The sequence below is a fragment of the Panulirus ornatus genome, chromosome 58 (assembly GCF_036320965.1).
Source record: "Panulirus ornatus isolate Po-2019 chromosome 58, ASM3632096v1, whole genome shotgun sequence".
NCBI lineage: Eukaryota > Metazoa > Arthropoda > Malacostraca > Decapoda > Palinuridae > Panulirus > Panulirus ornatus.
The window spans coordinates 1,306,788-1,367,735 of record NC_092281.1 but is presented as its reverse complement, the minus strand read 5'-3'; the positions used below and the strand labels follow the sequence as shown (position 1 = coordinate 1,367,735).

The following is a 60,948-nucleotide window of genomic DNA, read 5'->3' as shown; positions in this document are numbered from 1 at the left end:
GGAACATTTTTTTTTAGACTGTGCCATCTTTATGGACGTACTGCACCATGGGGTTTATATAACAGTTAGAATTTATTTAATAAACTCAGCAACAGCGAGTAAATATAGAGATAAATAGTGTATAGTGCAAAGAGTTAAACACCCACCTCGGATATACATTTCAACTTTCTTGCACTTCACATTCCATGCTTATCATCATATATAGATAAAATACCCAATACGTACCAAACTATCTCATTAATGATACAAAATAATCAGTAATTGTAGTCAATAATTGGGTTCCTAAAGCGAAAAATGAGCGCAGAATCTTGTTCCGTGTCAGTTCCTCGATGGTCAATGTTTGTGTTGTTGTAGTAGGAACATGGCGCGGGTAACCATAGTCAGTTGTGCCTGTTGTTTAAGGGCTTTATGGACACCAGAAGAGGTAAGGATCATATTAACAGGTCATTATAACTGTGAAGAGTTTATTTCACGCGGTGCATCTCGGCGGAGAAGTTGGAAAACCTTGACAGCTGAGGATTTTTTTCTCGACTTCGGTTGAAGTTGGGACACTTTTGACAATCCACCTCTCACGATTTCATCATTAATTCCTTATCTCGTAATTTACGTCTCGTGAAATGTCTATAGAAGTGTTTGACACAGCTGTCTTGGGTCAGGTTTATATTTGCAGTGTTTCTATGCATGACAGAATAAATCTTGTCGATGTTTTCGAAAGAAGACATTCTTTTAATCTTTTCTCACACTTATCAGTGACATTTTATCGTCGAATTGTTTAGCATGTGAGTTCTTATGAGTAGATCTAACTTGCTTTAAATCCCTATTGGCAGAATAATGCTGACAGCAAAACATTTGATTTTGTCGTTGTTAAAAGAAGACGGGGAGGGGGAGGGTGGCGCTTGCTTGGCGTGTTCCTTTAAATTTCGTTATCAGTTAACACATTTATCTAGTGATTTCATCATTTTATTCTAGTGTGGGGGGATTCTCCATCCTCATTTTTGTATTGTTCCTTCTCCTTCCACACAGGAAGCAGGATGCTGCTCTCCTCTGGGTCCCAGACCAGTTCATCACCTTTAAATGTCAGACTCATCAGTAATGCCTTAAAACATTTGCCAGTCATTTTCCAAGGCTTAATTGGCCCGACTGAATAATGAAACAGTCACTTCCTACAAACTTATATCATTATATGTTGTGAAAACTACTTTTTTGTTTAGAGAGAACTGTGTCATGAGACTGACCCTAGTAACATTTTCTACTTCCTAGTTTTTGTGAATACAAATGTTTGAAGGACTGACTGATATTACTTTCTATGGTAAATAAGCATTACATGAATTCTCATCATGAAAGTTTGAAATATGGTAAAATGTTGTATATTTCTTAGATGGTTATTGACTGAGGTGTATGATATTCGTACGGTATCTGATCGAAGCATGATAAAAAGGAGTGTGTTGAGTTAGGAAATGCGCTTTACTGCCAGGAAGATTACATTTTAGCAGCAGCTAAAGAACCATTGCAGAGAATGAATTCTTCTCGTGTCATTCTGCTGCAAGTCGCCTGTAGTTTGTGTTCCTGTTGACACAAATGGACTCTTTTAGATTCGCTCACACATTTAACCACATCACATCTACCTGGTGATGGAAGTAATATTGGTAAATTTTGACTACCTTTTAAATTAAGGTAAATATGAACTGCTTGGGAAAGTTAGGTGAAGTTTCCATAGGTTTAGTTGATTTGCAGAAATATCATTGGCGATGGGAATGGATAAAGGCAGACTATGAATTATGTACATGTGTATATATGTATATGTCTGTGTGTGTATATATATGTGTACATTGAGATGTATAGGTATGTATATTTGCGTGTGTGGACGTGTATGCATATACATGTGTATGTGGGTGGGTTGGGCCATTCTTTTGTCAGTTTGCTTGCGCTACCTCGCTAACGCGGGAGACAGCGACAAAGCAAAATAAAAAAATTAATAAAAACACTTTTACATTAATTACCCTGGAATTACACAGATTCAGATGCATAAGTGCATTATCAGTAGAGTTCAAAACTGCTAACACACTCACTCAGCTGCTCCCAAAACACTTGCCTCTCATGATCTTTCTTCTCATGCCCAGGTGCATAGGCACCAATAATCACCCATCTCTCTCCATCCACTTTCAGTTTTACCCATATCAGTCTAGAGTTTACTTTCTTACACTCTATCACATACTCCCACAACTCCTGTTTCAGGAGTATGTATACCCTAGCTTAAATCAGGTACTCATGTCATTGACCAAGTCCCAGGGAAGGATGAACAGCTCGGTTGATTGTGGACCAATTGCTTCAACCAGGATTTAAATTTATGCATTTGACTGTGAGTGATCCATGGCTGCATCATGGGACTCTGCCTGCTTTGGGTTACACTGTGAGTGAAAAGTCACCTTCACTGAGGTTGTATCTGTCATTGGACCAAAAGGAGTTCAGTTTCATCGAGGAACTTCTCATGTCAAAGTAATCCAGTCTTTCATGCTACTGATTATGGCGTAGCAATGAAGGTGCAAGAACCCTGTAGAAGTTTTTTCTTCTTAATGGTGATTTATGGAAGCAGCGGTAGTTGACACCGTGCTACCATTATTCAAAGGAAATTATTTAAAAATTATTCAAAAATTAGAAATTATTTAAAGGAAATACTTATTGAGAAGTTGCATAGCTTTTTCCATTTATATTTTGGTCTTCATTTGCAGATTGAACAGCATGCAAGGTCACAACAAATTGATAAGGAAATACAGAAAGATAGACAAAAGTTCAGACGACAGGTGAGTCATGCAATTTTTTGCTAATTGAGAATTTTGTTTTCTTGCTTATAGGTAACTGATCTGAGTTATTTAGAACATATAGTTGTTGTGTTTGTGAGACTATGTTAGTGTATTTTCACTAAAGCACTACAGTATATTAGCCTGATTTTTTAGAACCTTAGTGTGAAATTATGACAGTCAATAAACTGTCTGGGGAATGGGCTGTAAAAGACAAGGACCCATTCCAGGCTAAGATTTTTTGTATTTAACAGCATATATATCATGCTGAAGTTAGGGTAGGTGAAGATGAAGTAATAAGTGATCTTGAACTGGATAGTAAATGCATATAAATATTTTTCATTTAGAATGAACCTTTGCAGTTTTGTAGTTAGAATAAAAGAATGAAATTTAGCATGGTCGGGTCATGTTGGTTTGGCGTGACTTGTTTCAGGATTGTTCTGAATGTTTGAAATCATTGACTGATTTTTTTTTTTTTTTTGCTTTAGATATCAAAGGGACTTCAACACCTAGTTTCAGTGTGATTTTATTTCTGTTGATCATATCCTTATTAGACTTATTGTTATTTGTATTATGAACATATTTTTGAGTCATCTCCGCAAATTGAAAACAGGAATTATTTGCATTTTTTTATAGTGACTGATGTGACTTGGGCAAAATATGCCCCAGTCATCCAGTCATGGCCATATCGGTAACAATAGGAATAGGGTAACAAGTAAAGGAATAGGATAATAGGTTGAGAATAAGAATGAAGAAAGTAATCAGAGCTCCTCATGTGTTTTTAGACATGACTGTTAAATGTAGTAAGATTATAGGAAGAGGGAAGAAAGTTCCAGAGCTTCTGCTGTTCATGATATGAAGAAGGTATCTTAACACTCAATCCTCATGTGGCTGGTCTCCACACACAAACTGGGGAAGGAGCAACCAGATGCATGCTTTTGGGCCAAGCCTTGGTGACAGGGACACAAGTCGACAACTTGCAAGAGCAGTGGTCAGTATGATATCTGTAGGACAGAAAGAGGCCAGAATCAAGTGTAAGCTGTGAGGAATAGTTGAAGGGAGTGAAAGTCCAAAGAATTAATGAGACAGAAGGCTTTTGATGCCAGTCTTGCTATTAAAGAAGTCAAGAAAGAGCCACCCCACGTATGTGAGTAGTACTGCATACTGGGGCAAATATGAGCCCTTTAGATATGAAATAGCTTCTCAAAAGAAGAATTATTGTGCCTGTACAAGACCCTTAGCTTTTGGGAAGTAGATTGTGTAAAGTTAACTGTGCAGGGTTTCGAGGATAGAATGGAGGTTATAGTTGTGCTGAACCTGGCCCTTAGGTTTTGACAAAGAACAACCAAATAGCTTTCAGTAATATGTTAACGAGCATTACCTCTTTCCCTCACCCATCCTATTTAAATGGTGTATGATTGTTGTGCAGTCTCTATGTTTCTGGCATTCTGTACTATCCCTCTTTTTACTAAGAGGCACTGATCCTATATACAATGCACTTTTCAACACTTATTATCTACTGGACCATAAATTTTTTTATCTCTGTTGGAGCATATTATGCTGTCCACCACTTCACTCATTCCCCAGGGTTTAATCCCACTGCATCAGTCATGTTCAGAGTCCTTTGAGCAGCCCTAGACACTGCTCCTTCTCATCCTCCCAGCACATTACTTTCAAAAGTTTCTGTGGCTGGTGTTTTGGGCAGTTCCTCATGTTTAGTATTCTCTAGTTCTAGGACATCTATAATTGTCCCTTCTGACCTCTAATGTTCATTAATCATTCTGATATCCCTTATCTGCTGTGAATCTGTGCTTATGGTCATTTACTCTCTTTAGCTTCTCTCTCATTTCATGACTGCCTTCATGATCTTTGACTTGATTCCTCAATTTCTTTAACTCATACCCTGGTTATATTTACTTCTGATCTTGCTTTTTAACAGTTTCCCTTAACATATCCAAACATTTGCTTTCTAGTAGTTCCTTCTTCATCTATCCCTCTTGTCTCTTCCTGGTGGATCATGTCATAACTGACAGGTTTTGATACATTCTCTTATTTAAGTCTGTGTCTATACTAGATTGTAACATTGCACTAGAGTTACCCCTCAGCCAGTGGCCTGCTAAGGATGAGGCACAAAGGCTTAGAAGCAGCACTGTAGTTCATTAGTTATGTAGACTCTTTTGCTGTGGCCACCCCTTTAAGGGAGTTCTTAGAGGGATAGGTGTCCTGGATATAGATAGACAGATGATCAGATTGTACTTCAATGTGAAACAAAAAACCTATTTGTGTACATTATCTTCTAAAGTCACCCTCAAAGTCATTCATTCTTTCACGTGTCTCATCTTCTTCATCTCCACTTTCCTCTAGCTGACATTTACAGTAAATGTTCCTTCTTATCTCGAAGATCTTATCTCAAGGATCATCCAGTGATCTCTATATTTTTCAAGAAGTCACAGAGTACTCACGAACTGAATGTCGACAGCTGTACACTTATATTAATGGATGGGGGGATGCTGAGGAGAGCAGGAGTGTTTCCATTCATCTTCTTCTTAATGTAAAATACCCTTAAAGGCTACTAATGGTACCACAAATTAGCTGAAAACAGATGGAGATGGGATGATTTAACTTGTGTAGTGGATGGAGCTCTTCTATGCAAGGTTGTCAGGTGACAGTTGGTGCCTTTGAAGGGTAAGTGATAAGTAAGGATACATGTTCATTATATTGATCTGATGTATTTATTAAATGCATATTTTTACAGTTTTGTCTGTTTTCCATTATTACCAGAGTGTTAGCAGTTTATGGAAATGGGTTCACTGGGGTAATGAGTTTTCTTTTACCACTTGTCTGAATTAAGAGGACTGTATTAGCTAGCTTGTCACAGAAAGAAAACAGAGGAAGTGATTAAACTAATAGAACTTAGTTTAAAGACAGTTGGTTATTACTGATTCTTCCTCTAGGTAAGGTCACTTTTACTTGCAATATAATATCTTCAGCATGCAGGACCATCTAACCAGGCATATGTGTTTGCTTTGTTTATTTCATTGTGTAAATATTAGTGAATAAGTAGATTAGAATATAACATCAAAGTATAATATCTGTTGCAGTCCATAATTTTCTTGGAAATATTTTGTAGGTACAACATCAAAAATCGACATCAGAATCCTGAAAGCGTAATAGATTCGTATGTTGTAAAGACATAGCTCTTATTTTCTGTGGTATTTTTGTTATTTCTTTCCGCATAACAAGCTCTGTGATATTGTGCACATGCAGTGCACATATACAGGTACAGCATCAAAAATTTAGACATTAGAATTACAGAAACTTTGGAAATCCAAAAGATTTTATTGTAATTATGTTTTCCTCTAAAGAGGAAAAAGAGTGGAAGTAGCTTATGCACAATTTATTAGTCAGTTGGGTTTTAGATCTGTCAGCTGCCATTGTCTTAATGCCGTTAGCATCAACATGTAATAACCAAAAAATATTGAACATACTGTTTGGGTATTGAAGATGATTTGAAGACCACATACTCTACAATCACTTTATTGGTGTATTATTCATATGTGTTTTACCCACCACATTTTGAACCTGTCATAGTATGAGAAGAATAACTTAAATATGCTATTGATAAACTTTCTTGATGCATAGCAAGTTGCATATTTTGATATGTATTTCTCAGATATGCTCAGATGTCTAGAAGAATAAAGAATGAGTGTTTTGATCCCAAGCCTTCTGTTTTTTTACTGTTGTACCTATGGGGCCTGGATGTGGAAAGGGAGCTGTCGTTTTGGTGCATTATTACATGACAGCTAGAGACTGAGTGTGAATGAATGTGGCCTTTGTTGACTTTTTCTAGCACTACCTCGCACACATGAGGGGGGAGGGGGTTGTTATTTCATGCTTGGCGAGGTGGCGATGGGAATGAATAAAGGCAGACAGTATGAATTATGTACATGTGTATATATGTATGTCTCTGTGTGTATATATTTATATATATACATTGAGATGTATAGGTATGTATATTTGCGTGTGTGGACGTGTATGTATATACATGCGTATGGGGGTGGGTTGGGCCATTCTTTCGTCTGTTTCCTTGCGCTACCTCGCTAACGCGGGAGACAGCAACAAAGCAAAATAATGATAATAATATAACCTGTTATGAGAGAAGTAGCTTTATTATTGGTGTGTTAGCTTACACTAGTCCGAGTTGATATACAACAGTTTAGTTTTTTAGGATTTTTCAAATGAAAAATCTGGAAAATGAAATAAAGAAATATGAATATTCAAATATCAAGTAATCATGATTTTTGATGTTGTACCAGTACTAATATTGTTGATTTGTGACTTATGGTACTTTACTGTATGACCAAAACAGTTTGTTTTTTCGCAGATTAATATATTATCATATTAACATAACTCATCATAATATTGCTTGCATAAACTAGGCTAACAATTATTTGTGATATACAATTCTCCCTGTAAGGTTAAACTGCTATTGTTGGGGGCGGGGGAATCTGGCAAGTCAACATTCCTGAAGCAGATGCGAATCATCCATGGGTATCGATTTGCACAAGATGAGATCGACGAGTATAGAGAAACTATTTACAAAAACGTAGTCATGGGTATGAAGGTAAGTGGATGCTTCATCCAAAACAAAGTGGACTTGTTCTGAGTGTTTAACAGTCAGTATTAATTTTTTGTATGATGGTTTTACCACACTAATTTGTTTAGATAATGTGAACTTTATTGAATTAGTAAAAGCAAACCATAACACTGGATAGCTGCAGTGGGAGTTAAGCTATACACACATTTTTGAAACATATCGGATGCAGTGTATGTTTTTATGTTATACAGACTGAGAGATATATCCTGAACGTTAGACTTTTCCTTATGCTGCATGTGTAAAGCACATGATACAACATACTGCTTTTTTTTTTCTGAAATGTACATAATCTCTTTTTCTATATTTTTCATGAAATGACAGTTGAGGGCTTCAACAGAATCCCCAGTTATTGTTGAGGGCTTCAACAGACTCCCCAGTTATTGTTGAGGGCTTCAACAGAATCCCCTGTTATAGTTGAGGGCTTCAACAGAATCCCCAGTTATAGCTGAGGGCTTCAACAGAATCCCCAATTATAGTTGAGGGCTTCAACAGAATCCCCACATACAGTTGAGGGCTAATTATTTTTATCTAACACTTTTGATATTAACATAATTCACAGAAATATTAATTGCATTGATGTTAATTGATTAAATCCTTCATCACTTTGATTAATTGTAAATTAATAGTAAAGAGGACTTGATTGTTTCACAGTAACCTCAACTTGGTATGGGTTCTTGCTGAGGTATGAGGAAATGTAACTAACTAAACTATGCCATCAGAAGTTGACTTAACCTGACTGGCAAAGGGTTTACTTCAAACTGTTCCATGAAATCTGCAGTACATGAATACCAAACATATATTGTCAATACTGTGAAATATCTTTAGGAGGTAAATAGGGTGCGTAAGACAAGGGAGCAAATGGGAACTTCAGTGAAGGGCGTAAATGGGGAGGTGATAACAAGTAGTGGTGATGTGAGAAGGAGATGGAATGAGTATTTTGAAGGTTTGTTGAATGTGTCTGATGACAGAGTGGCAGATATAGGGTGTTTGGGTCGAGGTGGTGTGCAAAGTGAGAGGGTTAGGGAAAATGATTTGGTAAACAGAGAAGAGGTAGTAAAAGCTTTGCGGAAGATGAAAGCCGGCAAGGCAGCAGGTTTGGATGGTATTGCAGTGGAATTTATTAAAAAAGGGGGTGACTGTATTGTTGACTGGTTGGTAAGGTTATTTAATGTATGTATGACTCATGGTGAGGTGCCTGAGGATTGGCGGAATGCTTGCATAGTGCCATTGTACAAAGGCAAAGGGGATAAGAGTGAGTGCTCAAATTACAGAGGTATAAGTTTGTTGAGTATTCCTGGTAAATTATATGGGAGGGTATTGATTGAGAGGGTGAAGGCATGTACAGAGCATCAGATTGGGGAAGAGCAGTGTGGTTTCAGAAGTGGTAGAGGATGTGTGGATCAGGTGTTTGCTTTGAAGAATGTATGTGAGAAATACTTAGAAAAGCAAATGGATTTGTATGTAGCATTTATGGATCTGGAGAAGGCATATGATAGAGTTGATAGAGATGCTCTGTGGAAGGTATTAAGAATATATGGTGTGGGAGGAAAGTTGTTAGAAGCAGTGAAAAGTTTTTATCGAGGATGTAAGGCATGTGTACGTGTAGGAAGAGAGGAAAGTGATTGGTTCTCAGTGAATGTAGGTTTGCGGCAGGGGTGTGTGATGTCTCCATGGTTGTTTAATTTGTTTATGGATGGGGTTGTTAGGGAGGTAAATGCAAGAGTTTTGGAAAGAGGGGCAAGTATGAAGTCTGTTGGGGATGAGAGAGCTTGGGAAGTGAGTCAGTTGTTGTTCGCTGATGATACAGCGCTGGTGGCGGATTCATGTGAGAAACTGCAGAAGCTGGTGACGGAGTTTGGTAAAGTGTGTGGAAGAAGAAAGTTAAGAGTAAATGTCAATAAGAGCAAGGTTATTAGGTACAGTAGGGTTGAGGGTCAAGTCAATTGGGAGGTGAGTTTGAATGGTGAGAGGCTGGAGGAAGTGAAGTGTTTTAGATATCTGGGAGTGGATCTGTCAGCGGATGGAACCATGGAAGCGGAAGTGGATCATAGGGTGGGGGAGGGGGCGAAAATTTTGGGAGCCTTGAAAAATGTGTGGAAGTCGAGAACATTATCCCGGAAAGCAAAAATGGGTATGTTTGAAGGAATAGTAGTTCCAACAATGTTGTATGGTTGCGAGGCGTGGGCTATGGATAGAGTTGTGCGTAGGAGGATGGATGTGCTGGAAATGAGATGTTTGAGGACAATGTGTGGTGTGAGGTGGTTTGATCGAGTAAGTAACGTAAGGGTAAGAGAGATGTGTGGAAATAAAAAGAGCGTGGTTGAGAGAGCAGAAGAGGGTGTTTTGAAGTGGTTTGGGCACATGGAGAGAATGAGTGAGGAAAGATTGACCAAGAGGATATATGTGTCGGAGGTGGAGGGAACGAGGAGAAGAGGGAGACCAAATTGGAGGTGGAAAGATGGAGTGAAAAGGATTTTGTGTGATCGGGGCCTGAACATGCAGGAGGGTGAAAGGAGGGCAAGGAATAGAGTGAATTGGAGCGATGTGGTATACAGGGGTTGACGTGCTGTCAGTGGATTGAATCAAGGCATGTGAAGCGTCTGGGGTAAACCATGGAAAGCTGTGTAGGTATGAATATTTGCGTGTGTGGACGTGTGTATGTACATGTGTATGGGGGGGGGGGGTTGGGCCATTTCTTTCGTCTGTTTCCTTGCGCTACCTCGCAAACGCGGGAGACAGCGACAAAGTATAAAAAAAAAAAAAAAAAAAAAAAAAAAAATCTTTAGTTTGGAATGGTTGGGACTAAGCAGTTGTCAAACTAATGATTTTTTGGGAGTATTGATAGTCAAGGATTCTGAAAGTCTAGAAAACAGTAAAGTCTGGAAATGCATGCTGATTTTATTCATAAAGTAGTCATCTGTTTCACAGCACTCATATACATATCTGTTTTTTTATGTTGGCTGAGACGACATGGGCAGCTGAGGCCCTAATCAAGGCCATCCCATTAACACTATACATCTCAATGTATACATATATATACACACACAGATATATACATATAGACACGTGTACATAATTCATACTTGCTGCCTTTATTCATTCCTGTCACCACCCCGCCACACATGAAATGAAAGCCCCCTCCACCCACATGTGCGCGAGGTAGCGCAAGGAAAAGACAACAAAGGCCACATTCGTTCACTCTCAGTCTCTAGCTGTCATGAAACCACAGCTCCCTTTCCACATCCAGGCCCCATAAAACTTTCCATGTTTTACCCCAGAAGCTTCAAATGCCCTGGTTCAATCCATTGACAGCACGTTGACCCTGGTATACCACATTGTTTCAATTCACACTATTCCTTGCACACCTTTCACCCTCCTGCATGTTCAGGCCCCGATCGCTCAAAATCCTTTTCACTCCATCCTTCCGCCTCCAATTTGGTCTCCCACTTCTCCTCATTCCCTCCACCTCTGACACATATATGGAAACCCTCCCCTTCTGGTATTTCAATTTCTAAAAGAGGAAACAGAAGGAGTGAGGCGGGGAGTGCTTATCCTCTTTGAAGGCTCAGATTAGGGTGTCTAGATGTGTATGGATATAACCAAGATGAGATTAAAGAAGAGACGAGTGGTATGTTTGAGGAAGGAAACTTGGATGTTCTGGCCCTGAGTGAAACAAAGCTCAAGGGTAAATGGGAAGATTAGTTTGGAAATGTCTTGGGAGTAAAGTCAGGGCTTGGTGAGAGGATAAGAGCTAAGGAAGGAGTACCATTACTCATGAAGCAAGAGTTGTGGGAGTGTGTGATAGAGTGTAAGGAAGTGAATCCTAGATTGATGTGGGTGAAACTGAAAGTGGATGGCAAGAAATGGGTGATCATTGGTGCATATGGACCTGGTCATGAAAAGAAAGATCATGAGAGACAAGTGTTTTAGGAGCAGCTGAGTGAGTGTCAGCAGTTTTGATACATGAGACCAGGTATTAGTGATGGTTGATTTGAATGCAAAGGTGAATAATATGATAATTGAGGGTATAATTGGTGCGCATGGGGTATTCAGTGTTGTGAATGGAAATAGTGAAGAGCTTGTGGATTTGTGTGCAGAAAAAAAGACTTGATTAGGAATGCCTGTTTTAAAAAGAGAGATATGCATAAGTAGTTTATTTTTATGTTGAAGGCTTCAGTCACGGACAAAAATCCACATCAAGGCTATGCCTTAATTGAAATATAGAAAGTTATGAAATGAAAAAAGAAAAGACAAGGGAACGTATGTATGATTTTTGGAGGAAGTGAAAGACCTGTAATTTGAAATGTGCCAGGTCATAATTATTGGCAAAAACACGTGAAGGTAGAGCATTCCAAAGGTTCGACGTGTTTAGAAAGAAGCAGTTATCAAAACTGCCCACCCTTCAAAATGAACCTGAACAGATCTTGATGAAACAATATGTATATTTTGTACCCTGTCAAAAACATATTGCCCTTTTTATTTCAGATTGTTTTTTCTATTCTTAGTAAAGAGAATATTAAATAGTGTTGCTTTACAGGTTCTGTTAGATGCAAGAGATAAACTTCGGATACCATGGGGGGATGAATCCAGAGAAATATATGGTCAGCACGTTATGAAGTTCATGGGCTCCATGTCATTGGATCGACGTGTATTTTTAGATTATGTGCCAAGTGTGAAGGAGCTTTGGAAGGACTCAGGAATACGACAAGCTTATAACAGACGAGCAGAGTTTCAGCTGGTGAGCATGAAAGATGTTTTAAACTTTTTTTTGGGGGGTATGTTGCTTATAAGATGTCTTTTAATGTGCATGCCCTAAAGTTCTATCTATCTATCTATATCTCTGATGCCTGTACCTTTCTGGAACTTTCTTAAGGGGCTTACCACAGCAATACGGTCTCCATAACTAGTGAACTTCAGTGCCTTAGTCTTTGGTGCCTCACCCTTAGCAGGCCACTGGCAGAGGGCAAGTCTAGTGCAGTGTTTGCTGAGGCTTCTGCCTAATGTTCCTACTGACTGCCTCTACCTAATGCTCCTGCCTAATTGTTTTTACCTACCTCTTCTATCTACTTCTGCCATTTTGCCAAAAGGCAAGGCTTGCACACAGTGCTCACCACAGGAAAATCTAGAGTTATAAAGAATGAGCTGTGTGAGTTAAGTGCTGTAAGGTGTTCTGTGTGATAAGGAGAGATTCTATGTATGTGGACAGAATGCCAGTAGCCCATGTGTGGGTGAGGCAGAAAGAAAAGACAGCTGCCTGGGTCAGAAGAGTGCACCTTGATAACCGCTGAAGGCCTGGCTCCACGCAGCCATCACTAACCCTTCCAGTACTCAGGCAAGTAATACTAGTTTACCATGTTTAAAGGAAAAAAATTATAATCATGTTCCTATTCAGAACACTTGTTGAGTGATAGTAAAGAGGATGCTTCTCTTTAGTTTTCAAACAGTAAATCATATTCTTTTGTACAGAAAGGAAAGGTTGTAATTGATTTATCCTAGAGAAATATTCATGACAATTTTCCTGAAGTCTTTTGGCTTATTAGATAATTTCCAATATGGAATGCTTTAGTAAGTAGTAGTTGGTAGGCAGAAACAGATCATCAAAGCTAGAGGAACACAACAAAGAAATGAAATGTAAGTATATAAGCTTAATTCACTATATAAATGTTTATAACTGTTCATTGTCATAGACGCGATTCAGTATATGTGAGAAGGGCAGTTTGGTAATTGGGAAGTTTGTTTGTATTGATTGCCTAGGGATGTATGTCCAGAGGTGTTGCTTTCTCTTGCCATATAGGTTGATAGTGTGACAAAAATGAAGACAAATGGGAACATTGGCAAAGGGGGCTAATAGGTGAAGAGTAGATGGAGTGAGTATATTGAAAGATTGTTGAATGTGTTCAGTGATAAGGTGGCAGATCTGGGATATTTTGGATGTGGAGGTATGCTAAATGAGAGTCATGGCAAGTGGTTTGGTGAATAGAGAAAAGGTGTTGAAAGCCTTGTTTAAGGAGGAGTGAGGCAAATCAACTGGAATGTATGGTATTGCAGCTGAACTTTTTAAGGAAGGATGGTTATATTGTTAATTTGTTAATTAGGCTTTTCACTCTGTGTATGGCTTATGGTGAGGTGACTGAGGATTGGCAGAATACCCGTATAGTTCCATCGTATAAAAGCAAGATGGACAAATGTGAATGTTGAAATTAAAGAGGTAGGCTTTTGTTGAGTTTACATACACTTAGTAAATTGAATGGGAGAGTTGTGATTCAGAGGATGGTGGCATACATAGAGCTTCAAAATGGGGAAGGAAAATGTGGTTCTAGGAGTGGTAGAGGATGTGTGGATCAGGCATTTGCTTTGAAGATTTTTTTCCATGCTTGTTCGTTATGCCCTGCTTTAGCAAGGTAGCATAAAGAATAGATGAAGAAAAGATTTAATTTGCTTGCATCCAATCTGTAGCTGTCATGTGTATTGCACTGAAACCACCGCCTCCCATCCACAACCAGGTCCCACAGACCTTTCCATGGCATATCCCGACTTCTTTATATGGCATCATTCAGTCCTTTGACTGCTAAAGCATGTCATCCCCAGTAAACCACATTGCCCAGACCACTCAAGGTATTGCTCATTTCATCCTTCCAACTCCAGTTAGGCCTCCCCCTTCACTTGTGACATATCTTCTTTGTAAGCCCTCTTTCACTCATTCTCTTGATATGTTCAAACCATTCCAGCACACCCTCCTGAGCTGTCTCAACTCTTCTTATTATCACACTTTTTTGTTATCTTTTTATCAGATACTCATTCAAACCACCTCTCACCAAATATTGTCCTCAAACATTCGAAGAATGTCAAAAATATTAAGAGAAAAGGGATTTGCAAGTAGCATTTATAGATCTGGAGAAAACATACGTGATGTTTAATAGAGATGCTTTGTGGAAGATGTTGTGACCATATGATGTGGGAGAAAGGCTGCTAGAAGCAGTGAAGAGTTTGTATCAAGAGAATAAGGCATTTGTACTGGGAGGAAGAGAGGAAGGTAAGTGGTTCCAGGTAAAGGTGGGTCTGCATCATAGTGTGTTATGTTTGCTAATACTCATAAACCCAAACTCCCTTTTTTAGCCCCTGCATCTTCCTCTTGACTTCTTGTTGCTTTCTCTTGAATTTCTCCCAAATATGTGGACTTAAATGGAAATGAGAGTTTAAGATTAAAGCTGCTGTTAGGAGGATGTGCAAAGATTATAATTTTGAATGAGTTACTGTAGCAGCCCATTGAAGAGATAGGATTTTCAAATCAGTGGCCTGTTAAGGGTGAGGCGCTAAAGGCTTAGAAGCGGCACCAGAGTTCACTAGTTATGGAGACTATTGTTGTGGCCAACTAGTGGAGACTCTTTTGTTGTGGCCACCTGAGGGAGTTTCAGGTGGAAACAGGCATCAGATAGATAGATGTGTAGAAAATATATTGTATTGCATTTATAAGTCACTGGATTGTCTGTGTCAGGGTTCATCTGGTTTGAGAGTACAGAAGTACAGAGCATTGTCTCAGGTGCTCTCTTGCAAAGTGCAGAAATAATGAAGGCAAAATACATTTATGATTAAGATAGACCATTTTATAATATTTATGAAGTAGAAGTGTGAGTATTGCTCTCCCTTTAACTCCCATATAATTTTATGCAAAAGGAAGCAGTAATGCTGCAATATAACTTCATTTTGCTACTAATGTTAGCATTTTGGAGGTAATATGCACATTGATGTATTAGGGAACTGGTTGCTGGGAAATTGTTGGTCTTTCCTTTTGCTTTTAGACTGATTATATGGTTTTCCAGTGAGAGCCTGTATGGCATATTTGAACGTGATAACACTTAAGGTTTACAAATGATACCTCATATTCCTTCTAAAAAAAATTTTTAAATTTACTAATGCAAGGTGAAAGGCTGATAAGGAGCATTTTATCTTTTCAGACTGACAGTGTGGCATATTTCTTCGATTCCTTAGACAGAATAGGAGTTTTGGTGAGTATTTTTTCTTGATTATATACATAATCTTATGGACTTAGGGGAATCAAAATGTAAAGTACCTGCACTATTTTTTGTCCTCAGGGTTTTGTTTGTCTTGAAAGCCATTAGAGATATGTCACACTTCAGAAATTTAGAAGCCTCTTCACCCTTTATGTTTCTGGTAAGGTAAATGCCTCTCACCCCTTGTTAACCTCTTATTGGGCAGTAACAGCCCTGTTCTTCCCTCAGACCAATCAACAGCTTCCATTTGGCAGTGAAGTTATGGTCCTCCAGCCATCAGTACCAACTTTCCTCCTGATCTCTTGGATCACTGATGCCACAGGATGTTTCTGTGACAAACTTTTATTTTGTCAGGATGAAGGTTGAGATTAATAAGCTAATTGCAGATATAAAGTAGCGTTCTTGAAGAGAAATACATGATTACCTCTGCAAGTGCAGGGGCATACAGCAAGAAGAGGGTTTGTTTAAATGGTTTGGTCACATGGGAGAATGAGTGAGGGAAGATTGACAAAGAGGATACATGTGTCAGAGGTAGAAGGAATATCGAGAAGCAGGAGACCAAATTGGAGGTGGAAGGATGGAGTGAAAAGGATTTTGAGCGATTGGGGTCTGAACATACAGGAGGGTGAAAGGCGTGCAAGGAATAGAATGAATTGGAACAATGTGGTATACCGGGGTCGACATTCTGTCAATGGATTTAACCAGGGTATGTGAAGTGTCTGGAGTATACCATGGAAAGTTTTGTGGGGCCTATATGTGGAAAGGGAACTGTGGTTTCGGTGTATTACACATGACAGCTAGAGACTGAGTGTGAACGAATGTGGCCTTTATTGTCTTTTCCTAGTGCTACCTCGCATGCGTGTTGGGGAAGGGGGTGCCATTTCATGTGTGGTGGGGTGGTGAGGGGAATGGATGAAGGCAGGAAGTATGAATATGTACATGTGTATATATGTATATGTCTGTGTATTTATATGTATGTATATGTTGAAATGCATAGGTATGTATATGTGCATGTGAGGGCATTTACGTATACACATGTTTATGTGGGTTGGGTAATTCTTTTGTCTGTTTCCTTGCGCTACCTCGCTAACGCGGGAGACAGCGACTAAGAGTAATAGATATAAATGAATATAGATGAACATTAAGGATTTTGTGTGATGGCAGAGAATGACAGATTGTGAAACAAGCTGCAACTTGATTAGAGCTTTGTATTAATCCTTTCTCATAGCAACCTCTCATTAATAATCATTGGTAGGTTGTTCTTTTTTGTACATTAGGTCCCTCTGGTGAATGTAGATGTCTGTCTTTTTCAGATAATATATGTAACAAAATAGAAAGAAAGCCTTTCCATTGAACCTTTTTCTCTGCTCCTTACCTGTAAACCTTAGTTGTACACATACTTAACCTTGTTTTTTTTTTATCCTGTTTCAGGTTTCATCCTAAAACTTTATGTTACTCAGATTGTTGAGATGTTTTTCTATTAATGCTTTCCTTATCTATCTTACTCAACAATTCTTTTGTGTTTCAGGAGTACATTCCCACAGAAAAAGACATTCTACATTGCCGCAAAGCTACCAAAGCAATCACAGAGTTCACCATCCCCATCCAGAATGTTCCGTTTTTATTTGTGGATGTAGGGGGACAAAGGACACAGAGACAAAAATGGTTTCAGTGCTTTGAGAGTGTCACATCGATAATATTTCTTGCATCTTCCTCTGAGTTTGATCAGCGGCTCTTGGAAGACAGGTACAGTAATGTAAAATTTCTTTTGATTTTCATAGCACTTACTATACTTGGGCAAGAGTTCATAGTTCTTTTCATAGGGCTAATCCTTTCTGTTGGGGAACTTTGTTCTTCAATTTGCACATATCTACCTGTCATATTTTTTCATTATAATGGGAATTAATCTATCAGTATGTCTTGAATATACCATTTTTGATATTGAGAATAGTTTAGAAAAAAATCTCACACACAATAGGGACTATAGGGTCATGAGGCATTCATACTGATACAAGTATTCAAACATCTGCTCGAAATTTTTTGTGGCTCATTTGGACAGGCATAACAGGCAGTGTGAAAATTAACACAAATGTAATTTACCAGTGATTACTTTTGCCAAACTTTCTCCAAGTTCCACGTCGTTAATGAGATTCTCATTTTGTTGTTAGAATTTAATCTAATATGTTCTTGTCATGAGTAGGTTTTTCAACTTATTGTATTAGGGTGCTACCACACAAGTTTAGATAGAGGCAATGCCCCATGCTACTGGAAAGGGATTCTTCCCACTTATATAGTATTATGTTAGAGTCTTCTGCTGTGATTGAATCGTGTTCATTACTAATTTCTGCTGTCTGATCATAAAGGTCTTTTGCCTACCTCTGGTTTCTGTGCTGGAGGCGGATATACTATGCTGCTGTTATTTCTTACAAATCATATTGTTGATTTCTACAAGAATGAAAGTTGATTTTATGAAGAGCTACACCAGGTTTCAGCACAGGTTTGAGATGAGCTTTAACCAAGAGCATGACATCACTGCCACTTTATTTCCCCTATCACGATATTCGGTGAGGAAATCTCTATTTTGATATTTAACCAAGACTTTGAAATACCAATTATTTGATTTTCTTCAATTATAGTTGTCTGCTTCTGAGAATTTATTACATATACTCTGTGCATTAACATGAAATATTCTGATACATGACTTGAGACTTTTTTTCATTGGTATGTGTGTGCACTGCTTTGGTAGTAGGAAGCTCATAAATGTGAACTTGGTCCAAACCCTCAATCTGACCAGTTCTACCCTGTTTGCTACCTTCCTTGTTCCCTGCTTCTGCCTGGGAATTGATCTCAAGCTGCTCTATTCTGCATTTTCCCTGACCTGCCTTGTTCCTAGTCAGCACCAGCAGACCCATCCTGCCATGTACACTCACTGGCCTGTACCCCACCACTACCTATGAAGTAACCTCTACTACCTGAGAATTGACCATTACGTGTTGTATTCTGCAGTTTGCTACCTTCCTTGTTCCTTTCCTGCATATAATTCCTGACTTCTGGTTGGTTTATGTATCCTGCTGTATACCTTATTATCCTGGATCTCTCTCTCAGTTTTCATTGGTTCTGAATACCTAACTAGTTTATGTCTATAACAAAAAAACTTTTTGTTACTACACCTTTATCTTACCCTTTTATTGATTACTTCATCAAACACCTCACACCATGTATTGTCCTCAGATATTTCATATCTAACACATCCACCCTTCTCCACACATCCTCATATATAACCCATGCCTCCCAACCATATGATATTCTTAGGAGTACCATACCTTCAAGCTTATTCATTTTTGCCTTCCCTGATTATGATCTTTCTTTCCACACATTCTTCAGTGCTCTCACATCGTTTGCTGCCTCACCACCCTGTGACTCGCTTCCTTTTTCATGGTTTGGTTTGCTTTCATGTCCACTCCCTGTTATCTAAAATGCCTCACTTCATCCAATTTTTCTCCATTCAAACCTGCCCCTCAACTTTGCTAAACTCAACAGCTGTGCTTTTACTCACATTTACTCTCAACTTCCTCCTTTAATGCACTCTTCAAAACTCAGTCACCAACTTCTGCTGTTTCCCACTCAAGCCTGCCACCAGTACTCTATCATAAGCAAACAACAACCGACTTACTTTACAGGCCCTCTCATCCCCTACAGGCTGCATTCTTGCCCCTGTCTCCAAGACTCACATTTGCCTCCCTCACCTCTTCATTCTTAAACAAATTAGATAGCCATTGTGACACTGCAGGGGTGTATGATGGAACCACTCACTCTCCCCTCTTCCTACTTGTACACGTGCCTTACACCTTTGATAAAAACTTCTCATTGCCACTTGCAGCTTCCCTCCCACTCTCTATTCTTAAGACCTTCTGAAAGGTATCTCAATTAACCTTATCATATGCCTTTTTCAGATCCACAAATGCCACGTACAAATTCATCAGTTTCTCACACATTCTGTAAAACAGACACTTGATTTACAGATCCTCTACCACCTCTGAAACCACACAGTTCCTCCCTAATCTGATACTGTGCACATGCCCTCCTTCATCTTCTCATTCATTACTCTTCCATACAACATACCAGGCACACTCAACATAGTTATACCTCTGTAGTTTGAACACTCACCTTTACCTCCTTTGCCTTTATACATTGGCTCTATACATGCATTCCATCAGTCCAGAGGCACCTCATCATGATTCTTAAATACATTGAAAATTCTAACTGACCAGTCAAGAATACAATCACCCCCAATCTTAAGAAATTCAGTTGCACTTGCTATCCTCGCCAGCCACCTTACCTCATTCATCTTACTTAAGGCTTTCATCATCACCTCTTCTCTCTTGAAACCATTCTCCATGACTCTCTCATACTTTGCATACCAATCTAATCCAAATACCCTACATCTGCCGCTCTGATCATCAAATACATTCAGTAGTCCTTCATCACTACATATTACCACTTCCCCCTTGGCCCCTTCACCAGTGTTCCCTCTTGTTCTCTTACTTTTGCATATGATTATTTCCTTCCAAAGCATCTTATTCTTTCTAAAGTTTACTGATACTTGCTCACCCCCAGCTCTCATTTGACCTCTTTTTCAACCCCTACCAATTTGTCTTGACCTTTCCACTTTCTTTTATACATCTCCCATATTATTTGTGCTCTTTTCCTGTAAATACTTCTTAAACAACTCTTTGTCTAAGACGATACTGCATATTTTACTAGTGAAAAACTAGGGTATGCATGTACCATGAAATATAAAATACAGCAATATATATTGACTCCATTCTTACCATAATTGAACTTTAGGAATATGAGGTCTTAGATGCAATTATTAATGTTCCACTCCTGGCATTCTCCTTAATCTTCTCTGCACTGTCACAAATAGTTCATAAAGTAGATTCAGTAAGTTCAAGAGCACACTTACTATCAGTGGTTTGTTCACCTCTCATAATGTTGGAGCACTTCCATTTTAACCGTAGCGGTGATTATCTTATGCTTCTTAGCACCATTATTGGTACCAGGAGAATTAAAAGACCTTTTTGTGGCTTGATGGTATGGGTGAAACTTTTCCAGTGTACAGAAAAACTGCAGCACTCCCTGACTAATAGGGTAGCCACACCAATTTTACCGTACTTGCTTCTTTTGTGAATATCGTGTAGCACTGTGTCTCTTGTCAGACTTTCTCTCTGATAGAATTGATCAACAAAAAATCAAAGGAAAACATTTGCTTAGCTGCAGCTCCCATTTGGAACACTTTCCTTTATTGTACCCTGTTCCTTAAGTTGTTCCTTTAATTTTCAGTAAGTGGGCTCTTTGCCCAAAATTTTATACTTCACTAGTGCTACAAATGTACCTTATCCCTGTCCTTTGCTGAGTAGATTGCCTTACTGAACCCTGTTCTTGAAAAACTCTTTATCAAATCAAAATGATGCTATGTATTTCCTCAGTGTTATGTAAGGTAAATGTAAACAAGAGAAATAAAGCTGTGGGAAGTGCTTTTACCACTTATGGACAGAACCCCAAAAGCATCTGAGAGAAGACTTGCATGGTGGGGGCTTAAAACAGTTTCACCACAATGCTGTATCCATGAGGATTCATCCTCTTCAGCCATAAGAACCATACTCGATCCAGTGATGCATAGATATTAAATTTAAGCGATGCTCATCCATGAAGTCCCAACATCCATATTGTAACCCACTGAAGTCTGTGATGTAAAGTTATGGTGGTGAGGTGGCAACAAGCTTACAGTAAACCCCCATCATTCACTTGCTTGACTTTTTGCTATGTGGACCTTTGATAAATGGTAGAGGTTCGTGGGTATTATTGATTTTAGTTCACCTGTGTATATGAAATGTGTCATTTCTCCATACAAGTTTCCTCAAGTTTCTTTGGGAATAATTTTTACACAAGTGGGACCTTGCAAAAGATTTTGGGTTATACAGTCTTCCTGTTTAATTTTTCCAAACAAAATCCTGCAAGAAACTAGGGAGGGTGCATCTCAGACAATCTTCATAATCTTGGCCTATCATCCAAAGTCATTTCCAATTGTTTGGGAATCTTTCAAGCTTTTTCTGAAATATCCTGAAGATAATTCATTCTAAGCTGTATGTTAGTTGTTTTCCCCAAAAAGGTCTTTCTGTAGGAGATAGTAATTGTATTGCATCATGTAAATACTTTGCAGAAGTCTTTGTTGGTGACCTTTCATGTTTATATACATAGTCCTGTTTGGAGTAGATTACTGAGATCCATGTTTTCTTTGGAACCTGTGGTTTCTCCATCTCAGTACAAATGGAACTTATCAGGGGTCTCAGGACTTTTACTTGTGGTTTTGTAACTTCTTCACTTCCATATTCCTTCTTTGTATCACTGGGATGAGGAAGAAATGTTTTTGAGATTTCTTGCTATATAGGAACTTAGATTAATTGCAGTTTGAAAATCACTTTTTATGGATAAAGATTTATTCAAAACTACATTTCCTGACAATATAGATATTTTTAGAATGACTGTTTTGATTCATTACCTCAGTTTCCCTAAGGAAAATCAGCCTTTGTGTCTTAGGATATCATAATGTATGAACTGAAATTTAAAGGGATGGGCTTGGGCATGTTGTCCCATGTCAGTTGGAGTGTGGTGTCATAGCATCCAGGTAGGTCACTCATTTGTCGTTGAGTTTTGGTGAGTAGGCATCAGCCGACTCCTTACTCTTTATGGTGGTTGAAGCGTGGGAATTCTCATGGTTTCCCACAATGTTGTGGGGTTTAATCCACCTTGAGCACAGTCCCACAAGCCCACTCAGATGCTCATGGGGCTCTGTGTTTGGTAGAGCAATGGTTTTCCAGTCTTCAAAACCTACATATTGGAGAATTAAGTCATATTGTAACCCCTTCACTAAGCAAGTGCTCTCTCAGATGCTCATAGGGTTTTGGCAGAGGTAGAGATAATGTTTTTTTAAACTTCAAATCCTAAATTTTACAGCAATTCCACATGGAATTCTTATTACTAATTGAATTAATGGCTCCCATGCATGAACACCATTCTTGTAAACACTGATAATTTTTTCCCCATACATGTTCAGTTTCCAGCATTAGTGATGTAGCACCAGGAACAGATGTAGAACAGCCTCATATGTTCACATACACTATCTAGCTGTCATGTGTAATGTATCAAAAAACAGAGACCCCTTATCCTCAGCCAGGCCCCATAGACCTTTTCATTTTGTCCCCTACAACTTCATACGCCCAGGTTCAGGTGATGGACAGTGTCTTTCTTGCTATATACCACAGAATGCTCCAGTTTTTTATAAGCCATACATACCTCTCACCCTTCTACACATTCAGGCCACAGTAAGTCAAAGCTGCTTACTCTCCATCATCCCATATCCTTCCCAGTCTCCCAATCTTAACATGTGTACTCTCTTGGTCATTATTTCCACTTATCCTCTCCATGTGTTCAAACTGTCACAGCACACCCTATTCAGTTCTCCCATTCATACTCTGCTTACTACCAGTCCTCTTGCTTACACTTGCATTCTGTACATGAACACATTCACACCACATATTGTCCTTGCATTTTGTTTTCTACACATCCACCATCTTTGCATTTAGGGCCTAAGACTTACACCCATACACCTTTATCGGGGCTGCTGTACCACCATGAAACATCGCCTTTTCTGTTTTCACGGATATTGACTTCTTCATTCTCACACTCTTCAATGCACCCAGAGCCTTTTTCCCCAACCCACCCCATGGCTCACTTCAGCTCCCATTGTTCCTTTCAGTGCCATGGATACTCCTAGGTATCTAAAACACTCTACTCCCTCCAGGTTCTCCCCATTCAGATTCACCATCATACCAACCTGACACACTCCCTTGTTACACTACATGACCTTATGTTTATTCTGATTAACTCTTAACTTCTCTCATTCTTCCCCAAACTCAGACATTAACTTCTGCACTTTCTCACTCGAGTATGCCACCAGAGTCATGGCTTCTGCAAACAGCAAATGACTCACCTCCAGGACGACCCCACCCCAGCATACTTTAGACCCACCCCTCTCTCCTAGACTCTCACATTTATTTTGCTCATCACTCCATCCATAAACAGATTAAACAAATAGGGTGACACTACACATCTTTGATGCACACCCACCTTCACTTGGAACCATTTGCCCATCTTTCTAACTCATGCACACATGTTTTACTCTCATGAAACTCGTCTGACCTTCTTGTAGCTTTCATCCCATGCCACACATTCATAGCATCTTCCTCATGGCATATCTGTCAACCCTAACATACGCTTTCTCCAGATCCATGAGTGCCACACATAAAACTTCTTTCAAGTAATTCTCACCCAAATTTTTCAAAGTAAACCCCTGGTCCACTCATAGTCAGCTACTCTTGATGTCACATTGTGCCTCCTGTGTCTAATTCTCAGTGCATGCCACTCTCCCAAGCTTCTTATCAAGTATACTCAATAAACTTGTATCTCTTTAATGTAAACATTCATGTTTTCCCCTTTGCCCTTACATAATGCCACTGTACAAACATTCTGCCAGTCCTCAGGCACCTCACCTTGAGCCGTACATCCCCTGAAAATCCTTATTAACCAGTCAGCAAGACTGTTGTTCTCTTTCTTGAGAAATTCAACTACAATCCCATTTACTCCATTCTTTTTGCCACACATCACCTTACACAAAGCTTTCACCACCACCTCTTTTTTCACCAAACCATTTGCCATGAATCTTTTTCCAAAGGACTTTCATCTGCCACCCATTCATCTAACACAGCATTCCTTCACAATACTTGATCCATCTCTTTACCTTTTCCTTGCCTGTACCACATCCCCATCTGCTCATCTCTGATTCTCTTATTTGTTCTCTTGTTTTCCTCATACTGTTCGCCTCCTTTGAAAAGTAGTAATACCTATTTATACAACAGTGATATGTTGTAAAATCTTTGTAATTGTGATAATGAAGATCCATCACTTCTTTATAGTGATGGATTTTATCTTAACTCAGCATTTTGTCCATTATGCTGAATTCCAAATCTTAACCATCGTCTTTGTCTTTAATTCTTAGAAAAACAATGTGAAAATTGAATATGAACCTATGCATTTGTACAAATTAGGACTTTAGTATTTTAACACTGCCAAGTGATACATGTATATCCATTTGTTTTAACAGTAGTGATTGCAGAAATTGGGCTGACAACTTAGTAAAAACTCTTGGTCCAAATTGCATATTCCTTATCTTTTCAGGATCACAAATAGATTAGAAGAATCACTCAACATCTTTGGGACCATTGTCAACAATCGGAACTTCTGGGATGTTTCTATAATTCTCTTCCTTAACAAGACTGACCTCCTTATCCAGAAAATTAGATCTAGACAAAGCAACATTGCTCACTATTTTACAGATTTTGTGGTAAGTGTTTTATTCTTGTTTTGCTTTGATCACAACCAAAATACATGTATTTTGTACTGTACACCATATTACTAATGTCATACTGTTTACTTAATTGTGTGAGCAGAAAAATAACAACATATGTATATTCAGTATTTTTATCCTCACCCATTGAGCAGGTTTCCTTTTTCTTTACCTGTGTACTTTCTACTCATCCCTGTTCATTTATTTTCAAACATATTATGGATTTAGTCATAGACAGAAGTAATCATTAACACAAAAGAATGGAAAATAGAGATAGACTATGTGAAGTGAGAATTAGCACGTGCTAGCACATGCTCTCCATGCAACAAACTCATTCAATTTTATAAATAAACTTTAAGGTATCGTATAAAATGTGATCACTTTAGGCTCATTACTGCTTCAAATTCTTGCAGTTGTAGTGTATCTGGAATCACAGGGAGTTTTTGACAGGCTGTGTTGATTGTGTTAATCAAAAGGTGAGGTGGGTAGCTGAATGCACTCTGACCTTCCTGTTTTGTGTTGGAACTATAAACCAGCTTTAGCAAGGTTGCAGTAGTCTTTATTAGAACAAAATGTTGTTCATAGTTTTCCTGCCACTTTGAGCTTTTCCTCTGGGCTTTATTGCTGTTCAGGACAGCTCCATATAAGACTCGAGATGTATAAAGGAGCGATTCAGTCATCCAACTTAAAGTTCATTCTTAAAGTTGTGATTTTTTTGTTAAATTTATTTTATTTTTATATGGTAAGTTATTATGGTAAACTGAAGCTAAAATAAACCATTTTTCATTTACCCCCTTTTGAGTCAGTTTCTAATTCAAACTGGATTGGTTAGCTTCATTATTAAAGAATTCTTAATGATAGATTTTACTTGGACTTATTCATTATTTGAGTCGGGGAGGAATGGGATGTATTTAGGGAATCAGTGATGGATTGCGCAAAAGATGCTTGTGGCATGAGAAGCGTGGGAGGTGGGTTGATTAGAAAGGGTAGTGAGTGGTAGGATGAAGAAGTAAGATTATTAGTGAAAGAGAAGAGAGGGGCATTTGGACAATTTTTGCAGGAGAAAAAATGCAATTGAGTGGGAGATGTATAAAAGAAAGAGACAGGAGGTCAAGAGAAAGGTGCAAGAGGTGAAAAAGAGGGCAAATGAGAGTTGGGGTGAGAGAGTATCATTAAATTTTAGGGAGAATAAAAGATGTTTTGGAAGGAGGTAAATAAAGTGCGTAAGATAAGGGAGCAAATGGGAACTTCAGTGAAGGGCGCTAATGGGGAGGTGATAACAAGTAGTGGTGATGTGAGAAGGAGATGGAGTGAGTATTTTGAAGGTTTGTTGAATGTGTTTGATGATAGAGTGGCAGATATAGGATGTCTTGGTCGAGGTGGTGTGCAAAGTGAGAGGGTTAGGGAAAATGATTTGGTAAACAGAGAAGAGGTAGTAAAAGCTTTGCGGAAGATGAAAGCTGGCAAGGCAGCAGGTTTGGATGGTATTACAGTGGAATTTATTAAAAAAGGGGGTGACTGTATTGTTGACTGGTTGGTAAGGTTATTTAATGTATGTATGACTCATGGTGAGGTGCCTGAGGATTGGAGGAATGCGTGCATAGTGCCATTGTACAAAGGCAAAGGGGATAAGAGTGAGTGCTCAGATTACAGAGGTATAAGTTTGTTGAGTATTCCTGGTAAATTATATGGGAGGGTATTGATTGAGAGGGTGAAGGCATGTACAGAGCATCAGATTGGGGAAGAGCAGTGTGGTTTCTGAAGTGGTAGAGGATGTGTGGATCAGGTGTTTGCTTTAAAGAGTGTATGTGAGAAAGACTTAGAAAAGCAAATGGATTTGTATGTAGCATTTATGGATCTGGAGAAGGCATATGATAGAGTTGATAGAGATGCTCTGTGGAAGGTATTAAGAATATATGGTGTGGGTGGCAAGTTGTTAGAAGCAGTGAAAAGTTTTTATCGAGGATGTAAGGCATGTGTACGTGTAGGAAGAGGGGAAAGTGATTGGTTCTCAGTGAATGTAGGTTTGCGGCAGGGGTGTGTGATGTCTCCATGGTTGTTTAATTTGTTTATGGATGGGGTTGTTAGGGAGGTGAATGCAAGAGTTTTGGAAAGAGGGGCAAGAATGAAGTCTGTTGTGGATGAGAGAGCTTGGGAAGTGAGTCAGTTGTTGTTCGCTGATGATATAGCGCTGGTGGCTGATTCATGTGAGAAACTGCAGAAGCTGGTGACTGAGTTTGGTAAAGTGTGTGAAAGAAGAAAGTTAAGAGTAAATGTGAATAAGAGCAAAGTTGTTAGGTACAGTAGGGTTGAGGGTCAAGTCAATTGGGAGGTAAGTTTGAATGGAGAAAAACTGGAGGAAGTAAAGTGTTTTAGATATCTGGGAGTGGATCTGGCAGCGGATGGAACCATGGAAGCGGAAGTGAATCATAGGGTGGGGGAGGGGGCGAAAATCCTGGGAACCTTGAAGAATGTGTAGAAGTCGAGAACATTATCTCAGAAAGCAAAAATGGGTATGTTTGAAGGAATAGTGGTTCAAACAATGTTGTATGGTTGCGAGGCATGGGCTATGGATAGAGTTGTGCGCAGGAGGGTGGATGTGCTGGAAATGAGATGTTTGAGGACAATGTGTGGTGTGAGGTGGTTTGATCGAGTAAGTAATGTAAGGGTAAGAGAGATGTGTGGAAATAAAAAGAGCGTGGTTGAGAGAGCAGAAGAGGGTGTTTTGAAATGGTTTGGTCACATGGGGAGAATGAGTGAGGAAAGATTGACCAAGAGGATATATGTGTCAGAGGTGGAGGGAACGAGGAGAAGTGGGAGACCAAATTGGAGGTGGAAAGTTGGAGTGAAAAAGATTTTGAGTGATCGGGGCCTGAACATGCAGGAGGGTGAAAGGCGGGCAAGGAATAGAGTGAATTGGATCGATGTGGTATACCGGGGTTGACGTGCTGTCAGTGGATTGAATCAGGGCATGTGAAGCGTCTGGGGTAAACCATGGAAAGCTGTGTGGGGCCTGGATGTGGAAAGGGAGCTGTGGTTTCGGGCATTATTGCATGATAGCTAGAGACTGAGTGTGAACAAATGAGGCCTTTGTTGTCTTTTCCTAGCGCTACCCCACACACATGAGGGGGGAGGGGGATGGTATTCCATGTGTGACGAGGTGGCGATAGGAATGAATAAAGGCAGACAGTGTGAATTGTGTGCATGGGTATATATGTATGTGTCTGTGTGTGTATATATATGTGTACATTGAGATGCATAGGTATGTATATTTGCGTGTGTGGACGTGTGTGTGTATACATGTGTATGGGGGTGGGTTTGGCCATTTCTTTCGTCTGTTTCCTTGCGCTACCTCGCAAACGCGGGAGACAGCGACAAAGCAATATAAATAAAATAAATAAATATTTTTTTTAGTATGACTGAGCCTCCTATTGTTATTTTTTTCCTTTTGCAGTGTTGGAGTAATATTTTCTTCCCAGGAGTGCTGTTGTGTGTTGATGAAAATCAACAATTAGTGATAAGGTGGTCAAATAGAAAACTCATTGTGGTGTGAATGACTGCTGTGAAAAAAAGAATGAAAAGATCAGTTTGGAAAGATGGTGAAAAAGCGAGTGTTCAAGGTAGTGTTTAAATGATGATAAACAAATCAGAAAAATCACAGGAACCATAATAAACTCCTATGGAAGTCTTGAAAGAAGGTATGAAATATACTAACTTATGCATTTCTCTTAATGAGAATTAGTATTGTCAGTGAAAAGTTTATGCCCAATAAAAGAAAATGTATGACACTCAGGAATGAACTAAAGCCAAATAGTAATCTTGAATGTTAAAATCATTACAGTTTGCTCACAGTAACAAGTGAAGTTTCAAAACTGGAAGAAAACAAGGTCAGAGTCCAAATAAATATGACCAAGTAAGAATAAGAGATATACAATGCACCACTGAATTAGGATAACATGAGTGAATGATCCTGATATTGTTAAACAGAAATATGTAAGGTATTTGCAGTGTCTTTAAAGAATGTTGAAATAACAAGACTAATATGGTGCAGTAATGTTGAAAATAGCATTAGCCAGACATTTAGATGTATAGACTGTGGCTCAGACATGTACAATGGCCTTAGATTATTACAGTATAAAACTTGGATTTGTGTGATTCTTTAATTGACACAACAAAAAAATAGTAATTTTAAGAGAGAGGAGGAACAGGACAACACTGGAAGATGATAGTGAGGATGACTGAAGGTGGTTACGTGATAGATTTTGAGGGTGATGAGATTGAGGTTGATTCAGAGGACTTTGATAAGGACCAGTGGGGATTATTTGAAATTGTAGTAGATGTAGGGAAATAAAGCAAAGAAACTAAGAAAAAAAGGCATGAAAAAGAATAAGAGGGCAAATAAAAAATCAGGAGACAGAAGGTTTACACTGTAAAGAGGTATTTAGATATTACCTCAAGGAGAGATGTTAATTTTTTAATAAAAAATCAGTATCCCGTATTGTGTAGTATGTGCATGGGTCAGGGAAAATTGGAGTAATGAGGTGATTGGCTGTCATGGGCTGAATCAGGACTCATAAAGGATAATAGGAAATCATGGAATTGGCCCATTGGCCTTGGCTGTCAATGATAAGCTGTAATTTTCGTGCATTATACATGACTGCTAGAGTGGATGTGAGCAAGTGTTGCCATTTTTTGTCTGTTTATAGCACTACCTACCCAAAGCAGGAAATAGCTGACAAGTGTGAAAAAGTACTTGTTTGAAAGCTTTCATTTCATGAGATGTAATACTTCTTTGAATTCAGGCATCCAAAATTATGTTATTATTATGTGATACTGCTTTGAATTCAGGCATCCAAAATTATGTTATTATTATGACTAAGGTTATAAATGTAAGTAGGTGATTGATGTAAATTTCTATACTCGCCAGGAATAATGATTAGAGAAAATTCTGATACATATTTCAGGAATGATAGATCAAGAAATAGATGTAATACTTATGAATGTAGAGGAAAAAAATAAACAAACATTATGTTGAAGAGTGTTGAAGAACAAGACAAATTAGGTTAGAGCCATTGCAGTAGTGAAGAGCATGTACATATCTGTAATAAGGAGGAGGATAGATAGTAGGATAGATGATGCCTTAAATCAAAATATGATAATTATAATCTCTTCACTCCAAACCCATTTGTAAAATGATTGATGATGGAAATAGATGCAAAAGTGGGAATAGTAGACCTGTAAACAAAGGTTTGATAGTGAGTGGAGAGAAAAATATAAACACAGACATGATATTATGAACACAGACATGACATTATCCCTGGGGATAAGGAAGAAAGAATACTTCCCACGCATTCCCCACGTGTCATAGAAGGCAACTAAAGGGCACGGTGGGGGCTAGAAACTATCCCCTCCTTGTATTTTAACCTTCTAAAAGGAGTCATATGGGGAGTGCTCATCCTCCTCAGAGGCTCAGGTTAGAGTGCCTAAATATGTAAGTTTGTAGCCAAGATGAGAAAAAAGGAGATAGGTAGTATGTTTGAGGAAAGGAACCTGGATGTTTTGGCTCTGATTGAAACGAAGCTCAAGGGTAAAGTGAAAGAGTGGTTTGGGAATGTCTTGGGAGTCAAGTCAGGGATTGGTGAGAGGACAAGAGCAAAGGAAGGAGTAGCACTACTCCTGAAGTGTCTTGGGAGCAGCTAAGTGAATGTGTTAGTAGTTTTGATGCATGAGACTGGGTGATTTGAATGCAAAGGTGAATAATGTGGCAGTTGAGAAAATAATTGGTGTACATGGGGTGTTCAGTGTTGTAAATGGAAATGGGTAAGAGCTTGTGAGTTTGTTGCTGTGAATTTGTGTGCTGAAAAAGGACTGGTGGTTGGTAATACCTGGTTTAAGAAGGGAGATATACATAAGTATACGTATGTAAGTAAGAGAGATGGCCAGAGAGTGTTATTGGATTACGTGTTAATTGATAGTCGCGTGAAGGAGAGACTTTTGGATGTTAATGTGTTGAGAGGGGCAACTGGAGGGATGTCTGATCATTAGCTTGTGGAGGCGAAGGTGAAGATTTGTATAGGTTTTCAGAAAAGAAGAGAGAATGTTGGGGTGAAGGAGTGGTGAGAGTAAGTGAGCTTGGGAAGGAGACTTGTGTGAGGAAGTACCAGGAGAGAATGAGTGCAAAATGGAAAGAGGTGAGAGCAAATGATGTAAAGGGAGTGGGGGAGGAATGGGATGTATTTAGGGAAGCAGTGATGGCTTGTGCAAAAGATGCTTGTGGCATGAGAAAGGTGAGAGATGGGCAGATTAGAAAGGGTAGTGAGTGGTGGGATGAAGAAGTAAGATTGTTAGTGAAAGAGAAGAGAGAAACATTTGGAAGATTTTTGCAGGGAAATGGTGCAGATGACTGGGAGATGTATAAAAGAAAGCAGCAGGAGATCAAGAGAAAGGTGCAAGAGGTGAAAAAGAGGGCAAATGAGAGTTGGGGAGAGAGAGTATCATTAAATCTTAGGGAGAATAAAAAGATGTTTTAGAAGGAGGTAACTAAAGTGCATAAGGCAAGAGAACAAATGGGAACATTGGTGAAGGGGGCTTATGGGGAGGTAATAACAAGTAGCGGGATGTGAGAAGGAGATGGAGTGAGTGTTTTGAATGTTTGTTGAATGTTTTAGATGATAGAGTGGCAGATATAGGGTGTTTTGGTCAAGGTGGTGTGCGAAGTGAAAGGGTCAGGAAGAATGATTTGGTAAACAAAGAAGAGGTAGTGAAAGTTATGCGTAAGATGAAAACCGGCGAGGTGGTGGGTTTGGATGGTATTGCAGTGGAATTTATTAAAAAAGGGGGTGACTGTGTTGTTGACTGGTTAGTGAGGATATTCATTGTATGTATGGCTCATGGTGAAGTGCCTGAGGATTGGTGAAATACATGCATAGTGCCATTGTACAAAGGCAAAGGGGATGAAGGGGGGTGTTCAAATTACAGAGATATAAGTTTGTTGAGTATTCCTGGGAAATTATGTGGGAGGGTGTTGATTGAGAGGGTGAAGGCATATACAGAGCATCAGATTAGGGAAGAGCAGTTTGGTTTCAGAAGTGGTAGAGGATGTGTGGATCAGGTGTTTGCTTTGAAGAATATGTGAGAAATACTTAGAAAAACAAATGGATTTTTATGTAGCATTTATGGATCTGGAGAAGGCATATGGTAGAGTTTATACAGATGCTCTGTGGAGGGTATTAAGAATATATGGAGTGGGAGGCAAGTTGCTGGAAGCAGTGAAAAGTTTATATCGAGGCTGTAAGGCATGTGTACGAGTAGGAAGAGGGGAAAGTGATTGGTTCTCAGTGAATGCCAGTTAGTGGCAGGGATGCGTGATGTCTCCATGGTTGTTTAATTTGTTTATGGATGGAGTTGTTAGGGAGGTGAATGCAAGAGTTTTGGAGAGAGGGGCAAGTATGCAGTCTGTTGTGAATGAGAGGGCTTGGGAAGTGAATCAGTTGTTCACTGATGATACAGCACTGGTGGCTGATTCAGGTGAGAAATTGCAGAAGCTGGTGATTGAGTTTGGTAAAGTGTGTAAAAGAAGAAAGCTGAGAGTAAATGTGAATAAGAGCAAGGTTATTAGGTACAGTAGGATTGAGGGACAAGTCAATCCTGAGGTAAGTTTGAATGGGGGAAAACTGGAGGAAGTAAAGTGTTTTAGATATCCGGGAGTGGATTTGGCGGTGGATGGAACCATGGAAGTGGAAGTGAGTCACAGGGTGGGGGAGGGGGCGAAAGTTCTTGGAGCGTTAAAGAATATGTGAATGGCGAGAACATTATCTCGGAAAGCAAAAATGGGTATGTTTGAAGGAATAGTGGCTCCAACAATGTTATATGGTTGCAAGGCGTGGGCTATAGTTAGGGTTGTGTGGAGGAGGGTGGATGTGTTGGAAATGAGATGTTTGAGGACAGTATGTGGTGTGAGGTGGTTTGATCGAGTAAGTAATGAAAGGGTAAGAGAGATGTGTGGTAATAAAAAGACTGTGGTTGAGAGAGCAGAAGAGGGTGTATTGAAATGGTTTGGTCACATGAAGAGAATGAGTGAGGAAAGATTGACCAAGAGGATATATGTGTCAGAGGTGGAGGGAACAAGGAGAAGTGGGAGACCAAATTTGAGGTGGAAGGATGGAGCGAAAAAGATTTTGAGCGATCGGGGCCTGAACATGCAGGAGGGTGAAAGATGTGCAAGGAATAGAGTGAATTGGAATGATGTGGTATACCTGAGTGGACATGCTGTCAATGGATTGAACCAGGGCATGTGAAGCGTCTGGGGTAAACCATGGAAAGTTTTGTGGGGCTTGGATGTGGAAAGGGCGCTGTGGTTTCGGTGCATTATGCATGACAGCTAGAGACAGAGTGTGAACGAATGTGGCCTTTATTGTCTTTTCCTAACACTACCTCATGCACATGGTGGGGGAGGGGGTTGTCATTTATGTGTGGCAGGGTGGTGACTGGAATAGATAAAGGCAGCAAGTATGAATTATGTACATGTGTAAATATGTATATGTCTGTGCATGTATTTGTATATATACGTTGAAATGTTTAGGTATGTATATTGTGCATGTGTGGACGTGTATGTATATACATGTGCATGTGGGTGGGTTGGTCCATTCTTTCATCTGTTTCATTGCGCTACCTCTTTAACGTGGGAGACAGCAACAAAGTATGATAAATAAAATAAATAGATTTGAATATAGATATGTGTGTATATGACAGCTAGAGACTGAGCGTGGACGAATGTGGCCTTTTGTGTCTTTTCCTAGCATTTCCTCGGGGGGGATGCTATTTCATGTGTGGCAGGTTGACGATGGGTATGGATGAAGGCAGCAAGTATGAATATGTACATGTGTATATGTGTATATGTCTGTGTATGTATGTGTATGTTTATGTTGTACTTTATAGGTATATACATGGGCATGTGTGGGCATTTATGTATATACATGTGTATGTTGTTGGGTTGGGCCATTCTTTCGTATGTTAACTTGCACTACCTCACTAATGCGGGAGATGGTGATTAAGTATAACATGAAAAAATAGATAATTATAGAAATATGTTTTAAGTACATCAGATTTATCCTACAGGGGAATCCACATGATGAGAGATGTGTTCAGCAGTTCATCTTACATAAATTTGTGGAACAGCGTAGAGCAGATAGTAATCGCCGACCACTCTTCCATCACTTTACTACTGCAGTGGACACAGAAAATATTAAGGTAGTATTCAATTCTGTTAAAGACACGATACTTCAAAGAAATTTGGAAACGCTAATGTTGCAGTGATATTTGCCATCACACGTGAAGTAAATAGATATTGTAGATGAACTACAACTCAGAAGTTACCCTAGTGGTAAAGCTTTTCCTCATACGCACATGAACTGTCAGGAATCTGTGCTGTCAAAGTATGACTGCTTTCCTGCAAAGGTATGTTTCAGGTCATAGTTTTAATACAAGACCTTTGTATAACAGATATCACAAGCTGCTGATTCAACTTTCACCAGTGTCAGCCTTGCACCCTTTTTCACATTTGTTATTAAAAAAGTAGCATTATTGGAATTTTGAATATTCATGTTGGCTAACCTACCTTTTATGCATATTCCAACCTTTGAATATTATTTTCACATCTGTGGGATGATTTATAACAGTACTGCTGTGAATGTCATCTTCAAGATACTGTTGAGTTAGAGTTTTTATTCTCTTTTGCTGTGGTGTTACAATTATTATTATATTTGAAAAGTAACCAGAATTTCTTTGGAAATAATCTAGAACATTTTATAATTCAAGTTAGTTTATAGATAAAATTGCATAAGAATTCAAAGAGTGCTCTTTAGCCTCCCAAGTAATTATGTACACTGGTTTCACATTCAGCAGCATTTGTATTGTTATAACAAAATGCTGAATATTGTAAGCAATGGCTATTTCAAGCCATGGACTTTTAATATAAATGTAAAAATTCATATGTGATAGTAGAAGACCCTGATATTCAGTTAGGAAATCAACAGATACCTTTTTATACTGTAATGTCAAGTGAATTACTATTTATCTTTGATCTCTTTTTGTGTGGAAAGACATCATTTCTTTATAAGTACACTGCGCAAAGCTTTTTTAGAAAAAAAATGTGCTGATACTCTTGTCCAATGACTCATATTTTCTTGTAAATAGGTGAAGTGGTAGCAAATTCCTTTTAAAAGTAGGTCAGATTTGATGAGATACTCAAATATTTTTTTTATAAACTTATGGGTTCTGGAGAATACTGCAGAGGACTGGTTCCTAGAAATATAGTAGTGATTTATTGAGAATCTACTATATATTTGTCTCTGTCCATATGTGTGTATGTATCTGTTAGTCTATCTTTGTATCTGTCTTTATCTTTCATCTGTATCTTTCCAGCCGTTCCTCCGTTTCACAAACACCCTTTCCCATGTTCAAAGCAGGGTCCATGCAGAATCTTCTCCAAACATTTTAGCTGCTGATTAAGTAGCAGCAATTTTCAAAATATTTGCAGAAGAATTTCTCTTGTTTTGCCTACAACATGAGTAAAGTAGTTGCCAGATGCACAAGAAAAAGAAATGTGAAAAATATAACGCTTTCATCAGCAAATATGCAAAAATAAAGTGGATGTAGAGGAGCTTGAAAAGATGAGTCTACTTAGAATAGGAAGTACCATAAGAAAGAAATGTATAAGAATGGAAGGAACATTCTCTGCTGGGTAATGCAGACTTTGAAAATATATGGCATACTACCTAAATGGGCTGTAGCCTGAATGTAGTTAAAAAAAGAACTTTTTCTCTCACAGTAGTGCTTCCATGGCTAACCAAGGCCAACCAATCTGTCAGCTTGCTTTTTTTTTATGATGTATTCTTATAATTACAGATTAACTGTGTATGTGTATATTCTTGCTATGATAAAGTGACCCTGTTTGTGTGGGTTTTTGGTTGTGAGACTAATTCAAGAGCCCCTGCACTGAGTAGTCATTATATAAGGTTTCAAAAGATTATAGTATGACAACAGAAATTACTATCATTGAATGAAGCTAAGTTTTGGTGAACTGTTATGAGAGAGATTATTGGATTAATCTGATACCTCATTTGTTTACATGAATTAAGATTAAGAAATCTTAGGATATGTACATTCTCAACTGATTTTGGTGGAAAGCCTGCTCATTTTGATATATAGTTTTAAGTTTTTCACTATATATTTATTTTTTTCTAGTTGTAGTCAAAGTATATCCTTTAGTTGTTTAAAGAAAATGAGAAAATTATTGTTGTGAAAGGTTGTGGGCCTCCAGGAAGTGACAGAATTAACAATAGATGGAATGGGTAGCGCAATACAGATTAAATCATTTTTGGAATTTAAGTAAATCTTGCTCTAGTGAGTGATTTGCCATCTTACAATTGTTGCAGTTAATATGTACGTAGTAAAGTTAGAAGACAGGAAGATAACATGCTCATGAACTGTTATGTCCTAGTGCATGAATTTAGTCAGAAATGCAGATTTTTTCACTAATCATATAGCGAGAAATAGCATTAGTGTGTGGGGAAAACCAAATTGCCAACTATGATTAAGGATCATGTCACTCTGTAATAAACTTTAGATTTATAATGTTTAATGATTTTCAGGAATTTTGAATTATCACATGACATTCTTTAGTAATTGGTTCATTGGATTTATTTATATTTTTGATCAGTCCACTTTCTTATAGTTTCTTTGGAGCTGTTGAGTCAGGAATATCTTTCTGTCAGTCTATTATCAATGTTCCATAGCTTAATGGAGTGCATCATGTAAGTACAGCTTCTGCAGCATCTTCAACCTTATTATATATATTTATTATACTTTGTCGCTGTCTCCCACGTTTGCGAGGTAGCGCAAGGAAACAGACAAAAGAAATGGCCCCCCCCCCCCATACACATGTATATACATACGTCCACACACGCAAATATACATACCTACACAGCTTTCCATGGTTTACCCCAGACGCTTCACACGCCCTGATTCAATCCACTGACAGCACGTCAACCCCGGTACACCACATCGCTCCAATTCACTCCACTCCTTGCCCTCCTTCCACCCTCCCGCATGTTCAGGCCCCGATCACATAAAATCTCCTTCACTCCATCTTTCCACCTCCAACTTGGTCTCCCTCTTCTCCTCGTTCCCTCCACCTCCGACACATATATCCTCTTGGTCAATCTTTCCTCACTCATTCTCTCCATGTGCCCAAACCACCTCAAAACACCCTCTTCTGCTCTCTCAACCACGCTCTTTTTATTTCCACACATCTCTCTTACCCTTACGTTACTCACTCGATCAAACCACCTCACACCACACATTGTCCTCAAACATCTCATTTCCAGCACATCCATCCTCCTGCGCACAACTCTATCCATAGCCCACGCCTCGCAACCATACAACATTGTTGGAACCACTATTCCTTCAAACATACCCATTTTTGCTTTCTGAGATAATGTTCTCGACTTCCACACATTCTTCAAGGCCCCCAGAATTTTCGCCCCCTCCCCCACCCTATGATCCACTTCCGCTTCCATGGTTCCATCCGCTGCCAGATCCACTCCCAGATATCTAAAACACTTCACTTCCTCCAGTTTTTCTCCATTCAGACTCACCTCCCAATTGACTTGACCCTCAACCCTACTGTACCTAATAACCTCGCTCTTATTCACATTTACTCCTAACTTTCTTCTTCCACACACTTTACCAAACTCAGTCACCAGCTTCTGCAGTTTCTCACATGAATCAGCCACCAGCGCTGTATCATCAGCGAACAACAACTGACTCACTTCCCAAGCTCTCTCATCCCCAACAGACCTCACACTTGCCCCTCTTTCCAAAACTCTTGCATTTACCTCCCTAACAACCCCATCCATAAACAAATCAAACAACCATGGAGACATCACACACCCCTGCCGCAAACCTACATTCACTGAGAACCAATCACTTTCCTCTCTTCCTACACGTACACATGCCCCACATCCTCGATAAAAACTTTTCACTGCTTCCAACAACTTCCCTCCCACACCACACATTCTTAATACCTTCCACAGAGCATCTCTATCAACTCTATCATATGCCTTCTCCAGATCCATAAACGCTACATACAAATCCATTTGCTTTTCTAAGTATTTCTCACATACATTCTTCAAAGCAAACACCTGATCCACACATCCTCTACCACTTCTGAAACCACACTGCTCTTCCCCAATCTGATGCTCTGTACATGCCTTCACCCTCTCAATCAATACCCTCCCATATAATTTACCAGGAATACTCAACAAACTTATACCTCTGTAATTTGAGCACTCACTCTTATCCCCTTTGCCTTTGTACAATGGCACTATGCACGCATTCCGCCAATCCTCAGGCACCTCACCATGAGTCATACATACATTAAATAACCTTACCAACCAGTCAACAATACAGTCACCCCCTTTTTTAATAAATTCCACTGCAATACCATCCAAACCTGCTGCCTTGCCGGCTTTCATCTTCCGCAAAGCTTTCACTACCTCTTCTCTGTTTACCAAATCATTTTCCCTAACCCTCTCACTTTGCACACCACCTCGACCAAAACACCCTATATCTGCCACTCTATCATCAAACACATTCAACAAACCTTCAAAATACTCACTCCATCTCCTTCTCACATCACCACTACTTGTTATCACCTCCCCATTTGCACCCTTCACTGAAGTTCCCATTTGCTCCCTTGTCTTACGCACTTTATTTACCTCCTTCCAGAACATCTTTTTATTCTCCCTAAAATTTAATGATACTCTCTCACCCCAACTCTCATTTGCCCTTTTTTTCACCTCTTGCACCTTTCTCTTGACCTCCTGTCTCTTTCTTTTATACATCTCCCACTCAATTGTATTTTTTCCCTGCAAACATCGTCCAAATGCCTCTCTCTTCTCTTTCACTAGTACTCTTACTTCTTCATCCCACCACTCACTACCCTTTCTAATCAACCCACCTCCCACTCTTCTCATGCCACAAGCATCTTTTGTGCAATCCATCACTGATTCCCTAAATACATCCCATTCCTCCCCCACTCCCCTTACTTCCATTGTTCTCACCTTTTTCCATTCTGTACTCAGTCTCTCCTGGTACTTCCTCACACAGGTCTCCTTCCCAAGCTCACTTACTCTCACCACCCTCTTCACCCCAACATTCACTCTTCTTCTCTGAAAACCCATACAAATCTTCACCTTAGCCTCCACAAGATAATGATCAGACATCCCTCCAGTTGCACCTCTCAGCACATTAACATCCAAAAGTCTCTCTTTCGCACGCCTGTCAATTAACACGTAATCCAATAACACTCTCTGGCCATCTCTCCTACTTACATAAGTATACTTACGTATATCTCGCTTTTTAAACCAGGTATTCCGAATCATCAGTCCTTTTTCAGCACATAAATCTACAAGCTCTTCACCATTTCCATTTACAACACTGAACACCCCATGTATACCAATTATTCCCTCAGCTGCCACATTACTCACCTTTGCATTCAAATCACCCATCACTATAACCCGGTCACCCATCACTATAACCCTTCATCTTCAACCTGTTCACATTATATTAAAAAGAAACTTAGACTGCCACCCTTATGAAAACTCTTTGTACTCTTTCACGTAATACACCGAGTTACTTTGTTTGTTTATACTAAAATCTCTATTCATTGTACATGCTTGCACAAAGTCCTTCCATTGTATTGCATTATTCTTGAAGCATTTCCATCTGAAATATCCATAGCCATAATCACATCTTTCAATGCATCCCTCCATCTTATCTGTGGACCACCTTTCTTCCTTGTACCTTCCAGTGTACTACATTTTCCCTTGACAGGCCTGTCATCTGCCATATGTATTTCATCACTGTACCTTCCTAGAAGACTTCATCCATGCATCTTTTTCATTACTCTTTTTGCACCACATAACTTTCACATTTTCATATTTCATTCTGGTTGGCCTTCTAATTCCTTTTATACTTTATACTGCACAAATTATCCATCTTTGCTACCCTTATTTTTCTTCCCATCCCTATCTATTCACACCTTTGGTGTTATAACCATACATCAGTTTTGGGATGTGTGTACTCCCTCATGCAGGCTTCTTGCAAAACTGTGCACTTGAAATGTTTTCCATTCATTAGAGCTGTCATTGCACCTTCAGTTTTTCTTCCTTGCATGACTGCTTTCTAATTAATTTCTTACTTCTGTCTTTGCTAAATCTCTCTTGCAAATATTCAGACTCATCCCTAACTTCCAGGTCTTCATGCAACTTGATCTCACCATCTTATGTGAGTCAGAAATAAAGAATTAACTGATAGATTTTCAAAGGCAGCAATAAGCTGGAAATGAAGATGATTGTTTTTTGTATCTGTACTTATTGCAATTCATTTCCATTTATCTAGACTGGTAGTATTGTGTCATAGTCTGTTTTTAGGGACCTTTTCCTATAGTGCTGCCTTTATATAACTGTCATCTGTTAACCATTAAAAACTTTATGATCTGCAGTTTTGAAATAACTTTGGGGAGAAATATAAAGTTTTGAAATTCTCTGTTTCCTAGTATGAAAAAAAACATTGCATAAAAAGTAAAGAATGTTTACAAACAAGTGAGATAACACAACTTATATGGCTGTGGTATAGCCCTAAAATTAATGCATTTGATCATCGGGCAAAAGATTAGTTTGGGGATGAGCCCCATGAGAGAATTCGTTGATGACACATTGCTATTTGTGAAAGTACATATGAATGTAATGAATAAATACAAATGTGAGCTAGCATAACTTGATAGGATACAGTATAATGGTAAAGTTAATGCATAAATCACCTGGTGGTGGCAAAGGAAGGAAGGAAGTGGATGAAGGTACATTGGGGGTGAGCCTCATGATTCAAATTTACTGATGACACTTGGAACTATTTTTTTTTTTTTTTATTATACTTTGTCGCTGTCTCCCGCGTTTGCGAGGTAGCGCAAGGAAACAGACGAAAGAAATGGCCCAACCCCCCCCATACACATGTATATACATACGTCCACACACGCAAATATACATACCTACACAGCTTTCCATGGTTTACCCCAGACGCTTCACATGCCTTGATTCAATCCACTGACAGCACGTCAACCCCGGTATACCATATCGCTCCAATTCACTCTATTCCTTGCCCTCCTTTCACCCTCCTGCATGTTCAGGCCCCGATCACACAAAATCTTTTTCACTCCATCTTTCCACCTCCAATTTGGTCTCCCTCTTCTCCTCGTTCCCTCCACCTCCGACACATATATCCTCTTGGTCAATCTTTCCTCACTCATTCTCTCCATGTGCCCAAACCACTTCAAAACACCCTCTTCTGCTCTCTCCACCACGCTCTTTTTATTTCCACACATCTCTCTTACCCTTACGTTACTCACTCGATCAAACCACCTCACACCACACATTGTCCTCAAACATCTCATTTCCAGCACATCCATCCTCCTGCGCACAACTCTATCCACAGCCCACGCCTCGCAACCATACAACATTGTTGGAACCACTATTCCTTCAAACATACCCATTTTTGCTTTCCGAGATAATGTTCTCGACTTCCACACATTCTTCAAGGCCCCCAGAATTTTTGCCCCCTCCCCCACCCTATGATCCACTTCCGCTTCCATGGTTCCATCCGCTGCCAGATCCACTCCCAGATATCTAAAACACTTCACTTCCTCCAGTTTTTCTCCATTCAAACTCACCTCCCAATTGACTTGACCCTCAACCCTACTGTACCTAATAACCTTGCTCTTATTCACATTTACTCTTAACTTTCTTCTTTCACACACTTTACCAAACTCAGTCACCAGCTTCTGCAGTTTCTCTCATGAATCAGCCTCCAGCGCTGTATCATCAGCGAACAACAACTGACTCACTTCCCAAGCTCTCTCATCCCCAACAGACTTCATACTTGCCCCTCTTTCCAAAACTCTTGCATTTACCTCCCTAACAACCCCATCCATAAACAAATTAAACAACCATAGAGACATCACACACCCCTGCCGCAAACACTTGGAACTAGTTATATGTATTATTTACACATATGTATACTTTAACTTTAATGAGTATGTACAATCCAAAATTGTTTTAGGAGAATAGTAGTCTTTGGAATAAGCTCCTGAAGTGAGCAGGGCAACCATCAGCAGCTGTATGAATGTCAGATTATTTGTAGAGGAATCTAAACAAAACCTACCAACATTAGTGCTCATATGATGACTCTTGGCATTTGCTATGTAAGTCTTCATATGAAGGCTCCCAGCATTTACCAGTTAGTTCAGCATAGGAAAGAAATGGAATCAAGCTTTAGCATTCCATAGATTCATAAAGTGTCGTCCAAGATATATATGCTAGCATTCTGATGGTTCATATTGCCTTATCCAAGAAATGAAATAACTTACATATATGTTTTGGTGATGCTGTATGCTTCATAATGCTTTAGAAATTCACCAAAAATCCATTTTTGCATCACTCAGTGCATCAGATGTAAAAAAGAGCAATAACCAGAAAAAATGGAGGAAATAAAAGATATTTTTTTTTGTGTGTGTAATATTTTTTCTTGGTAAGATGGTGCCAAGAAAAGACAACAAAAAGCTACATTGTTTTTTCCTGCATTAGTGAGAGTGGTGCCAGGAAAAGACAACAAAAGCTACATTTATTTACATCCATTCTCTAGCTGTCATTTGTAATGCATGAAACGACAGCCCCCATTCACAATCAATACCCACAGACCTTTTTATGGTTTCTCATGGTTGTTTCATATGCCCTGGTTCACTCCGTTGAGAGCATGTCATCCCCTGTATAACACATTGCTCCAATTCACTCAGTCTCATGCACACCTTTCACCTTATTGCATGTCCAGGCCTTGAACACACACACATTGTGTTTCACCTCATCCTTCCATCTCCAGTTTAGTCTTGACTGTCTTGTCCTCTCCACTTCTGAAACACATCATCTTGTCAACCTCTCCACACTCGTTCTCTCCATGTATAAAAACTGTCTCATTACTCCCACTTAAGCTCTTTCAACCATATTCTTTTTATTGCCACACCTGTCTTTTACACTGCCCTTACTCATTTAACCCTCCTCACACCACATATTGTCTTCATACATTTAATTTCTAACACACTCACAATACTCTGTACATTCTCATATCTCATATCCCTATGCCTTGCATCTATACAACATTGTTAAGAATACTATACCTTCAGACATACCTGTTTTTGCCTTCCCAGATAGCAACCTTTCTTTCCACTCATTATTTAGTACTTCCAGAACCTTCACCCTGTCAGCTACCCTGTGGCTCACCTCCATTTCCATACTTCTAGTATCTAAAACACCGCATTTTCTCCCAGTTTACCCCAATCAAACTTTCACCCCAAGTAACCTGTTTCTCTGTGTGGCAAACCTACTGACCTTGCTTTTATTCACTTTTAGCTTTAATTTCCTCTTTTTTACATACTCTACCAAACTCAGACACCATCTTCAGCAGTTTCTCACTTGAATCAGTTACAGTGCTGTGTCATCAGCGAACAAGTGACTTGCTTCCCAGACCCCCTCACCCCCTGTAAACTGCATCCCTGGCCCCCCCTCTCCAAGACCCCATCAATAAACAAACAGCCATAGTGATGTCACATACCTTTCCAAAAAACCCACCTACACCTGGAAGCACTTACCCTCCTCTCTGCCTTTTTTTTTTTTCTGCACACCTTGCTCTGTTGATAAAATCTTATTGCTTTTAATAGCTTTCTTCTGACACTAATTATTCATAAGACCTTCCTTAAAGCATGTCTATCAGTCCTATCAAATGCTTTCTCCAGGTCTTTAAAGGTCATTTACATATCCTTCTGTTTCTCTTAGTATTTCTCACACATTCTTCAGTGCACTTACCTGATCCACATATCCTGTACCACTTCTGAAACGACATTGTTCCTCCCAAGTCTGATGCTCTGTCACCACTCTCCCATACAACTTGCCAGGTACAATCAACAAACTTATATCTCAGTAATTCAAACTCCCACCTTTGTCCCATTGCCTTTAATCAATGACAGTGATACATGCATTTTGCCAATTCCCAGGCATGTCACCATGATTCACACATACAATGAATCCTAACTAATCCTAACTAATCAATCAACAACTTAGCCACCCCCTTCCAAAAGAAGTACACCTACAGTACTGGCCACTCCAGCCTCCTAGCCACATTTCATTATACACAAGACTTTCATCACCTATTCTTTCTTCACCCAACCACTTGTCATGACTCCCTCACTTCACATATATTGCCAACCCAAACACCTACATCTGCCACCCTGGCATCAGGCATATCCTACAACCCCTTAAGATACTCACCTCATCTCCTCCTCACCTCATTATTACTTGTTACCACTTCCCCATTTTCCCCTTACACAGATGTTCCCATTTGTTCTCTTTTTTCACACCATTAACCTCCTTCCATAACATCTTATTCTTTCTGAAGTTTACCAATAATTGCTTTCCAAAAAAAATGTAAAGAAGAGGGCAGATGTGTTGGAAATGAAATGTTTGAGAAGAGTATTCAGTGTGAAGAGGGTTAATTGAATAAGAAATGATAAGAAGAAGGTGTGGTAGTAAGAGGAGTATGTGTAAAGAAGAGGGCAGATGTGTTGGAAATGAAATGTTTGAGAAGAGTATTCAGTGTGAAGAGGGTTAATTGAATAAGAAATGATAAGAAGAAGGTGTGGTAGTAAGAGGAGTATGTGTGAGAGAGGTGAAGGGGTGTACTGAAATGGTTTGGACATACAGAGAGGATGATTGAGGTGATGATTAGGAGCACATACATATCAGAAGTTGAGGGAATAAGGAAAATAAGGAAACCAAGGAGGTGGAAGGATGAAAGGTTCAAGGTATGAATATGTGGGGGAGTGTGAGACCAAGAAAAAGAGCTAATTGGAACAGTATTGTATGTAGGGGACAACATACTGGCAGTAGGCTGAATGAGGGCCTATGAAGTGGTTGGGGAAATCTTAGAAAGATCTTTAGGGTCTGGTTGTGGATTGAGTGATTGAGGCCATTTCTTTATCTGTTCCTGGTGTTACCTCAGTAATACAGGGAATAGAGAAGATGTGTGAAAAAATTGCAGTTTCCTGTGGGGTGGAGTGGTGCCAGGAATGGATGAAGACAAGCAAGTAGGAGTATGTACGTATGTAAATATGTATATATGTATACGTATCTATTTTTTTTTTTTTTTTTTTTTTATACTTTGTCGCTGTCTCCCGCGTTTGCGAGGTAGCGCAAGGAAACAGACGAAAGAAATGGCCCAACCCCCCCCCCCCATACACATGTACATACACACGTCCACACACGCAAATATACATACCTACACAGCTTTCCATGGTTTACCCCAGACGCTTCACATGCCTTGATTCAATCCACTGACAGCACGTCAACCCCTGTATACCACATCGCTCCAATTCACTCTATTCCTTGCCCTCCTTTCACCCTCCTGCATGTTCAGGCCCCGATCACACAAAATCTTTTTCACTCCATCTTTCCACCTCCAATTTGGTCTCCCTCTTCTCCTCGTTCCCTCCACCTCCGACACATATATCCTCTTGGTCAATCTTTCCTCACTCATTCTCTCCATGTGCCCAAACCATTTCAAAACACCCTCTTCTGCTCTCTCAACCACGCTCTTTTTATTTCCACACATCTCTCTTACCCTTACGTTACTTACTCGATCAAACCACCTCACACCACACATTGTCCTCAAACATCTCATTTCCAGCACATCCATCCTCCTGCGCACAACTCTATCCATAGCCCACGCCTCGCAACCATACAACATTGTTGGAACCACTATTCCTTCAAACATACCCATTTTTGCTTTCCGAGATAATGTTCTCGACTTCCACACATTTTTCAAGGCTCCCAAAATTTTCGCCCCCTCCCCCACCCTATGATCCACTTCCGCTTCCATGGTTCCATCCGCTGACAGATCCACTCCCAGATATCTAAAACACTTCACTTCCTCCAGTTTTTCTCCATTCAAACTCACCTCCCAATTGACTTGACCCTCAACCCTACTGTACCTAATAACCTTGCTCTTATTCACATTTACTCTTAACTTTCTTCTTCCACACACTTTACCAAACTCAGTCACCAGCTTCTGCAGTTTCTCACATGAATCAGCCACCAGCGCTGTATCATCAGCGAACAACAACTGACTCACTTCCCAAGCTCTCTCATCCCCAACAGACTTCATACTTGCCCCTCTTTCCAAAACTCTTGCATTTACCTCCCTAACAACCCCATCCATAAACAAATTAAACAACCATGGAGACATCACACACCCCTGCCGTAAACCTACATTCACTGAGAACCAATCACTTTCCTCTCTTCCTACACGTACACATGCCTTACATCCTCGATAAAAACTTTTCACTGCTTCTAACAACTTGCCTCCCACACCATATATTCTTAATACCTTCCACAGAGCATCTCTATCAACTCTATCATATGCCTTCTCCAGATCCATAAATGCTACATACAAATCCATTTGCTTTTCTAAGTATTTCTCACATACATTCTTCAAAGCAAACACCTGATCCACACATCCTCTACCACTTCTGAAACCGCACTGCTCTTCCCCAATCTGATGCTCTGTATATGCCTTCACCCTCTCAATCAATACCCTCCCATATAATTTACCAGGAATACTCAACAAACTTATACCTCTGTAATTTGAGCACTCACTCTTATCCCCTTTGCCTTTGTACAATGGCACTATGCACGCATTCCGCCAATCCTCAGGCACCTCACCATGAGTCATACATACATTAAATAACCTTACCAACCAGTCAACAATACAGTCACCCCCTTTTTTAATAAATTCCACTGCAATACCATCCAAACCTGCTGCCTTGCCGGCTTTCATCTTCCGCAAAGCTTTTACTACCTCTTCTCTGTTTACCAAATCATTTTCCCTAACCCTCTCACTTTGCACGTATCTATATGATATGTATATGTATGTGCGCATATGGGCGTTTATATATATATATATATATATATATATATATATATATATATATATATATATATATATATATATATGTGTGTATATGAGTGGATGGTTCATTCTTCTTCTGTTTCCTCGTGCTACCTCGCTGACGTGGGAAACGGCGATCAAGTATAATATAATAAGTATAAAGAAGTAATACAGTCATACAATCTGATCTCCATTCTATAATTGGAAAGGTACATACATGCATGTAATGTGTAATTGCTCTATGGCAATAGTGGTTGCAGCTTGGAGTTTAAGAAAATCTTGGCAATTTTTACATGCTACATTATATATTCATGTAATGTGTGAGATGTTTGTTATGAAGCAGTAGTCTTTATTACAGATGTCACTTATTGAGAAATTAACCCTTTAACCAACCATGTATGTAAATGACCAAAATTGAAATGGTAAAATGAAAGAGTGAGGAATCTGAAACAGGTAAAAATTAAGCCAAAAATATAAAGATACAAAGTACAAATCATGTACTGAGCAGATTTTGTACACTTCATTTAGTTTTTTTTTTCAGTCACTGGAGACACTTATTTGACTAGCCATATAGATATTTTGAAGAATATGGAAGAAGAGATAATGCATGCAAGGTTTTGTGTTCTGAAGTAATCAGATTTAATCAGCTATTACAATATTTCCCATATAATGTGGTGTTAGCATGAGGACAATGGAATGTTGATTTTAAAGAACTGATACTTTTGGTCTTTTGCTACAGAAATTTTAGGCCGAAGTACAGTATGCCTTTTACTTGTTAGTCTTGTACTACCATGATGGTCATAAAATTTTTGATGGTGAATACCACAAAAAGTATAGTATTTTTTTTTTTTTTTTTTTTTGGCTTGAAGCAAATGTAACTCATTATTTTTTTTACTTTGTAACATGATAGGAAAATTCATTTGAAATTGGTTTAGCACAATATTATCAGTGCAGCTGTATGATAGTCAAAAAAATTGTCAAACAAATTAGCGAGAAGAAAAATTTATTTAAAATTGGTTTAGCAATGATAGTATGATAGTAAAGAAATTTAACATAGCATGATATTTAGATGGAAATGCTTTCTAACATAAAGAAGCCTTTTGATTTGATTTTGTTAGAGCTTCATGAACTCATTCATTGTCACCACAGGTACCTCCACCCCTTACCTAAGTGGGTCAAGGGGAAATAAATGGAAGACCAAATGTTTGCACAGTAACCTTTATCAAATGTAATACCATAGATTTTCTGTCTGTAAGTTGACCTAATGTATTGGTCACCCTTAACTTTTTGGCTAGAAATTCTGATGTAAGCATATACCTGCTGAACAACCTAGTATTGGGATATGATGTTTTCATCAGACCATACCAAAAATACTAGCAATACTGTGAAACACCATGTGATCAGTTGGTGTTTACATTTGCTGTTGATGAGACTTATGGTACTTGTGCATTATTACAGCTCTTATATAATGGAGAATTTTACAGATATGTTGAAAGTAAGTGTTTCATAGTAGTGAAAAATGATGCAGGTAGGTACTATAATAGTATTGTAGTTGCATGTGTTAAAGATCCAAGTTATACCTGAGGTTGAAGTATTGTAAGTTGGCATAGCCATACTTTTTGTCATTGCCATTTTATTCCTGTCTCATAAGTTGAATCCTTAGGTTTAGAAAAAAAAATTGAGGATTCATTCATCGATTTATAGGCCACAGTTTATGGTTTGCTTCACGATACATTTCTAAATGTATGCAACAAAAACAGTTAATAACTCACTTGAGGTGACAGTGGGATTGGCAGTATTGCATGGTTTTTACATTCTTCCCACTGACAAACAAGTCAGCATGTCTACAGACCCATGGTGGCCTATGTACCTTATGTATATTACCAGGAAAATAAAATGTACCTAAACGAGTGAAACAGTGCAAAAATAAGCTCAAAATCAAGTTATGTGGCCAGTCCCAGGTGATGGAGGAGGAGTAAAGACATGACAGTAAATCTCTAGGCGACTGACACTATTATTCTCAGCAAGTTTATATTACTTCCCCTTATGCTTTATATACAATCTCTTGAACTACCTCATCTAATATGATTTTTGCATCATGCAATATAAACCAATCGTTAAATTGGAGTAACAGAGGATGAGATGTGCTCACTCTTCCTAGCACATTTTGCCAGAGGCTGTTTTCTTGTATTTGGGTAACGTTCTCATCGCTCCTAGCAACTTACAGGTACTGTATCAACCCCACTGGTAAACTTTTAAAAGTACCAAGTTTTGAATGAGAAATAACTTGTCACACACACACCTGGCAAACCCATATAGAATAGGTTAACAAGAACTTACCAGTAGTTCAGAAGAGGTTTTCAGTACATTAATTGTCACTGAAGGCTTGCAGCTATACCAGGCATTCATATTTCATTAAGTTTTAAGTTTGTCAGAAAAGATTGCTGTTCATGATTTGCGGTGCCATCCATGGAAACAGGATTAGCAAGTTGAAGCTGCTTTGCGTATTTATGATGCTGATTAAACTGACTGAAGTGCAGCTGTATCTTCCTGTTTGAATAATTTAGCGTTGTTAAATACTTGCTCATAACTCTGCAAACCTTGTGCGAAGATGAAGTTGGGTATGATCTGTGTTAATGCTTTCACCATAGCAGGCTCAAGACCTAGCACCCTCTCCTTGTGTGGAGGGTTTAAGAAAGAAAATAATGTTTTGCTTAACGGTTAACAGAGTACTTTTACATGATTACACAAATTATAACTTATCTGAGAGCAAGATCATCCAAACAGCTGCTGTGCAGTTGAAGAGTGTGGATGTTGGCAGCAGGACAGCAATGCAAGATGCATGAGTATACTAATGTTTTTTCTTTTTTCTTTCTTTCTGTTACACCATACAATAGTATACATTCCTATTTGTGTTATTACTTAACAAAGTTTATTGTTGCTTATATTTCAAATGATCATTAATTATGGTGTGATTTATGACAAAAGGTCATCATAAGCAGTATTTTTTATTTCAATGAAGGGATATGATTGGCTCCTGTATGACAACATGGAATATCTAAGGCCAACATTAGCCATAGATGTATAGACACACCTCACATAGGAACTTTAGAATACAGGATCCATTTTTATAGAAAAAGAGACCTGTTTACCCACCATAGTGGAATGGTTAAGAATAAGGATATCAAGCATATAAAAATAGATTGTATACATTTAATTTTAGGTGGCAATCTTTTCTGCAGTGTTTTTTTTAGAACAGAGAAATGATGTTCTTCCAAAGTTTTTATATAATGTTTGAAAAAAGTATCACTGATTTCTTCTGTTATGGTCAAGTAAATGAGAGGAATCTTCTTTGTTAAAGATTTAGAAATCTGCTTTCATAGGTAGAACTTCCTTCACTGCCTGAAAAAAAGCTTTCCTTCAGAATTTTTGAAGGTTGTTAGATGCATTGAGATCATTAAGCCTTTTGTAGCTTTCAGCCTCTGATATCGTCATTTTGATACATGATTATGCTGAGATCAACTGTTCAGAGGTGATTTTGCATAGTTATCTGTGTGTACCTGAGGTGAACATCATAGTTTTTACAAAGTTGAATATTATAGTTCTTACAAAAGGGCTCTTGACTCTAGAACAAGAATGCAGTATATGGGCAGTGTTTAAGACCATCATATGCCTATGAAATAATAAGGAGCTTTGCGTTTGTGATTATTATCTGTAAGATGAAAATACTTCATGCTCTTTTGTAAAAACAAAACTTTTTGTGTGTTATTATCTTACTCCATAGTGCTCAAATTATGTGATTGAAGGTATTGTATGTTCACATTGCCTTTGAATGTAAATAGGATATTCATTTGTGAGTAGGGATTGCAGATGCATGCATGGTGTAAATGGTTGGTTTCTGTATATATTCTTCAGAAATATTTTATTAGGTGCTATGATCATGTCACAAATTTTCAGCTCACCATTTATGAGTTTCTTATGAGTCTTATTTTAACTTGTCATATATAGTATTGTATATAGTTTCATCAGGCAAGATTTCTTTTCTTTATTATATTTTTATATATAAGAGGGTAAACATGTTATGTATTTTGTTGTTTATAAGATTTTCAATATTTTCAAGTTACAGTTGTGAAATATTTTTCATTACCTTGTGTGTTTTGAAACAAGACATGAATTATATGTGGAGCAAATTGAATTTTTATTTGTGAACAATATATATATATGTTGGAAAGGATCACAATTTTGCGCGTGATCAAGATATTCCTATGAGTCCACGGGGAAAATGAAACATGAAAAGTTCCCACGTGCACTTTCGTGTAATAATCACATCATCAGGGGAAACACGAGAGAGAAATATAACAGTCAGTTGATATACATTGAAGAGACTAAGCTAGGACGCCATTTGGTAAACATGTGATTGTCCAAAACATGTTTTGCCACTCTATCATCTAATATATATATATATATATATATATATATATATATTTTTTTTTTTTTTTTTTATACTTTGTCGCTGTCTCCCGCATTTGCGAGGTAGCGCAAGGAAACAGACGAAAGAAATGGCCCAACCCCCCCATACACATGTATATACATACGTCCACACACGCAAATATACATACCTACACAGCTTTCCATGGTTTACCCCAGACGCTTCACATGCCTTGATTCAATCCACTGACAGCACGTCAACCCCGGTATACCACATCGCTCCAATTCACTCTATTCCTTGCCCTCCTTTCACCCTCCTGCATGTTCAGGCCCTGATCACACAAAATCTTTTTCACTCCATCTTTCCACCTCCAATTTGGTCTCCCTCTTCTCCTTGCTCCCTCCACCTCCGACACATATATCCTCTTGGTCAATCTTTCCTCACTCATCCTCTCCATGTGCCCAAACCACTTCAAAACACCCTATTCTGCTCTCTCCACCACGCTCTTTTTATTTCCACACATCTCTCTTACCCTTACGTTACTCACTCGATCAAACCACCTCACACCACACATTGTCCTCAAACATCTCATTTCCAGCACATCCATCCTCCTGCGCACAACTCTATCCATAGCTCACGCCTTGCAACCATACAAAATTGTTGGAACCACTATTCCTTCAAACATACCCATTTTTGCTTTCCGAGATAATGTTCTCGACTTCCACACATTCTTCAAGGCCCCCAGAATTTTCGCCCCCTCCCCCACCCTATGATCCACTTCCGCTTCCATGGTTCCATCCGCTGCCAGATCCACTCCCAGATATCTAAAACACTTCACTTCCTCCAGTTTTTCTCCATTCAAACTCACCTCCCAATTGACTTGACCCTCAACCCTACTGTACCTAATAACCTTGCTCTTATTCACATTTACTCTTAACTTTCTTCTTCCACACACTTTACCAAACTCAGTCACCAGCTTCTGCAGTGTCTCACATGAATCAGCCACCAGCGCTGTATCATCAGCGAACAACAACTGACTCACTTCCCAAGCTCTCTCATCCCCAACAGACTTCATACTTGCCCCTCTTTCCAAAACTCTTGCATTTACCTCCCTAACAACCCCATCCATAAACAAATTAAACAACCATGGAGACATCACACACCCCTGCCACAAACCTACATTCACTGAGAACCAATCACTTTCCTCTCTTCCTACACTATACTATTTGATACTATTCGCCATTTCCTGCATTAGCGAGGTAGCATTAAGAATAGAGGACTGGGCCTCTGAGGGAATATCCTCACCTGGCCCCCTTCTCTGTTCCTTCTTTTGGAAAATTAAAAAAAAACAAGAGGGGAGGATTTCCAGCCCCCCGCTCCCTCCCCTTTTAGTCGCCTTCTACGACACGCAGGGAATACGTGGGAAGTATTCTTTCTCCCCTATCCTCAGAGATAATGCTGTGTGGAAGGTATTAAGAGTATATTGTGCGGAAGATAATTTGCTAGAAGCAGTTAAAAGTTTTACCAAGGGTGTAAGGCATGTTTACGAGTAGGAAGAGAGGAAAGTAATTGGTTCCCAGTGAATGTTGGTTTGCGGCAGGGATGTGTGATTGTTGTTTAACCTGTTTATGAATGGAGTGGTTAGGGAGGTGAATGCAAGAATTTTGGAGAGAGGGGCAAGTATGCAGTCTGTTTTGGATGAGAGGGCTTGGGAAGTGAGTCAGTTTTTTGCTGATGATACAGTGCTGGTGGCTGATTCAGTTGAGAAACTGAGTTTGGTAAAGTGTGTGAAAGAAGAAAGTTGAGAGAAAATGAGATAAGAGCTAGGTTATTAGGTTCAGTAGGATTGAGGGACAAGTTGTTTGAAAGGTAAGTTTGAATGGAGAAAAACTGGAGGAAGTGAAGTGTTTTAGGTATCTGGGGGTGGATTTAGCAGCGAATGGAACCATGAAAGTGGAAGTGAGTCACAGGGTGGGGGATGGTTCGAAGGTTCTGGGAGCATTGAAGAATGTGTGGAAGGCAAGAACGTTATCTCGGAGAGCAGAAATGGGTATGTTTGAAGGAACAGTGGTTCCAACAATGTTATATGGTTGTGAGGTATGGGCTATAGATAGGGTTGTGTGGAGGAGGGTGGATGTATTGGAAATGAAATGCTTGGGGACAATATGTGGTTTGAGGTGTTTGATCAAGTAAGTAGTGAAAAGATAAGAGAGATGTGTGGTAATAAAAAGAGTGTGGTTTAGAGAGCAGAAGAGGGTGTTTTGAAATGGTTTGGTCACATGGAGAGAATGAGTGAGGAAAGATTGGCAAAGAGGATATATGGGTCAGAGGTGGAGGGAACAAGGAGAAGCAGGAGACCAAATTGGAGGTGGAAGGATGGAGTGAAAAAGATTTTGAGCAATTGGGACTTGAACATGCAGGAGGATGAAAGGCATGCAAGGATTAGAGTGAATTGGAATAATGTGGTGTACCGGGGTCAATGTGCTGTCAGTGGATTGAACCAGGGCATGTGAAGTGTCTGGGTTAAACCATGGAAAGTTTTGTGGGGCCTGATGTGGAAAGGGAGCCGTGGTTTCAGTGCATTACACATGACAGCTAGAGACTGAGTGTGAACGAATGAAGCCTTTGTTGTCTTTTCCTAGCGCTACCTCGCAGCCGCGCAGGGGGGTGCTATTTCATGTTTGGTGTGTTGGTGATGGGAATGAAAGCAGTAATTATGAATATGTACATGTGTATATGTGTATATGTTGTGTTTGTATACATATGTATACGTTGAAATATATAGGTATGTATGTGTGTGTGTGTGTGGGCGTTTATGTATATACATGTGTATGTGGGTGGGTTGGGCTATTTGTTACTCTCTTTCCTTGCCCTACCTTGCTAACACGGAAGACAACGGTTAAGTATGATAAATAGAATAAATGATATATTATTATTGTATTATTATTATACATAATTGTCGTCTCCCGCATCAGCAAGATAGCACCAGGAAACAGACAAAGAACGGCCCATCCATTCATATGCACATATATGTACAGACAGGGATATATGTTCAGTTCAGGTATAATGCAGTCAGCGTGCACTTTCCTAGAATGCATAATTTATGTCAGAGTTGAATATGTAAACCACTTTAATGAAAAGCATTTTCAAGTCATTAGCAAATCCAGCCTCCACACAAATGATAGGGGGTTCAAATACTTGCTATTGGAGGGCATTATGTGATACATATACATCTATAATTTTTTTTCATAATTGCCATTTCCTGTGTTAGCAAGTTGGTGCTCGGAACAGACAAATAAAGGCTCACATACATTCTCTAGCTGTCTTGTGCAGGGCACGGAAACCACTGCCATGCCTCACAGACTTTTCCATGGTTTCCTTTGGCTACTTCACATGCCCTGGTTCATTCCATTGACAACAGATCAACTCCTGTATCTTGTATACCACATCGTTCCAGTTAACTCTATCCTGTGTATACCTTTAACCTTTCTGCATTTTCAGGCCTTGATCACTCATATTCCTTGAAGTAAACACCTGCACCGCACATCCTTTACTGCTTCTGAAACAACATTGGTCTTTTCCAGTCAAATGCCTTAACCCTCTCAGTCACCACCTTTCCATACAACTTAACAGGTACACTCAACAAACTTATACCTCTGTAGCTTGAACATTTACCTTTATACCCCTTGCTTTTATACAGTGGCGCTATACATGGATTCCACCAATACTCAGTTACCTCACCATGATCCATACATATATTGAAAATCCTAACTAACCAATCAGCAACACAGTCATCCCCTTAAGAAATTCTTAAGAAATCCTACTGCAATACCATCCACTCCAGCTACCTTGCCACATTTCATCTTAAGTAAGGCTTTCACCAAACCACTCTCCATGACTCTCACTTCACATACCATCCTGACTCAGTCACCCTACACCTGCCACTCTTATCATCAAACACAATCAGTATTCCTTCAATTAACTCACTTCATCACTACATGTTACCACTTCCCCTGTGCCCCTTCACCGTATGTTCTCTTCTTTTTCTCACATTATTAACTTCCTTCCAAAACATTTGATTCTCCTTAAAACTTACTGATACTCACTCCTGCTCTCATCTGCCTCAATTTTCAACTCCTGTGTTTTCTCTTGACCCTCTACCACTTTCTCTTATACATCCCCGAATCACTCCTTTCTTTTAAGGAACATTTCTTCGTTCTACCACCTTCTACCCTTTCTAATCTGCCCATTTTCCTCCTTTCACATGCCACATGCATCTCTCACACATGCCAGCACTGCTTTCCTGAATACCTACCATTCCTCACCCTCTCCCCTTGCTTTATTTGCTTTCACCTTTTGCCATTCTGCAGGTAATCTCTGTTGGTATTTCTTCACACAAGTCTCTTTTCCAAGCTCACCTACTCTGACCACTTTCTTCCCTCCAATATTGTTTCTTCTTAACTGAAAACCTCTACAAATCTTCACTCTCACCACCACAAGATAATGATCATACATTCCACCAGCTGCCCTTCTCTGCACAGTAACATACAAAAGTCCCTCTTTTACACATCTGTCAATTGATATAGAATCCAATAATGCTTGCTGACCATCTTTACTACTCTCATACATATACTTGTGTATGTCCCTCTTCGTAAACCAGATATTCCCAATCACCAATCCATTTCGCACAGTTTCCACTGCACAAGTTTGTTCACTGTTTCCATTCATAATGCTGAAACTCCTTTTCCCCTTGACTGCACATTATTTCTTTTGCATCCAAATTACCTATCATGATATCCAGTCATTGCATCAAAACTGCTTATACTTACTCATCTTTTCCTAAAACTCTTGACTCTCATGTTCTATCTTCACATGGCCAGGTGTTTAAGCACTAATGATCATCCATCTCTCACCATCCACTTTCATTTACCCTCGTCATCTAGAAATTTCATTTTCCCCCACAGCTTTCAACGCACCCCACAACCCTTGTTTAGGGTAGTGTTACTCCTCACTTATTTTTTTGTTGGAGGTTAATGTCAGGGAAACAAAAATCCACATTAAGGCCAGGCCTTAATTGAAATACAGATTTTTTTTTTTAACTATTCGCCATTTCCCGTGTTAGCGAGGTAGCGTTAAGAACAGAGGACTGGACTTTTTTGGAATATCCTCACCTGGCCCCCTCTGTTCCTTCTTTTTTTGGGAAAAAAAAAAAAAACGAGAGGGAGGATTTCCAGCCCCCCGCTCCCTCCCCTTTTAGGGCGCCTTCTATAACACGCAGGAATAAGTGGGAAGTGTTCTTAATCCCCTATCCCCAGAGATAACACACACACACGCACACACACATATATATAATATATTATTTTTTTTTTTTTTATTATACTTTGTCGCTGTCTCCCGCGTTTTGCAAGGTAGCGCAAGGAAACAGACGAAAGAAATGGGCCCAACCCCCCCCCCAACACATGTATATACATACGTCCACACACGCAAATATACATACCTACACAGCTTTCCATGGTTTACCCCCAGACGCTTCACATGCCTTGATTCAATCCACTGACAGCACGTCAACCCGGTATACCACATCGCTCCAATTCACTCTATTCCTTGCCCTCCTTTCACCCTCCTGCATGTTCAGGCCCCGATCACACAAAATCTTTTTCACTCCATCTTTCCACCTCCAATTTGGTCTCCCTCTTCTCCTTGCTCCCTCCACCTCCGACACATATATCCTCTTGGTCAATCTTTCCTCACTCATCCTCTCCATGTGCCCAAACCACTTCAAAACACCCTATTCTGCTCTCTCCACCACGCTCTTTTTATTTCCACACATCTCTCTTACCCTTACGTTACTCACTCGATCAAACCACCTCACACCACACATTGTCCTCAAACATCTCATTTCCAGCACATCCATCCTCCTGCGCACAACTCTATCCATAGCTCACGCCTTGCAACCATACAAAATTGTTGGAACCACTATTCCTTCAAACATACCCATTTTTGCTTTCCGAGATAATGTTCTCGACTTCCACACATTCTTCAAGGCCCCCAGAATTTTCGCCCCCTCCCCCACCCTATGATCCACTTCCGCTTCCATGGTTCCATCCGCTGCCAGATCCACTCCCAGATATCTAAAACACTTCACTTCCTCCAGTTTTTCTCCATTCAAACTCACCTCCCAATTGACTTGACCCTCAACCCTACTGTACCTAATAACCTTGCTCTTATTCACATTTACTCTTAACTTTCTTCTTCCACACACTTTACCAAACTCAGTCACCAGCTTCTGCAGTGTCTCACATGAATCAGCCACCAGCGCTGTATCATCAGCGAACAACAACTGACTCACTTCCCAAGCTCTCTCATCCCCAACAGACTTCATACTTGCCCCTCTTTCCAAAACTCTTGCATTTACCTCCCTAACAACCCCATCCATAAACAAATTAAACAACCATGGAGACATCACACACCCCTGCCACAAACCTACATTCACTGAGAACCAATCACTTTCCTCTCTTCCTACACTATACTATTTGATACTATTCGCCATTTCCTGCATTAGCGAGGTAGCATTAAGAATAGAGGACTGGGCCTCTGAGGGAATATCCTCACCTGGCCCCCTTCTCTGTTCCTTCTTTTGGAAAATTAAAAAAAAACAAGAGGGGAGGATTTCCAGCCCCCCGCTCCCTCCCCTTTTAGTCGCCTTCTACGACACGCAGGGAATACGTGGGAAGTATTCTTTCTCCCCTATCCTCAGAGATAATGCTGTGTGGAAGGTATTAAGAGTATATTGTGCGGAAGATAATTTGCTAGAAGCAGTTAAAAGTTTTACCAAGGGTGTAAGGCATGTTTACGAGTAGGAAGAGAGGAAAGTAATTGGTTCCCAGTGAATGTTGGTTTGCGGCAGGGATGTGTGATTGTTGTTTAACCTGTTTATGAATGGAGTGGTTAGGGAGGTGAATGCAAGAATTTTGGAGAGAGGGGCAAGTATGCAGTCTGTTTTGGATGAGAGGGCTTGGGAAGTGAGTCAGTTTTTTGCTGATGATACAGTGCTGGTGGCTGATTCAGTTGAGAAACTGAGTTTGGTAAAGTGTGTGAAAGAAGAAAGTTGAGAGAAAATGAGATAAGAGCTAGGTTATTAGGTTCAGTAGGATTGAGGGACAAGTTGTTTGAAAGGTAAGTTTGAATGGAGAAAAACTGGAGGAAGTGAAGTGTTTTAGGTATCTGGGGGTGGATTTAGCAGCGAATGGAACCATGAAAGTGGAAGTGAGTCACAGGGTGGGGGATGGTTCGAAGGTTCTGGGAGCATTGAAGAATGTGTGGAAGGCAAGAACGTTATCTCGGAGAGCAGAAATGGGTATGTTTGAAGGAACAGTGGTTCCAACAATGTTATATGGTTGTGAGGTATGGGCTATAGATAGGGTTGTGTGGAGGAGGGTGGATGTATTGGAAATGAAATGCTTGGGGACAATATGTGGTTTGAGGTGTTTGATCAAGTAAGTAGTGAAAAGATAAGAGAGATGTGTGGTAATAAAAAGAGTGTGGTTTAGAGAGCAGAAGAGGGTGTTTTGAAATGGTTTGGTCACATGGAGAGAATGAGTGAGGAAAGATTGGCAAAGAGGATATATGGGTCAGAGGTGGAGGGAACAAGGAGAAGCAGGAGACCAAATTGGAGGTGGAAGGATGGAGTGAAAAAGATTTTGAGCAATTGGGACTTGAACATGCAGGAGGATGAAAGGCATGCAAGGATTAGAGTGAATTGGAATAATGTGGTGTACCGGGGTCAATGTGCTGTCAGTGGATTGAACCAGGGCATGTGAAGTGTCTGGGTTAAACCATGGAAAGTTTTGTGGGGCCTGATGTGGAAAGGGAGCCGTGGTTTCAGTGCATTACACATGACAGCTAGAGACTGAGTGTGAACGAATGAAGCCTTTGTTGTCTTTTCCTAGCGCTACCTCGCAGCCGCGCAGGGGGGTGCTATTTCATGTTTGGTGTGTTGGTGATGGGAATGAAAGCAGTAATTATGAATATGTACATGTGTATATGTGTATATGTTGTGTTTGTATACATATGTATACGTTGAAATATATAGGTATGTATGTGTGTGTGTGTGTGGGCGTTTATGTATATACATGTGTATGTGGGTGGGTTGGGCTATTTGTTACTCTCTTTCCTTGCCCTACCTTGCTAACACGGAAGACAACGGTTAAGTATGATAAATAGAATAAATGATATATTATTATTGTATTATTATTATACATAATTGTCGTCTCCCGCATCAGCAAGATAGCACCAGGAAACAGACAAAGAACGGCCCATCCATTCATATGCACATATATGTACAGACAGGGATATATGTTCAGTTCAGGTATAATGCAGTCAGCGTGCACTTTCCTAGAATGCATAATTTATGTCAGAGTTGAATATGTAAACCACTTTAATGAAAAGCATTTTCAAGTCATTAGCAAATCCAGCCTCCACACAAATGATAGGGGGTTCAAATACTTGCTATTGGAGGGCATTATGTGATACATATACATCTATAATTTTTTTTCATAATTGCCATTTCCTGTGTTAGCAAGTTGGTGCTCGGAACAGACAAATAAAGGCTCACATACATTCTCTAGCTGTCTTGTGCAGGGCACGGAAACCACTGCCATGCCTCACAGACTTTTCCATGGTTTCCTTTGGCTACTTCACATGCCCTGGTTCATTCCATTGACAACAGATCAACTCCTGTATCTTGTATACCACATCGTTCCAGTTAACTCTATCCTGTGTATACCTTTAACCTTTCTGCATTTTCAGGCCTTGATCACTCATATTCCTTGAAGTAAACACCTGCACCGCACATCCTTTACTGCTTCTGAAACAACATTGGTCTTTTCCAGTCAAATGCCTTAACCCTCTCAGTCACCACCTTTCCATACAACTTAACAGGTACACTCAACAAACTTATACCTCTGTAGCTTGAACATTTACCTTTATACCCCTTGCTTTTATACAGTGGCGCTATACATGGATTCCACCAATACTCAGTTACCTCACCATGATCCATACATATATTGAAAATCCTAACTAACCAATCAGCAACACAGTCATCCCCTTAAGAAATTCTTAAGAAATCCTACTGCAATACCATCCACTCCAGCTACCTTGCCACATTTCATCTTAAGTAAGGCTTTCACCAAACCACTCTCCATGACTCTCACTTCACATACCATCCTGACTCAGTCACCCTACACCTGCCACTCTTATCATCAAACACAATCAGTATTCCTTCAATTAACTCACTTCATCACTACATGTTACCACTTCCCCTGTGCCCCTTCACCGTATGTTCTCTTCTTTTTCTCACATTATTAACTTCCTTCCAAAACATTTGATTCTCCTTAAAACTTACTGATACTCACTCCTGCTCTCATCTGCCTCAATTTTCAACTCCTGTGTTTTCTCTTGACCCTCTACCACTTTCTCTT

At 39.4% G+C, this 60,948-nt stretch overlaps 1 protein-coding gene across 1 annotated transcript; it reads left to right on the top strand.

Moving 5' to 3' along the window:
- The first annotated feature begins 331 nt into the window (after positions 1 to 331).
- cta (Guanine nucleotide-binding protein subunit alpha cta) lies at positions 332 to 35,535 on the top strand. The gene is made up of 8 exons (XM_071695793.1): positions 332 to 424; positions 2,730 to 2,801; positions 7,276 to 7,422; positions 11,993 to 12,193; positions 15,411 to 15,461; positions 16,996 to 17,213; positions 24,765 to 24,930; positions 34,051 to 35,535. The coding sequence occupies exons 1-8, from the start codon at positions 362 to 364 to the stop codon at positions 34,246 to 34,248; spliced, it is 1,116 nt and encodes a 371-aa protein (XP_071551894.1). The 5' UTR covers positions 332 to 361; the 3' UTR covers positions 34,249 to 35,535.
- Positions 35,536 to 60,948: the final 25,413 nt, after the last annotated feature.

Bases quoted from the DNA above. Each gene is read 5' to 3' on its own strand.
- cta (XM_071695793.1), top strand. From the start codon at position 362: ATGGCGCGGGTAACCATAGTCAGTTGTGCCTGTTGTTTAAGGGCTTTA. The intron at 7,423-11,992 runs GTAAGTGGATGC...GTTGCTTTACAG, and splicing joins ACGTAGTCATGGGTATGAAG to GTTCTGTTAGATGCAAGAGA. The intron at 12,194-15,410 runs GTGAGCATGAAA...TTATCTTTTCAG, and splicing joins GACGAGCAGAGTTTCAGCTG to ACTGACAGTGTGGCATATTT.